Raw genomic sequence first — 72089 nt, 5'->3', positions numbered from 1 at the left:
GTGTCCTGCAGGTTTTAGATGTCCTTGATCCAATACAGCTGATTTAAATGGCTGAATTACCTCCTCAGCATGTCTTGAAAGTCTCCAGAAGCCTGGTTATGAACTAATCATTTGATTCAGGTGTGTTGACCCGGGTTGGTCACCCCTGCTGTAAATAAATTCACCGAACTGCATTCTAAGTCTGCGTTTGGGTCCTGTCTGCTCTTGGAGTATGACGGGCATGTTTGGGCTTGTAACCTTCGTTAGGTTTACCATTAAGCCAACAAACCAAAACATGTTACTCAAAAAATAAAGTTACTAATTTTTATTAGAAGTGTTGCTGGAGCTTTATTCTCTTCAGACTTTATACTCTTCCCTTCACCTTGAAAGTAAGTGAAGTTGTGCCTGAAACTTCTGCTCAGTCTTACCATACTCCCCATCCTGGGATGCCTATGCTTTGGATGACACTAATCCCAACTTGAGCCATGAACACAAAGAAGAAGATCATGAAGTTGAAAGAGCTGTCACTCCTGTGAAGAATACGAAAAAAAGACTATTAAGCAGTTACATCTGTGAAGCTAAATTTAGTGCTATATACTGTATGTCTACATGTTGCATCATCTACTGTTTTAAACAATGACAGTTTGCCCTACTCGACATCAATATCTCTCTTGGCAGCCCAGTCAGCAGCTACATGCTGCTGCCATGTAGTGTGTCACCTCATGAGACAATATATTCATGTCAGCAGAGCATATGAAAATTGCACTACCCTTCAGCAAAAGGTTAGAGAATGTTCTGAGTGTCCTTCTGTCCCTGAAGGGACATTTATCCCTGTTGCTACTCAGCACTTTACAAAAATGGAGGACAAATTAGCTTAAAGGCAAAAAAAGAGTAGACCCCTATTTTAGATGTGTATTCTGCTTAGTTAGCATTTAATCTATGTAAGACTCAGAGTGAGTTTGTTTTGTGTTTGTTTTCTGTCATATTTAACAATGTCCAATTTTCATGTTCATATATGAAAGAGTATATATACATTTTTTCATCTTATAAACCATTTATGAAAGGTTCATGTACTGCAAATGCTAACTGTTTCCATGCAATAGTGTGGTGAAGTGACCCAGGGAGCTATCCACGGCTGGAAATTTTTTCTCCCTGTGAATCGTGACATAGATGGATCTTGGGCTGCCTTGTCACAGTTGGGTCCTTACTGAGAGGGGTTAAATTTCATGTCATAATCCTGTTTGTATGGAAAGACATCTGGACCTCTCATTTAAAGCTGCGTCTCAAAGACGTCTCTCAATTTTGGGCTAAAAACAACAACAACCATGAACTATTTTTGTGTGAAACTATAACACATAATATTTAAAAGGTCTTAATACTACTGTATATGACATCTAAAACATAACAACTACAACAACTTCCTTCCAATGAACATAGTCAAAAACAATACTTGGTATTATTGTATTACTTCATGTTTGACTTACTTGAAGGCCTTGTAGATGGGCCTGAACCAGCAGACATACGAGCAAGGAGTGAACATGAGGACCCAGATGATGGCCATGCCAAAGTTGGTCACACCACCTCCACCAAACATCCAAGCAAAGCAGCCGAAAAGATTCACAACAAGTGTGGCACTATTAACTGTAAGAACACAACAAAAAATATATATATCAAGCATTGATGCAAAAGAAAAAGCCCTAAAAAACACCTGTGTGATACCTAAACATGCATAACTACGGACCAGTTTGGAAAAATAAAGAGGAGACAGCCAACATTTACATAATATGACTAAAAGATGACCTGTGCTCCCCAAATAACTTTTTAGCTGAAGTCATTTTCTATTACCAACACTTCATTTCAGCCTCTGCATTCACGTTCCAGCTTTTGTTTTAAAACTAAACAAGAACTCTATGTCAGTTTCAAACGTTGGTCTTTGGAGAAATTTTGAAGAACTTTACAAAAAAAAGAGAAAAAAAGTGAAGCCATGCACAGGTGGCACATGACAGCTATTTGGAAAACACTTTCCCCAATGCACAGCACAGCAAAATTCCTGTTAGCTTAGAATGATTTTCACAAATTAAATGAAGAAATAGCATTCGAGCACAAAAATAACAAGCCATGTGCGGATCATGGCAGAAGGCAAAAATCTGAGCAGATTGGGACTTTCAATACCTGCTTATGTTTATCTTTTTTTAAAGGGTCACCCGCAAAAAGAAATTCAGAGCAATTACAAATTCTTCAGCGTGACAGATGCATATTTCCTGCTATAACAATTTTTTTTTAAATAACATGTAAAAGGTAAATATTTAAAGAATGTAATGTTTGTAGATCATTTAAAACATGTATTTCTTTCTGCAATACACAAAAAATCATATCAAATGCTGAAACTAATTAATTGGTTTTGTTTTTGTAATACTGATTTTAGAACTTGTTTTAAAATTGATGCAAGCATCACATTTCAAGACAGAGGCATGTTTACAACTGTGTTGCATCACCTCTTCTTTTAGCAGCAGTCTCTTTAATGAGTTAGAGAGGCAGCGGAGACCAACCCTTGTAGCTTTCATAGCTACATGTTTTCACTATCTTGCCTGATGTCAGATTTCAGCTCCTCAAAAATGTGTGGTCTCCTTTATTGTATTTTTTGTTTCACAATGCACCAAATTTTTTCAGTGGGTGACAGATCTGAACTGCAGGCCTTCCCATACTGATTCTCAGCCTTGTCCCTTGTGGTCAAAGACTTCTCTGGATTCTCTTAATCTTTTTTCTTATATTATGCAATGATGATAAAGAAAATCTTAAATTCTTTGTAGTTTTCCATTGAAAATGTCACAGTTAAACTATACTTTATAACCGTTTATATTCACAGTCTTTTACTGGTGAATCCTTCCTATCTTTACTTAAAACACTTACTGATCCTCATCTTACCCCTATCACGATATGGCCCTTTTGCCTATTCACCAACTAACAAAAGGCACTTCTGAACTTGCCTCATTTGACCAAAACTGTTTGCAAGCATTAACAATCTTGTTTCACCTTTAATACTTTTTACTGCATATTGGTGTATTGCCCTGCTCATTATAGCAATTCTGACACTGACTCCTGTGTCAATGATACATCGATTTTGAGCTCTTTCGGACCCTTCCTCCTGCCCTCAGTTCTCTTGCATGAATTCATGAACAGGCAGGAAGTTTCAGAGTACAGCAATGTCGCAAACACCACTGTACTGCATGTTTATAGTGCAGTAAACTTTGATGAAACTGCTCCTGGCAAAGATTGTTCAACACAATTTTACTGTTACTGCTCTGCTCAAACCAAGGCCATCTGGTCAGTGCTGTGACTCATTAACAAATAAACCAGTCAGGACATTACAGCCACAGCCCATAAAAAATCTTCTTGGACCTAAAGGACCCTTGTAAACCACTGCCCTTCTGTTTCATAGTTGTTATCATCAGCTGATCACAGAGGATAAGACACTTTATGGGGCCTTCAGGAAAATTATTTTTTTTCTGTTGTTCTGTTATAGCCAAGGTAGAAAAAAAAACCTGTTTCTCTCCTGAAACGTAAGCTCCGAAGTTTGTATAGGAGTTGCATTGTCATGAGAGCTTTACATCATGACTATCAAACAAAATAACATATACCATATAACTTCAGTTTAATTCACTTACGCATCCACAGATGGTACATTTTCTTGCACATGCTGCGATGCTGTTCAGGGATCTCCTCAAAGTCTTGGTAGAAACACGGCTTGAGAGGAATGAATCCAGGCAGCGGGGGGAAATTTGGCTCTGCAATAAACAGTTCAATATCAGTTATAACACTTAATACATCCGGATGAGTACTGTTTTAATTTTGACTTCATTTAGTCACAATTTATTTACTGACCGGCCATTGGGAAATACTGTAAAGCTTGCTGTTTCGAGTAATCCCTCTTTCAGACTCTTCAGCCTGTTAAGTTAGAAAACATTTCAGATTAATATAGTTTGTATAGCACTTTGCATGTGTTTCAACTGCATGTCACTGGCAACGGAGGAAGTACAGTGAAGGAATGGATTCTACATCACTGCTACATCAACACAGCGTACTTTACAGGAAGGAAAGTGTTACAAATTCAACGTCTCCGTCGACATTCTGCCGGGGGATTTAATGTGTGTGCTCTCCCAGCCATGTCCCAGTGGTGCTGATAACACTTTAACGACTCAGTCCTTCCGGTTTCACAGAAACATAAATCAGGCAATCTGTCCCCAAACCCAGTGACGATCAACAAGCAAGCCGCATTTCATCGAATGAAATGTTCCAACACATATTCCCTGCACATGTATTTGAACTGCACAGCCAGGAATTACGGATTCGGCAGGAAACATAATCTGCTTACCTCTTCCAGAGAGCAGCCGCTCCTCTCTTTAACGTGCTCTACAACCGAAGCTTCACCTTCGCCTTAAACAGATGAAATCTAATCGGACGGAATCTACAGGTAAACTGTTAAACTATTTCAAGACTTTGTTTTGCTCTGTATGACTACAGGAATCGATCCTAACTGTGCTGTCTGTCGGCCAATCACTGTGCTTCAATCTGCTGTCACTTTGATTCAGACCAATGGCCTGATTACTCTAATCCTTGACGTTGTATTGTTGACCCAATCATTGTTTGGCTCTCTGTCCATGGTGCTGAACACGCTGCTAAAACAAAAGTGGCGTTAACCACCGTCCTCAGTATTTACAGTTGTCCTAAAGCAACTTGCAGACATTAATTGTGAACTGGAAACGTCTAATCAGGTCACACCTCTAATCACATCAGCAGTGGCGATGTTTGAAAAAAAAAAATGGTACGCTGTTTAAGAAAAGGAAAGAAAGACAAGAGGGAATTCCTTCATAATGTAGAAATCCAGCTTTAGCAAACTCCGCGTGGTGTAACACCACCATTCGAGTCACTTTCCTTTTTAAACCTAAGCGTGAAGCTTGAGATAGTTGTTCGCCTAAACACTAAAATGATTTCAGTTGTCCAGCTGGAGGTGCTGTTTCACTGCAGGAACCGACACTGGAGGAAAACTAATTTGATGAAGGACACAGTGTACGATCTCTTCTATCTTTGGCTGCCAGGATACCTTTAAAGTCTTTCCCAAGTAAAAGTACAGATCATTTCTCTATTTCTATATTTTATTAGAAAAATGACAAAATAGGTACAGTTGTCTAACTTGGGTCTAAAGAAAAAAGTGCAAACATACAGAAATACATTATGTAAGGCAAGAACAGAGTGTGTATAATTCTAACGAGCTTGATCGTCAATATTTGGTATGGCCACCTTTCTTCCTTAACACAGTTACAGTCAGATTTTCAGTCCATTACTTGAGTAATTTGGTAAGCCCCATTCTTTTCTCCTTATTCTCCTTCCTAAGAATGGCTTGTTGATAGCCAGCTTCCACTGAAACCATTTTTGATGAGGCTTCGGTGGATCAACTGAAAGACCAGATAATCTATCTGTTCTCTCAGGTCCTGTGTCAGGTCGCATTTTAAAAATGATGAGAAAATATAAATAAATGAGGGGTGGCTAATGACCTTTGCATAGTATTGTATGTTAAAGTAAAAGCACTTAATCGACACTAAATGTTCCCTGTGGTTAATATACTAGGACTGCATTACTAGGTTGTTCTTAGTGGGGCATTATCTTGTTGAACCATGGTTTTACTGTGGGGCATAGTTTTAAAGGAAGCCTGGAGACCTTACAAAGTATAAATAATCTGAATTTCTTTCCTCTTCATGAATCTTTAATTTTGTTCTGAATATTAAAGGCTAATGGAGCAACTATGCAAAACAAAGTTTTGTATAGTTGCTGTTATTTGAAGAGCTGACGATTTAAAAAAAAAAGATGAATATTATGCAAAGATCCACCAACATGGCTGCATCATTATTTATTTGTTTATTTTACATAATAGTGAAGTATTTATGATCCAAACCACAGGATCAATCTTGACTTTAATGTGTCTGCGAAGGTTCTCAGTCATCCAGGTCATTGTAGTCAAAGGAGTTTGCAAAGAAAAGCGTCTGGACTTCTTTAAGTTGCTTGAAGACGTTTCACCTCTCATCCGAGAAGCTTCTTCAGTTCTAAGGTCAAATGGCCGAGAGTCCCAGATTTAAACCCAGTGGGAGTATCCCCCCAAAGAGGGACAAAGGACCCCCTGGTGATCCTCTAATCACATGAGCCAAGGTGTGAAAGCGGGTGTGGGACCTAATCAGCCAGGGTTTCGGGTGAGCTCATTGTGAAACCTGGCCCCACCTTGTCATGTGAATTCCTAAGGTCAGATGGCCCAGGATGTGAGTGGGCATTGACCTTAGAACTGAAGAAGCTTCTTGGATGAGAGGTGAAACGTCTTCAAGCAACTTAAAGAAGTCCAGACGCTTTTCTTTGCAAACTCCTTTGACTTGACTTTAATGAGCAAATTCCCCAGTATAATGTTTCAGTCTGTTCTCTTCATTTTCATCTAGACATTTTCAGAAGTCATCACATCTTTAGTATAGGCTGCCCCCAACACTGTTTGATACAGACAACTCAGTTTGATACGCTGAACTCAACAGCAAGACTCAGGCAAGTAAAAAGGTATCTTCCAACAGTATTCAGTAACAGGAAGACAGTCAGCGGAGGCAGACAAAGAAGGAGACAGACAAAAAAAAAAGTGTCCTTCAAGTATCTGACATGATGCATCTCGGGTCAGAGTCAACCTTGGTAGGTTGATCAGACAAAGTGAATTCCATTTGATTTTTGTCTTGGTTCTCCTTAGAATACTCGCACCTCTGTCTGCTTTTTCTTAGGCAAGTGTGGCCCAGGAAATATTTTTTCACAATAAAAAATATGTCAAGGTAGCATACTGTAATGGTAGTTATTTCCAAAAACAGGGCTGATGTAATAGTAATAAATTCTAACTGTAGTGTGTTGTGGTTTTAGTCTTTATTTAATTCTTGAGAAGTATAAAACAGAACAAAAGACTGTCTTCGTGTACCTCTATACAGGGCTTTATTTATTTCTTAATTAAGCAACAAAAACCCCTCAAGTAATTCAAACAATAATACCAAAGTCATAAAATCAACTGAAGTTAGCAGATACAGAAAAATTGTCATGATCGCAGTCATGAAATGTATAAGATTCATAGATGCACTAAAGAGGGACAGGGGGTTGGTGTTACAGAAGAGGATGCTAGGAATAGGGTGAGATGAAGGCCGATGATCCGCTGTAGCGATCCCTAAATGGGAGCAGCTGAGGAGAAAAATAAGACTGCATTTGTAAGAAAGAGACACAGAAACTGCTATAATCTGTCAATCACATGCTGGTGTGCTCCTGATGTCATTTTATGACAAGAACATTTTACAAAATTGGTAGGAAAGTAATTAGTGTGTAGTTTATGATAACTTTTATTCTGAAAATGACAATATAATAATACATTAATGTTTTCCTACAGCACAGTAACTTGTCTTTTGTAAAAGCCGTGGATAATACCGCAGATAACTCGTTCATGGGTGCAATAAGTTGTAAAAATGAACACTAAATAAAAAGTGCAGACATCAAACAGAAAACATTGCAAATCAAGATTTTCTTTTAGATATAGAGGATCCAATTTTAAGCTTGTTGTTGTGATGTTATTATTACAAGTGTATTGTACTGTTGTTATTGGATACATTACTTTAGAAAATGATACCTATATACTTTTTTCAGCCATGTTGCGTAAGTAATCATCTAACCCTTTAAGGAAAACAGTTATATGATACAGAAAGTGCAACGCTGGATTTCCAAATTTAATTTACGGTATGTCTTGAATTGCAGTAGCTGTGTAAATGAAAACAAATGAGTGTTAGCTGTCAGAGCCAGCAGACAGATCTGCCTTATGCCATAAGAGTGTAAATTACTGTTCTCTTTGCAACAAAAAAGAACTGTAATATATCACCATATCATTAAAATTACATTTTCATCAACTGCCATCACTTGTCAAATCAAGGCCACTAAAGATGTAAAGCTAATAAGCTGTCCCTTCTCACGTCTCTCATCTGACACTGTCACTCTCCACACCTCTGTAATTTTTTGTCCTCTCACTTCATTAATATTAATCTAAAGTAGTTTCAGTCTAGACAAGCTTAGCGAGGGGGTTCTAAGGCCATCATGCTATTGAGCTTTCAAAGAAATGTACAGTATAGTAGACTGTAAGTAGTCTCGTTTTCCCTTTTCTTTGTCTGTTTTTGTCACTCCATATCTCACTCTGCCTCAATCATCTTTATTCTTAGCCAGTCTCATCCTAATGGTCCTGTCATTAAGATGACATTAATGTCATGTCATTAGGATGAGCTTTTTAAGAAACAAAACAAAACAAAACCTGATAATCTTCAGCTGAGATTTTGATTCAGTCTACCTTTTGAGCTAATTAGGAGAGGGGCTGCTTTCTCTATGGAGTGCTGGTTAGATTTCCCTACATGAGATTAGCCAGCGTGATACTGTTGCAACACAGTGGCCAATTTTTGGGGAAGTCATGTTTTGTCATCAACCTGGTTAGGGTGTAGATAAAAAGCAGGATATTAACTAGATAATAACAGAGATAGGAGAGAAAAACATGGATAAGAAGCATAAGAGAGGAAATGAAGGATCCAATGACATGTTATCATAAATGCTTATGTTGAGTGAAACTTTCTTCTCTGCTTCCTATATTTGTAATTAAACCAAAAGAAAACCATAAATATGACAAACATTTGCATGGCTAAATAATAGGTTATATGTTATTCATTTAAAAGTGTGTTTTATTTTCTGATAAAAGTGACCATGTTAGACTTTGTTTCAATTTTGTGCCAATATTTCATTTAAAAATGTAACTAAAAGGTGGAAGTATAAGCCTTCACCACCACACAGACACACACACACAGCAGCATAGTGCACAAACACTCACTAGTCATCTTGTATCGTACTGAATGCATGAATACATTTATTTATCTTCATTACTGGGTGTGTAAATGCACTTTAAATTGGGCAAAAATAAGTGTCTGTTGTTTGACACTCAATATCTCTGCTTGATGTTCTCAATTGCAACTCAGCGCCAGTGCACCCTGGTGCCATTGTCCTCCAAAAGAAAAACCATTTGCCCAGTCAGCCTCTAAGCCCATGTGCCACCGTTGTCTTAGTTTCTATGGCGACACTTTCCTCCAGACCAAGCATGTGGAGGGCACCCCTCCAGTGGAAGGAGGTGGAATAACATTGTGGTAAGGCAGTCATACACCAACCTCATTTACAAACATGAACCATGGACTGTAACATACAGTGTTTGTTCACTAAACATTTCACTGTAGTTGATTAAACCCAACTTGAAGTGGAAGACATACTTGTATGTATGATTTCTTTAGTAGTACAAGTAATATAAACGTTTAGTTGAATCTAAAATTATATGAAGGCAAAGTTAATCGGAGAAAAAGACAGGAGAAGTCACAGCCAACTATAGTTTTTGAAATGTAAAAGACATTATATATATATGTACTACTGACATGGACCATGCAGTAAAAGTCTGGGACTGACGTGATCATTTGCCAGGAAACTCCAGATGGGGGCACTGTCTGTCAGTCTTTCTCTGGTATTTCCTTACCTATTCAGGAGACTCTCTGCTGTCAGATGGAACTGAGTGTTTCTGACCTTGAAGAAGATGACAGACAGTCACTGTGGGGGCAACTGTACTCAGCATTTAAATACACAAACCACACAGCCTCAAGACTCTAGCCACAGTGGTCTAGAGGAAAGGACATGAACAATGTGGGAAAGAAGCAAGGTAATGCTTTTTTTCATATTCTTTCCAACTTAATTAAAACTGCTTTCATTTCCTTACTACTTTCTTTAATACTGGCATGGTTAAATAAAACTAAACAGAGCCATGCTATAGAAAACAGGATCTGATCAAATGACTCCTAATTAATATTCTTATTGATAATAATAATAATAATAATAATAATAATAGAAGCGAAAAGCAAAAAGCAATTCTGGCGTAACTGACTGCTACACGGTCTTATTGATTGCTGTATATAATGAACCACAAAACAGCATAGCTCACCCTGGTAAAAAATGACAGTAATAAAATAAGCATTTGAAATAACTGAAATAGTATTTTCCAAATCTTTTACTTGGTCACGTAAATGCATTATCATAAAGACCAAAATACATATTTATCACACAATAATTACTTGTGTTGGTGCATACATCATCTTGGCATATGAATAGTTTACAATCCTTGGACCACAGAGTGGCTAATGAACCTTGTGATGACATCAGTATACATTTCTTTGAAAAACACTGAAGGAAGTGTAATTTTTTCCCTAAAGTAAAAAATACACTTATCTTATGTTCACACAGACTGGATATGGGTACCTATAATGTATATGCAACAGCGGTAAATTGAGCAGTATTTATTTCTTATTTGTATTTTTAATAAATAGTAAACAGGTTGTCATCATGAGGCAGGCTGCATAAAAAGCTCACAGACAGAAAAGAGAAAGCCCACATTGTTTTATTTTGACTTTTGCTCTAATACACATTTAGGATGATATATTTAGTATATTTTGCAGGCAACAGTAATATACTGGTAGAAAGCAAATTAAAAACAAATCCTAAATTTACCATACATAAAGTATAAGCGTATATATAGAACCTTATTTTAATGGTGACTACAATACTAATGTTAATATTGCAAAAAACCCCAGCATTGCAGTAGTTTGATTAAAAAAAATGCCAACCTGGAGGCAGTGTGAGCGGACTACCTATTAAAAACAAAAAAAGTTTTCCAATAATGTAAAAAGAGCAGTTAACAAGATGAACATATTGTGGAGTTCAGCGCAGTTGCTCAGCTCCTCACCAACCAATTACAACATTGTCTGTAGTAGAAAAACCTAATTTGCTTTTGAAGAAACACAGCAAAGGCAGCCTACCTCTACTGCCAAGAGATACTACCGAAACCTCTTGTTGTTGACTTAAGCCAGACAAATTTATTGTCCTAATTGGTCTCAGTGGGCAACGCATCAAAAGTGTAAATAATTTCATCAGCAGCTGGCCTGCCTGCTCTGTCTTTTGGTATCCTGGTTTTTATTTCATAGTGAAAACTTACTTGTGCCTGCTGGAACGACGTTCTGTAATAATTCCCAGAGCACACAATTTTCACATCAGATAAAACTACTTAATGAGAGGATGACGTTCAATCACAGAGTAACTAGTCTCAGTCTGAGTGCGTGACCAGCCGTGTCTGTTGGGGGTAACAAGTTGCAGAGGATGTTTCGGTTGTTGCTGCTGCATGTTCTTTTGGTTTTGTGGTTTAAGGGAATCAGGTTAAACTTAAGGAAAAACAAAAAGCAAAAACATAGGTTAAAGCAAAGGGGATCATCCCTTCCATCAGGTAAGACTTATGAATGTTGAATTGTGCAACAAATAGGTTGCATTGTATAATCATGTTTTGCTAAGCACACACACACTGCTTTCATTTGTTAAGAGGTCCACATTCAGCACACATACACAGTGTCACTGATGGAGGCACATATCCAAAACTCTTAATTAGCAAGAAGCTGGTAGTTTGTGTTCATCATTTCACAGCAGCTGGGAAGGAAAAGGGAAAAGCAGGGAAATTGCAGCTTGACCACAATCACAGAGGACACAGCGGTGCTATTAGTTTTCCAGTGCAATCACATAATCTGATGGCCCAGACATTTGCTTTAATCAGACACCTGGGAAATACATCCATCCCATTTCATTTCATCAGCTCAAATCAATCTCCCATCAGTATTAAATGAATACACTGAGAGCAGAAATCTGGCTGGGCAAGATATTATTACCAAAGGGAAGTCCTTCATTACAGCCTTTTATGATTGCTTGTCTTTCCTCTATAGAAAGAATCCTGTGTATACATATTGTAGATCCTGTTTGAGAGTCAACTATATCTTTGAAAGCACACATTATGGAATAAGCTGAGCCCACAATGAATCACAGTGGTCTTTCTTTTTCATTCAAGCAAGCAATTTATCAGTTTATGTCGCTATGGATTTTTACAGTGTAATTAGCAGCGATAGCGTGAACTTGGACTGCTGTATAGCCACATCTAACAGGTAAAGCATGTGCTTTTTATTTATGTTTTTCCTTCAGCGCTTCTCTGTATGGTAGTGTATGTGCGGATGCTGCTGGTGTCAGTGATGCTGAGCGCGCTGCACGAGGCGAGTCTTTGTCTGCTCCGGGAAGGCTGGGCTCCAGCTGGCTCCTGCTATGTGTTTGCATGCAGAAGTCAGTGGTTCCCCCAGTACCCGGAGCAGGAGGCGAGCTGTTTGATTGATTGGGATGCACACCACCAACGCCCCCTCCTCCTCCTCACCTCCTCCTCCTTTTGGCTGCACTTGCTTTGGGTGCACATGTGTCTCTCCAGCTCTCCATTTTTTTTTTACACTGACCAGCTTTATCACACACGGGCGTTCATTCAGTAGTTAACAAAGGTGCATGCACCCCCCCCCCCCCCCCCCCCACACACACACACACACACCCACACACAAGAAATGGAGAAAAATAATTAAAAACGAAGAAATACTGCGTTAATTACATGAATGACTGAGTGTAGATGTTGCATGACTAAGGGTAACGTTTTCGCAAGATGTGTATCTTGATGTATGAGCCCACATAAACATCCCAAGTGCCTCCAACATCGGGTTCATTCAGGGCAACGCATTAGCAGTCATTACAGATAACCACTTAGCCAGACCATTCTCCACACTTGGTGTTTCTCTTGCAGAGATTGTGGCATTACTCTAACGAATTCATCATTTTAGACAGAAAGAGGGAGAGAGAGAGAGAGAGAGAGAGAGAGGGGACGCCTGGAATAAACATGTATTTCGAAAGATTTGATGTTTCAGGTGCTTTTCACAACGCATTCGCTCCGGACCAATAAAGTCTTAGTGGAAAGCATGGGGCTGAAAAAAGGACGAAGTAAGGGTGTGTTAGAATCACCGACAGCTTTTCAGGACTCCAGCGACGACCAGCCAGCCAGTGTCTGGTGAACGTGCGTGTGCGTGAAAGTGCGCGCACGTGTGTGTGTGTGTGCTGTGTTAGGACCCGCAGCCAACACACACTTAACATTCGTTCGCAACATGGCGTTGAAGCGCCGAGAGACACGACGGCTCTCCCCCGACTAATGCAACCTTATTGTTAGGAAAACCAGGGAGACTGTTAACCAAAGAACCCTAAACATTCTCAGAGACTCCTTTACGCACCGGCGGAGACAATAGCGGATTCCAGCATATGAATGTCGCTATAACGGTATAGCTGTTGTATAGACTCAAGCTGCTACCCCACTGGTGGAAATCAAAGGCTGTACATGGCGGTGGAGAGTACAATTTGGCTGTTCTGTCTTCTTTCGCTGTTTTGTGGTCCATCCAAGCAAGGTAAAGCGCTCACTTAAATCTTCTTTCTTTTTTTTTTTTCTTGTAGGGTGCATGTGTGAGCCAGCGGACCTCTCGTATTACACTGAAGTGCAGTTACTCAGAACATAAGTAGACTGCGATAACAGATATGAGCTACTGGGTGAATCTGCACCTTGCACAGTTTGTGCAATATCCCGTCCGTATTCAGTGTTCACCTCATTTGGCCTCTCTAATCCCCACGGTGTAGGGGTGTTTTGTTAGGGTACTTCATTGGTATCTCTCTCAGGACGCGCTGGAAAGCTTTGGCGATGGGAAGTTGCAGCACATTGCCCAAGGAGTAGCCACAGTGTTGTTGAATGTTGCCACAGGGCGGCCAGGGGCTTTGAAGCGACCGTGGGAAGTTTGGGATCCAAACCAGGGAATCGGACTCACAATAATAACATGTGTGATGGGCTTGTTCGTTCAGAAATACAAATATGCCCTGCAGCACACCACTATTATATGTTCTGCTGCTGGGGGGGGGATAACTTTTTCTGTTACGGTACACTGATGTGCGCAAGGGACGTTATGGTTTTCCCCTCTGCATGGCTCAGAAAAGTTGAGGGAGAGGTTTTTGAAGACAGTGTAACATCATCAAAAGTGTTCTACATATTTATAGATTGCTGTATGATCTATATAAATCTAAAGATGGATGCATCATGATGAATATGATAGCTGTACAGCAAAAAGTTTATTTCCTAAGAACTGCTGTGACTGGTTGAAGAGGAAAATGCTAACAGTGGTGGCGATGAGTCGGTGAGAGACTGTCTGGTCACCGGATTTACATGACAAAAGACCAGCGCAGAACACGAGTGGCTCTTATAGAGTAAAATGCTTACCAGTGGTCAGGAAACAAAAAAAGATAGAACATTTGATTTCCTTAAAACCTTTTATTCCAAAGCCCAACTTTCTGATTTTTGTCTGATGACTGTTTAACATGTAAGAACATTTCTGTATGAAATCACTGAGGCAACATTCAGCTCAAGAAGAGCATCATATCAGAATTTCATAATCTGTTTCCATCTTGTTCATCAGAGAGTTTGGATTATAAGATAAACACATGGAGCAGAGACCTAGAAAGTGAAATTCTGGCAGAGGATTGGAAATCAGTGGGTACTGTAACTCCTAGTCAGACATGAGAAAGTATGTAACTCCTGCCATGTATGTATGTGCATGGCAGTGTGGACAGATTAAACATTTTGGGAGCAAGTTAGAGTGGCATGTGAAAGAAATTTTACAATTAGTCAAATCTATAAAAATGCCAAAGACAACATGGATTGACAGGCAGAAAATTGTATTTTTGCAACAGCAAAGTGATTCTGAAAGTGTTATTTGCCACAAAATTGGCATATCTCAGCATATTGTGGATGCTGTGAAAGAGAAAAAAAGGAGAAAAGGCTGAAGCATCCCAAATTATAGAAGAACTCATATGAAAATCGTTGGTAACAGGTGTTAGGGAGGAAAAACTTTGGTTCAAGTCATCATCATGAATATGTACAGAAGAGGTCAGGAGAGAGGTGTAGCAGTAAGTGTCTACAATCATCACCGTGCAAAACACAGTGGAGGCTCTGTTATGCTTTGAGGGTGCATTCAGTCTCCGTGTTGGGGTCTTTTGATCCACCGTAAAATTCCATCTGGAAACTGGCACTAATACACAAGCTATTAATATCACCGTAAACTTACATGAAAACTATGCCTCTTTCTTTACTTTAGTCTCATTGAACAGCTTGTGTAGTTTATCCTTTGGTGGGAGTTGCAGAAAGGTTTCCTGCTGCTGCTGTGGTATGTTATGGCCTGCAGTGATTGCTACCAACAGTGATGAGAAATAAGGCAGTTTTGTGCTTGGTGGATTGGTGTGGCAGCGAAAAGTCAAGTGTAATGGAATGCATGTATATGAGAACCATGCTTGTGTCCAGGCAGACATCACTTGCCTCTTTGATACTGTAGTTTCAACACATAAGGTCCATTACTCATTCTTCAATTATGTATACGATGGCCTTAAGAAGCAGGCAACTTAGAGGTGTGCCTCCTTGACTTCCATCTGATATAGCTGTAAGAGGTCAGAGGGTACAAATGATATAGAGATAGATGACCAAGCCTTGAAGATTCCAGAATATACAGAATAACGAATAACTTCTGTTGAGATCTTCTTGACAAGAGAGTGAGTGCCACACTTGTGGGCAGTCACAGTGAGATGATGAAATCTTTTGCAAGTAAATACTGATTGGTGTGGAGGTTATGCATGATAAGAGTTGGGAAAAGGTTGATTTATTTGTACAGTGAGATCAGCAAAATTTTGAGTTTGGACATTTTGGGATTAGGCAGTTAAAACATTTCAATAAAATCATACATTTGCAAGTTTTAAAAAATGCATCAAAAAAACTCACATTCAAAGATCCACTGTGATATTTAACATTTGTCATCAAATCCCACAATTATAATTATCATGTAACTAACATGCTTTAAAAGGTTGCTTATTATGTGTTATTACCAAATAATTATACTTTTTGTTATCAAGATAAGTAAACAACTCAGTCATTTTCCCCTCTGTGTGAATTTTGCTAGGTTTAGGAAGTACATTACTGTATACATTACTGTTGCAGATGCTGGTGTTTATGGGACCTGAGGTTGTTCCTGAACAGAGGTTAGGGTTAATTCTGGGCCATGGATAGAATGACAGGAGCTAATGGGGTATATTTGAGGGCAAGGGCCATGTCTGCATGTACAAATTAATTGTTTTGTACTTTCTAAAGATCAAAGGCAAATCTGTCAGCTTCACTTAACACATCAGAAGCAAATGAAAGAAGCTAAATTGCCCGTGTGTCTGTGTGTTCACAGTCATAGAATACTGCACAGTTATTAATAGACACAATTAAACAACATCTACAGTCCTGAAAGACTTTATGAGCAAATGAATCTGACTATTGTAATGCATTTACCCTTTTTTATAAGCACTTGATGAATATAAACACAGTGAAAAGGGCATAATGAAGCCTAGGCACTGACAAAGAATGACACTTGAGTTAATTTACCATTTTACAGGTCCTATTAAGTGGAAATCTTTGCACTAGCAAGTTTTGTAATGCTTCTCCACTTTGTCATATGTAGTTAGACATCCTACATTAGTCCCCTGCAGTTGTAACAGAGTAGCATAAGCCTTGATTAAGCAGGAAAGTATTTTTTTTTTTACATGTTCTTTTCTTATATCAATCACTATTATTCTTTAAACTGCTCGTCCTGATTTTTATGGGTGAAAGCCAGTGTGCCTGCAGGACAGAAGTCAGCACATACCAAGCAAATGTGTAAACACAGAGATAGACACAGTACATTCACAGTACAAATTGTATCACTGATTTGGATACATTGACCAGAAATGTTCTAAAATTTTGCTGAAGTATGCTAGAGAATTGTTTCCTAACTGCTGCACCCAAAGTAGATTGTGAGTGGCTCATTAGTTTTGGCTCAAATGAGTTCCAAGATTCAAAAAAGTTGTAGGGCTTTTATTTTGAAGCACTATTTTGTGTATATCTAGAAGACTTAAGGCTAATCAAAACAAGGTGTATTTATATCATGTACTGTATCATACCCGTTAAACTACCCAGTCAGATTAATTTAATGATTTAATTCATTTGACATAATTTATGGAGCATTTGAAGTTGCATCATCTGGTGAATGTAAGCCCAACTTTTAGTCTCTTTTAGTTTAGTTTTTAGTTTCCACTCACTCAAGAAGAAAATGTTCCTCTTTGTTCACCAAACCATGTGTCTGCTGTTTGGTGCTGACAAGGTTTTTAGTGCTTTCTTGTCAAATCCAAGAGTGTGCTGCAGCTGAAAACAATGCTATGAGAGCAGTAGAAACAAAGTTAAGCAATAGAAATGTTGACTGGACAGCTAAACAATAAAGTGAAACTTGCTGTAAAGCCTGTAAATTGAAGCTGAGGGGAGCTGTAGTTTCAGCTGTTAATTCCTACTGACTGCATAGCTCCTATGACAGATCAGTGCCCTATGTCAATTAATACATTTTAAAAACTGATTGGTTAGAGCAATTTTTTCAACAAACAATTTGCCAAGTAATAGTTGTTGGACAAATGGTCCCACATTTAACTCTATATTACTTTGGTATACAGAGAAGTTTGTGGTTAACTCAATGAATGTTAGGTGCCCACAGGTCCTGTGGCTGCAGAACAAGCTCAAATGATCAGCCCTCCGGCACCATGCTTGACAGATGGTATGAGGTGTTTGTGTTGATAAACTGTGCTTGGTTTTTATCAAACATAACATTCTGCATTATGGTGAAGTTAACATTTAACCTGATGAGGCTTGTATAGACTCTTTGTTTTATTTTACAACAACTTGATTTTTAATTACAAATAAGTTCAATCAAAGAAGATAAAAGAGCCTGGGTTATTTATGACTCACTAAGAAATATGAACCCTGAGGTTATGGAACCACTGACCTAAAGTTTACAGTGAAAAGCTGCAGTAACTTGGCCTTCTAGTGCCAGTCATCTCCACTTATTAGACTTTGCCAAAACTGGCAGTAATTAATGTGTGTGGTTATTTTATAGTTACCACAGCTTTCTCATCCCTGTATTAACCTAATGTTACCTTACATAGAAAGCTACAGTAATAATGTTGACCTTACTAGTGCTCATAAAGGAGCCCCAAAAACAACCAAAGAGAGTCGTGTAAGGAAAACTGTACAAATAAGCAAAAATTTCTGATATGCTCTTGACATACCTTTGAAGGCTCCAAGCCAGCCCACCAGCACTTCCTCATTGTAGATGTCTTATTTTTGGCTTAGTTCAAAAATCACTGTAGACTACCCGAATGAGCACTCTTTAGAAGAACCTCGTATGTTGAAACAGATGATGGATTTATTTCTCTAGGAATCATTTGAATTGTCAGTTTCACAGTTTCAACCCCCCCCCCCCAAAACAAATAACAGATTTATTCCACCAATATGCTCAGGTCAGACAGAGTCATCTCAGCAGCTTGTTACAAAGTTAATATTTTCATGATAAAAATTAACTGCAAAACTCTTATTGCTTAAATGACTCTGCAGTGCTAAGAATAGTGGTTGGAGGAATTTTTTTTTAAGTCAACAGTTTATTTCACACACTGCAACAGGGTACTGTGGTGCAAAGTCCATTGTCTAGCTTAAATATCATGCCGATGTAAAGTTGCACAAAGGGGAAAGATTTTCAGCTTGGCACTGACTCACAGTAAGAAGTCTGGTATGAAGTTTGCAGAGTACAGATTGTTTTGGGGTTTTTTTAGATATAAAATTCACATTATAACTCCAATCACAAAGTTCCATTTCCTGCACAGGGAAGTCATCACTGTCACAGATGTTGCATCACTGACTGTGATAAAGTTGAATGACATTTTTCATGACAGTCCGACTTACACGGGTATCATGAAACAACACACAAAATTCTTGCCAACTCAGATTAAAAACGTGGACAGTTTCATTATTTCTTTAAAAGATTATCCTGAGTTTGCTGTTAGGTTGAGCAGCTCACAAAGATTTGGCTGTCAGACACACAGGCGCGCACACACACAAACACAGGATCTCTAGGTCTTTCTTCAGTTCTAGGTCATTTTTTTATTTATCACTGCACTATTTGTCGCACTTTTGAGTTGAATCTGGAGTTTTTTTGTATCAAACTTCTATCAGAACTTTAGCTGAAGTGGATGATTTAACGTACGTATTCCAAAAAACAAAACTTTAAGAAACCCATGATTTATTTCCTGCAAGGTTGTTTTATGATGGAGTCGATGCTGACCTGCACTTTTAGGTCTCCTAGGGATGTTCACCTATGCCTCTCCTAAACTCTAGCATCATCTTTAATATATAGAGTGCATTCACCTCTGTTTTGTTGTAAGGACACCTGAGGGACAGTTGTTAAACCTGCAGTATAATGGCACCTACAAAATATTAAGCACTGGTTTTGGAGGTGCATGCAAGCCATCTGGAGAAAGACTTTAGCAATTTGCTGCGCTGTTACTGCTCATGGGTGGCACAGCTTTAACATTATTATAAATGTCTGTGCATGCACAATCTTGTATATACAATCTTTCTTAAAACATCACTGTTGTGCCTTCATGCAATTGCATGAAGTTGCAATTTCTGATTTAATTGTAAATTATGTAAAATAGTACTTTAAGGACAAATGTTCTGGTTTACAGTATTTATTGAACTCACTCTTCTGTCTGTTTTCTCTTTCAATATTTCTGTGAATATATGTATGCAGATCTCTCGAGAGGTACAAATCTAAGCATGTTGGACAGCAGTGCTTGCTGAGACTACCTAATTATACATTAGCGTTAAATTAAGTATCCGCGTGTGTGTGTGTGTTTGCTAAAGGTACATAAAGTGCACCCGGTGTGCCTGCTTCCTTACTTGTGTGTAAGCGTGGGTGTGTCAGCTGCGATTTGTGTGTGCATCCTGATCCCGTCCCCAGAGAGCACATGCTAAATTAGGATGCATATTATTTAAAGATGCCCTGGGCTGGGTTTCAGCTGGGTATATTTGTGTAGTGAATATGTTGATTTTTTTTTATTTATGCTGCCCTGTGTGTGCCTATTCATGCTGCCAGGAAAGCAATCTTAAGCACAGAAATCTTTGCATGAAAGGAGAGGAAGCCTTGAGCTTGATTTTGTCTGCTATGCATTCAAATGATTTGCTCTTTTGGGTTGGGTTGTTGTTGTGCGTATGTATTTTGTTTTTGCTTTTGCTCAGTTATGAATAGCATGACCTCTTAAAATATCTGATAATAAGACCTTGTAAACTAATGAGGTGTTAATTTCACCAAGAATACATATATGTATTATAAAAGAACAATTTATAGATCAAATAATATTTGCTTTCTCTATCTTGAGCCTGCAACAGACATCAACGTGTGAGATGAAATTATATTATTTTACATTCAGTGTCCATAGTTTCTCTGTCTTTTTCCATTTCTGGGTTACGTTACAATATGATTAAACCTAATTTTAGTAACCATTTAGATTACAGAATATTTTCTCTCATCATCTGAAGAAGAACATACAGTATTTGTTTTATTATATTTAGTCATGTAAAAAAATTCACAACTTCCAGCTTGTAAAATGTATATCGTGAAGAGCCCAAAGTAATTTTCTCTTATACAAGCTTTTCCAGTGAGTTTTACCTCCGTTACATAGGGAAATCAAATCTAAGTGAATCAGGCTCTTTCTGATTTGTTGTCCAGCAACACTGTTACCTGTTAATATAGAGACTTTACTGCAATGATATATAGAACTGGTAATTTTATCCTGTTAGCTTACTAGGTCACTGAGGTTTACCTCATAGTGTAATTGATATACATAATGGAATACGAGCTACTCAGGTCAAAGTAAGTGACTTAAGGTGTTGCGCAAACTTGAACCCTTAGCCACACTAAGTGATGACCACTAAGACTGTAGTTCTACTTATCACACTGGCAAGCTTCTTTTTATTCCTGTGCTCATTTTTATGACAGTGTCAGTGGTCCTGTTGTGCTCACTTGATTAACCAACCTGCATTCACATTCCTTCCATTCCTCCCGGCTGTATGCTTGGTCACATGAGAGTGGAGGAGTTACACTAAAGGTGGCCATGTAGGTGGGAAGATGCGGGTTTATCTGTAGAGTTATAGTGATACTGAGTGCATACCACGGTGGGAAAAGCTCCACTAGAAATTCAAAGCAGGGCTGAACTTTAGTTCCTAGATTACTCAGTAATATATTCTGCCATCACACAATAGAGAGCATACATTTAGGAATCTCTTGAACAGTCATTTGTGAATTCATATTGAGTACGCACACCCTTTAGTTCTCATTCAAATGCACTATATTATTTAAAGATCACAGCACATCTCTTCTGTGATGGAGATGTCATTACTGAGAATCCTGGTGCGAGCATAATCTGTGAAGCTTGCTCAGTGCAGTCTGTCCTTCTTCAGTGCGTGTACCAGGTAGTGCCACATAACAGTCTCATTCATCATCATGACATAGTGTGAGATGCTCAACCCTGATCCTTGTGCATGAGCATTTTAATGTAACATGTACTTCACTTGAAAAAGAAGCATCAAGGAAAGAGTTAGTGTTTTTGTGGTTGTGGTTTTTTTTTAACTACCTTGCAGGTGTATCATCTCGTGTCTGCATTTAGTCTGTTTTCATACCATCACCACGAATGTTACCATGAAGTCCTCTCCTGTAAGTTTACTGGCTGCTGTGTGAATAAATAGATTCCGACTTGGATCTCCCATGGGTTACTCCCATGTTGGTTTTATTGCTTGCTTTGTTGACTCATGCAAGAGGGTCTGGCACTTGACATAGCCATGTGGAGGCCCCACGCTGCTGGGAGGCCCCACATGCAAGAAAGCTGCTTTGTGATTGGAGGAAACCAGAATGGGATGAATGAGCACTGTACATAGAGCAGGAGGCATGAGGGACTGCACCGATACGCCCCCTCTCTCATTCTTTATCCTTTATTCTCTGTTCTGCTCCCATGTTTGTCTCTTTTCCCATTAAGCCAATTGTCGTTTCACTGGTTGTGAGAAGATGGGCACTAAATAAGCTATTTTAAAAAAGTATACATGTTAAGCTTCATAGCTCATCACTTTGTAAAAATTTCAGTGCTCCTCAGTTACCGCATGAGGCGCAAAAAGGTTGACAAATAGAGAAAGAGGTGTTAAATTAGAAGTTTTGAAACCATTTAGAGTTGAAATGATTAGGTGATTAATTACTAAGTCAAATGACGGTTTTGTGATTTTTTAAAACAAAAATCATAAAACCTCATCAGCTTTTAAGTTTCTGATTATATTTTATGTGTTTTTTTTTAAATAAAATTGGAGAAAAGCACTAAGAAAGTCTGTATTTTGATTAGGACATCGCTTGGTGTTTGTTTTTTAGCACAAACAACTAATCTTATTAATTGAATAGAAACTCATTAGTCATTACATAACATACCAACTTCCAGGTGCTGGTTTAGCTCACTTGATTTAACAGGTGACACATATGCCATTAAAGTAATGACAAAACCTGGGTTTGAATTGGCCCGGAGGCCGTTTAATGTGTCTTCCACTTAGATAGTTGGCTTTGAGTTAAATAATTATACAATTCAAATTGATCGGAAATCCAGAGTTCCCTATGGAGCATCAGAATATACTTTACTGAGTTAGACTTGTGTGTGTCTGCTTGTCTTAATTCTTTAATTCACTGTATCTGCTTTCCAACAGTGAAGTGGCCATGTATCTGTGCCCATGATTGGGTGTGAGAAGAACTTTAGTGTATCGTCTTGGGAGGAAACACAGCTGGAACAGTTAACACTTGACACGGCAGCTGTTCACATTGCTGAGTGACTCGTGACCTCACTATGGGTTCAGTGAAATACTGAGCCCTCTATACGTACAATTGCTTACCTAATAAATAGTTTCAATTTGACAAACAAGCACATGAGCGGTCTCAAAGACAATGGATTGTACACCATGATCCAGATGCAGTCTATTTTCACAGTACAAACCTAATATAGTCAAAGCAGTTTTTTCGAATTACACCATACAAAATAAAAGCCTAAATATTTAGACAGTGCTAAAGCGCATCTGTCAGTGAGATTTTCTGTTTTTTGCTATTACACAAGCATTTCTACTTGCACACTGAAACCTGAGAATGTCTGTCTCCCTGCAGGGTTTATCTGGCTGCTTCTCCGCTCAGATGATCTCAGCTGCGGCTTCGAAATATTGATTTCTTCATATGCTGGATATTTTTTCTCCACAAACAAAGCAAGTGGTGGGGGTATTGTTTGTACCTCGTATCTATTGATGGAAGTTAATTGAATTGGCAAAATAAGGTACCACTGAAACTAAACAGTAGTGTAAAGGAAAACCAGCTTGGTTTGAGGTTTGGGTTCAGCCATCCAGGCTTACCACACAAACACACATACTTAGTTCTACTCACTGAAGCCTGCTCAGTGTTATTGTTATTAGACCAGGTTCCCAGTGCACTCAGTCTGTATTTATTATTCAGTGCACAGTAATGTCCTACAAATCATTACCTTGTATTGGGTTTCCAACACAAGTACTAACCAGTTGCACATTACATATAAACATCACCAACCAATCATATCAATTATCTACTGGAGTTTGGTACAAAGACAAGTGGCTATCGTTGTTTTTGTGTGCTGTGGTCGTCTGTCTTCACAAAAAGTGTCTTAAATCCTATTTAGCTGCTCTGTGTCACTTTATTCTCAAAGCTGAAATAACGTCTGGTGAAGAAAAGTGGGTAAAACTTCTCTCAACTTCGAGGCAGGCAACTGAAGCAACTACCAATCAGAGCCAAAGACGCCGCTGACTGACATATAAGAGTGTGGCAAGTACTTTAGAGAGTTACCTAGGCAACAGGACTCTGAGATGACAGTGACTGATCTTCAGTGAGAAAGCAGTGAGTGACTTCCTAACATGCCCCTTTATGGGCACTAGTTTAGTCCTTCATTTCATTTTGAAATTGTGGGTTTCATATACTCTCATTCTTCGTATCTCATTCTTCATATGCTGGATTTTTTATTGCTTCCCATCATCACGGCTTTGATGTCATGAATTAAATAATACAGTGAAATTATATTTTGTTGACTTGGCTTTCTGTGGGTTTTTTGGTATTGTGAAACTCTCTCTCACTCTCTTCTCTCTCTCTCTCTGTGTGCGCACATGTGCGTGTGTGTGTGAGGTTCCAGTGTTATTGGGTTCTTTCTATTGCTTAATGTCTTTGACGGAACGTTGAAAGATAATAATTCAGAGGTTCACTGCCAGGTTAGGTTATAGCAGTGATGTAAGAGAGAGACATTGCACTGAAAGGATTCTGAATCCTCCAACAGCAAACATGATGGTAGAAAGGCCTAAAGGCAAAGTCAGCAAACCTTTAAGTGATTTATAAATAAGCACTGCCCTAAAAATGTAAAGAACAAATTTTATTAGTCTTTTTCTGAGTAAAAATAAAAATGTCAAAAGAAATTTGACCTTGCTGATGAATTTGATCTCAAAACACATTAAAGGCAGGGATAAAATAACCACAAAATGCCAGGAAATGTCTTTTAAAAGTGGAAATTAATGGAAATTAAGAAATGTAAGTACATCAATAACATACAAGGATTTGTTGGATTTTTACAATTTTAGGCAGTCATTTACGATTTTAAATAATTCCAACCCTCAAGTTTTTTATCGAAGACAACAGCTTTCAACCACCAAAGGTTTCTCGTGAACCACATGGGCACACAAATGAAAATGCCATTATCTTTCTTCTTGAAGTCCTCATTAGTGGTTATTAGAACTTCTAGTGTGGGTTTGTCTTGTACTTCTTCAATGGAGCTCCAAGTGAAAAACTCCTCAAATTTATCCTTCAAACACTCCTGAAATTCAAAATATCTTTTAAATTCCTGAAATGTACTGGGGATCCTTGAAGGTAGAAACAGTTTGTGAGTGTCATAATCTCTTAAAATAAACTTTTACTCTATTGGGGTATTCACCACAAAAGTGTAAGTGGCATGAGAAATACAGGCATGAGGAATTTTGCAACTTGAAATATATTCTGCAGCACAGCACAACAACTTTAACCTTGTGTTATCTAAGAGGGGAGGCACATGGAGTGCCTCAAGCTTTCCTGCTTTCTTCCTACTAGAATGTAGACAGCCAGAGCATAAAAATCTGTAAGATCTCTTTGCTCAACAAACTGCAGATTCCATGTTTTCTACAACTCATAGCTCCTGAGGCTCAAGGTACCATTTGTTTTGTAGTCTGACAAAAAGGGAGTTTGTCACAAATCAACATTAACTGTCACACTTCTGCAAAAGTCAGGCAATCTTGCTATAAAACCACAATCCACTAACATTCCAACTGCATGGTGCCCCCAAAGCACACATTAATAACATGCATAGTGACAGCTGGGAATGTGATGTTCAAAAAGTCAACAAGTTCTCCAGTCATACTTTGAAAGTACATTTGAAGAGATTTCTGTCATTTCTGTGACTTTTAAATCATGGATGCCTTTTCTGCAACTTTTCTGGTGTTGGTTAAATTCCTTGTTAATACTAGAAAACCCCCATGCTACACGTGGGAAACAGGGAACATACAACCATACAAACATTATAGTGTGAGGCTAATTCATTATGTTGTGACACACCTTGTAATGTGACATTCCATTCTGCGCTCAACTGAAATTTCAAATGAAGAAATATTTATGATTATGGAGTTTGGATAAAATATTTGTATGAGTTTAGATGTTGACTATCACAGTGCCATAGGCAATGTTTATACAAAGTTTCATCAAGATGGTGCACTCATCTTGCAGGAGACAGGGAACATACAAACATATATAAGGCATTATTAATATTATTATTATCCTCCCACATTGCTTGACACAGAGACATAATTCTTGCACCAAACTGATTGGCTCGGGGGTGGGATGACTTACTTTTTCAGACACGTGTAAATTATTTTCAAATTGTTGCCAAAAAAATAAATCCCTCTCCATTCAAGTGGATGAGATAGCTATTTGTGGACTAATTAATAAACAGAATGGCAGAAGCAGACATATTCAAATGAAAAATTTCTCTTTAACCTGTCGGTGAGGTGAAAATTTATACTTTATGACCATAATTTTACCCACAAATCATTGGAAAAAATTGTTTTCTTTCAGACGTGGTTTCTCTAAAAGCCAATAGATGTACATTTTTGGATACAGAAAATTTGAGTAGGAGGAGTGGAATTTAAGTTCTCCATATACTTGCGTAATAATTTGAGCAATAACTTTTGGAGAAAAGAAGAAACAACTTATTTTTTTCATAGCACACCTGAGTACATTTTTTTTATTAAAAAAAATCACAGCTAAATATGGCAGCTTTAAAGCAGGTGGATACAATAGACAGTTTGGATTTTATAAGGCATTTTGTGAGTGCCAAGCCCATTTTCGAGACAGTCGGTTACAGTGCACACACTGAATGCCATCACCATGGAAACTTTAACTGCTGATCCCCTGACACAGGTGCAAACCAGTGACAGTTGATGATCTGATTCATTTGAATATTATCATTTGATTTGTTTGAATCTGCTCTCTCTGTCTCTTTCATTTAGAAACCATAGTCCTGCCCCATTGTCCTGTGACATTGCTTAGCATAGCATTATAACAATTTGCTAACACTGTACTGCTGCGAATGACCAGCAGTAAAATATATTTTGCCTAACAAAAATCATGTTTAACTATAGGGTGTATTTCAAGTGTTTTCAGGTCTGCTGTTGAACAGATTTTGTGAAGAGAAACTGAAGCAATTCTTTTGATCAAAACCACCAGACTCCACTGAAAAAACAACAACATATTGCTGCCTCCGTGCATTGTTTTGTTTGTGTGACTGGTGTTTTAAAACAATAATTCTAAGTCAGACTAATGTGTGAAAGAAAGTCACACAGCTGCACATCTTCTGATATAAAGTTTGCCCTTGTTTTCAGTTCAGTCGTGTCTGGTGGGTTTAACTGAAACACAACAGCTCTATAAAAATACCAACAAGAGTTTTCTGAGAGCAACTAAAGTAATGAAAATATTCTTAATAAATGCCACAAATTTCAGCTTCTCTCCCTCTGAGACAAATGGTTAGTTAGGCAGTGCCTGAAATGGACTTCTACACAGTTTCAGAATTAAAGTAAGCTAAGTAATTCTAGCTAAGATCAAACTACAGTTTACAGTTTAAGTTAATTCTCTTTGTCTGGACATTTCATTTTCAGCGTGAGAAAGATTTGATCACTCATCCAAGTGAATTCATCAGAAGTCACTTGGACGAAACACGATCCAAGTGACGTCTTCAGAGAATTCTGTGATTTCCTTACTTGGCCAGTTGAGCATGCATTAAGATAAATCAACATAATTTCAAGTATTTAAGCTAAATCCTAGCTGCTCCTGTCTGCCTCTTTCTCAGGCACATCCATGGATGGACATCAGCTAACATTACAAAGACACAAAGCATGTTTTTAAGAAGGGCAAATTTTAAACCCCAAATTGCACCATACAATACAGCAGATAATGGCAGTACCAATAATCTTACCACAATAAACTGCATTTCTCAAGAAGCTGCGGAGCTTAGTTGCATTTTATTCTTCTAAAACGTTTTTAGCAGAGTCCTTGATGCTAGTGATGATAACAGCTGGAACAGTAGGGCCTTAGTTCTGAGGATTTAACGTGCAAATGTCTAGATCTTATGCTATGGACAGGATGTGAAAAATGGTGGTATAGGTTTTCAGCAGGTATATCTGGTGCTCCAAAAACTGACCTGCTCAAGGCTGTACCCTGAGCGGTTTGTTGTCGTATTGGTTTAACTTTTACTGTCTTTCTATGGAACCTTTTTATGTCTGCTTTTGTCCAGGGTTAACAGGTAATACTCCCCTTTCTGCCTTTCTCAAGTTTCTTTTTTTGGTGGTGGTATCGGCTGACGGGTTTCTGGTATTTTCTTGACTTCATCAGTGGTCACATTACTCCATTGCTGAGCCCTCACTGCAGACACCCTGCGTGTTTGTATGGCCTTCCGAGTTTGTCTTGCATCACTGGGAGGTGATGTTGGATGCATGGGAGGATATCCTTCCGCCTATGTTTCTTTTATTGGCACATTTCTTCAGTGGAAGGTGCCAAATGGGAAAGCATCTTTTTTAAAGCTCTCTGCCTTGGTAAATGGTAAATGGCCTGTATTTATATAGCGCTTTCTAGTCCCTAAGGACCCCAAAGCGCTTTACATATCCAGTCATTCACCCATTCACACACACATTCACACACTGGTGATGGCAAGCTACGTTGTAGCCACAGCCACCCTGGGGCGCACTGACAGAGGCGAGGCTGCCGGACACTGGCGCCACCGGGCCCTCTGACCACCACCAGTAGGCAACGGGTGAAGTGTCTTGCCCAAGGACACAACGACCGAGACTGTCCGAGCCGGGGCTCGAACCGGCAACCTTCCGATTAACAAGGCGAACTCCCAACTCTTGAGCCACGATTGGATGGAACCTGTGCTGGAAGCACATCATTTGTCTCTGTCATCCACGTCTTGCCTCTGAAAAAATTGATCTCTGTAAGAAGACCATTTGAGAAAATATAACATTAGTACACCAGACAATTTACCCAAATATAAATCATGAGTAGTAAGAATAGTAAAGTTTTATTATTTTAAGTGATGCCCTAATATTGTCTTTATTCCTGATGACTTCAGGTTAGACTTATTTTTAAAACCAACATTGAAATAACATTTTTGTTGTGTTTGATTGATGATGAAGAAGAAGCTTCACTTTTTCATTTTCCATTATATTGAAATAAAGTATTATTGGGCTGAGAATGTGTCTGAAAACAGTAAATGCAGTCATTTAAAATATTCAGATGTTCACTGAAAGATTCATGCAATCTTAAGAAGATTTTTATACCAGATTCTAAAATGTCAGGCACATAAGTATGGGAAAATACTGATCGATCTGATTAAAAATTAAAAAAGGCCTTGAATGACATTTTTGACATATTTGAATTACCCCACTGCACTTTGGAAGTGGAACAAAAGATTTTCGGGGTTAGTTTCAGGGAAAGACTTTGCAAAACTAAGTAGCTCCAACCAATACTGTTTTATAATCTCAGTCATTTCGGCAGATTGTGAAAGGACTGCTACTCTGGAAATGCACTCCAGCAAGTGCCTCAGTCCATATGGACACATGATCTATGACTTCATTCTTAAGCTGGTTACAGTTACTGTCTATGGTTACTAAAGACTTTTAGTCCGTGTGACTTTAAGGTTTAAGTTTATGAGTTCTTAGATCCCCAGATGTGTTGAAGTCCCTTTAAAGATTTTATGTCAGGAATCTCACTTGTAATTTTTTCATGATGTCACTGAATTCTTTTGATTTTATCATTTTCTTTGCACCCTAGGCTAAAAAACAAAACAAAACAAAACAAAAAAACCCCAGAAAGAATGAGGAGGGGAAAATGTCAGTGGCCTCCATATATAAAACCATTCCTGTTTTTGAGGTACGCCTCTAGTTCACCTGTTGCTAATTTCTTTCATTCATCTACATCCCTACCGGCTGGCCTTTAGACATAGGGTGAGGAGTTCAGACAAGTGAGAGGGGCTCAGCATAGAGCCACTACTCCCCCACATGGAAATGAGCCAGTTTAGGCATCTGGCAAAGATGCCTCCTGTGTGAGGTGTTTTGGGGATGTCCCTCCAGATGAAAACCGAGGACACGCTGGAGAGATTATATCTCTCACTGGCCTGGGAATGCCTCTGTGTTCCGCTGTATAAGCTGGAGGAGGCGGCTGAGAGAAGCCTGGGGATCCTTGCATAGGCTGCTGCCCCTGATACCCAGCCCCGGATAAGGAAAAGAAAATGAATGGATGGCTGGACAAAATCAGAAAATCTGTTTACATTAAGCCTGCTCACATCTTACAAGTAAAAGAATGAATGAATTAATGCTACAGTGCAAATTTATTTATTTATTTAATAATTATGTAATCATAATTTTCTTGAAAGTTATTGTTTATTGGCTGAACACCAAATCAAAGACCTGTACATAGAGCTTAGTGTTTGTTACTATTCCATAAAGACAAGCGCAATATAACAGGTGTTTGGATATGGGCATTCCTTACATGCAGCATTATTTTGTTCATTTTAATTCCAGTCTCTTTGTTGGTATCTCTGAGTTCCTGAACAGCCTTGGGTATTGTGTAGCTTGAATTTAGAAGCTGTGGAAACCTGAGCTGTGGCCTCAGGGTCATTGGGTGTCCAGTCTCTGTTGACAGTGAGCTGGGCTGAGTGAAATATTCCGAGTGTTGGGTCACTGTCCTCCCCCTGCTGCTTTCCTGCTTTCTCCTTCTGTTCTTCCAAACATTTTGTGAATAGGTGATCCATTAACAGAAATGGACCAGTGGGATAAATACTGTGGACTGACCTTCTAACGTCTCCATTTCCTCTGCCTTTTATTTCTTTTTCTCTCACTGAATGATAGTCTTTGTCAGTGTGTCTCTCGTTTCTCTTCCTTCTTCTTTGTGCATCTGATTCTTAACAGGATTACAAATCAGCCTTTAGCCTATCACTTTCTCTGTTTATCGTAGCGACACATCTAACTTTATGTCACATTATCCAAATTACAGTATCTTGCTGTTGCAATTAAAAAGGCATACAAAATTCAGATGTGGTGTCAAAAGGGCAGTGTATCATTTATGGTCAATAGTTTGCATCACTATTTCTTTTCACCGTTTGTCTCATTTATCTGTCTCAGTTTCATTCCCTCTCAAACTGTTGTCCTCTCTCCATTTAGCTATGAACATCTTGGCTTGTTGCCATCACAATCCATTCACTACAGCTCAGCGAGACTGCACAGCCGCTACTATATCCCAGAGTGCACCCTGTCCTTTCCAACAGCTCCCACTTGTACAGTAAAATGGCAGAATGGCCACTTCACAGATCCCCCCCCTCTTCACTACATTGTATCCTCATGAGACACACACAGTTACTGAGTTACTGAGCAGGAGCGCATACATGTGTGAGTGTGTTGTGGGGCAAATACATGTTAGTGTGTCTGCGTTTATGACACATGGGCACATATCTAGGGCATGCTGAGGTTTCTAGTGCAATTGTGTTGTTTTATTCCCATATGAAATATAATTTTTTTGAAATATAGAATAACTGCTTACTGTTCCTTCTTCTTTAAAGGATAGTAGGTCATGCAAATTCTTTGTTATGAAATTGCTACAGCTACCTTTCGAGATTAGGCAGCTATTGAAATAATTTTATGATACAAAATGTTTTAAAATGGTAAAGATAGCTAAAAATTTTTAAAATGAAGTTCCTTTCTTTCTTGCATATTCCTCATCATATCTCAACTCCATTTTTTAGGGGTAATATCCGAATATCTATATCTGAAACATCCTCACCTTGCACCAAGTGAAACCACTGGCAGTGAGCTGGGAAATGGTTGCTAACATTTTAATGACTTAATGAGACCTAATTAGTTGAAATGGGAGAGGGAAAGCAAGGGGCCACGGAGGTGATCTGTGACTGTGCATGCTGACGTGAACACATGTGAGTGTTTCTGTTCCCACAACAATATGTTGATCTTTTCGAGTTGTTTGCATGTGATGCCTGCATGTGTTTTGGGAGCATGGTTGTGCATGCATGTTAATGTCGTCTCAATGGCAGATGTGTGTGTATCAGAGTGCTGTGCAACAACCTTTCTCAGCATTACCCAGCCTCTTCATCAGGAAGTGTCTATGGGGGGTCAGGCCTCATTTAATCAAGGAAAAAATTCCATCTCCCATTAACTTAATTAATCCAACAGCAGAGAAAGACAAGCTGAAAGAAACCTGACTGTGTGTGAGTGAGCGAGAGAGTCTTTTAAGATGAATTCACAAAGCGTGGTAATAAGATCTGCAGAGAGGATGTTTAAATTATATGAAATTACATCAAGACATACATTAAGTCATATAATGTCTGGATGAAAATTTAAACATAAATATTTATTTATAGCATTCATTTATATATTCATTTGCTAGTCTGAAAGCACTTACATAGACAGAGCTTAGAAAAAATGCTTGTGTTAATAGGTGTAAATCAGTGAATGCGGCAAGTTGTGTAAAACACTTTGAGTGCTCAGATAGAGTAGGAAAGTGCTATATAAGAACCAGTCCATTTACCATTTGCCATTCAAAAGAGAATGACTCAAATAAAAGTAGCCATTGTACTGTAGTGATCACAATATATGTATGTATGTTTGTATGGTGCCCATCTTCTGATAGAGAAGTGGATGAGTCTTGATCAAACTTTGCATTAACATTGCCTAAGGCACTGTGTTCACAGTGCACACATTTGCTGATGTTTAGTGTGTGCATGCTACTTTTGTTTTATTTATGCATTTTTGGGAATGTTATGTACTTTAACAGTCAGGCAATTTTTTAAACTCTTCCCAAGTGGCTGAGTGTCTGCTGATTATCGATCAAGTTACTGAAATAACCATAAAAAACACTATAAAAATGCTTAAAGTCTAAAAAATAGATGGAAGAGCAGACAACAATGTGTTGTCTGCTCTTCCGTGCAGACAACAATCTTCCAATGATAAAAAGACAAAGTGAGCACGGGTGAGCACCATCATGTCATGGAGACACTTCATCAAGCAACCCTTTGGATATTAAATTATTTATAGCCATGATTCAAAATTAATGTTTCAATATTTATTTATTTATTCTTCATTTTATATATTCATATTGTTCAAAATATGACATCTCACAAATTTGTCATATTTTTCAGTTACTGACTCTTAAATCTTTATTTTTGTTAAATGGAAAAATGTTTAATTTGCCAGTCTAAGGAGCTTGGAAAGAAAAGCGTCTAGACTTCTTTAAGTTGTTTGAAGACGTTTCACCTCGCATCCAAGAAGCTTCTTCAGTTCTAGGGTCAAATGGTGGAGAGTCCCAGATTTAAGCTCTGTGGGACTAACCCACTGTTTAATTTGCCAACATTTTACCTAACACCCAGACAAAGACCTGTATGCACTTGTGGCGTTTGGTCCCTTTGTCTCTCAGCTGTATATACGTCTTCCATCATAGGGTTATGTGATATCGACTGAAAGAATGGATGACATGAAAAATGTAATTACATGCAGCAATAAAATTGTTAAACTTAAAATGTCTGTCACATTTTTAGTGATCAACAAGTACTGCAGCCCTAGTAAACCAGTATGCAACAGTCAACCTAGTGACCTGGCCATCACAATCTAGTCCTTAGGGAAGTCTCTCAGATCCTTCTGCTTGTCCATTTTTCCTGCTTCCAACCCATCAACTTCCAATACAGCCTGACAGGTGCTCCTGTAGCAAGATGATGAATGCTGTTTACTTTTTTGTGGTTGGTTTGTGAATATGTATGTTCTCTTTTCTTTTCAATTATTTACTGATACAGGGACGATAAAAACAAGCAATTAAAAAAAAGAACAAAACATGTTTAAATGTGACCATTTTTGATATGGAGGTTTCACTTGCTCCACTAAATGCTGTGCAGTATTGCTCTACTGAAGACATGTCATCTTGCTACTTCTTCATGGAAGCAATGTGTTTCAGCATTATTGACCCTTGCTTTTTTAGGTTTTCTCTGTATGTTTCTAATGCACTCCGTCTACCTCATAAATGATAATTATGTGTTATAATTTCTTGCAAAAGCTGATATTCCTTGAATCTCCAGATCTCTTGACCTTCGTCTCTTAAATTCTTTTTTCTCCTTCGATAGCTTTTCTGTTTTTTTTTTTGTTTGTTTTTTTTTGTCTTGATCTTGTTATTTATACAAGTATTTCAGAGGACAGGTTATTGTGCCTACCTTCTCCCCTCCTTTCTCTATAATGAGGGGGTGTGCTGGGTGAGTGGTTGGTGCTGGTGGTGGTGGGGTGAGGCAATAAAGAAAGGCCATAAAGTAAACCATGCTGATGCACAATGGAGGGGGGAAAATGTTCTATGAGAATATTTATTTACTTTCACCATTATCTGAAGATTTTCTCTGATAAGTATGTAATCTTTCACATGAAATCATTGTTTTATGACAATTTCTTTTGCACGGAAAATTTGTGATCATTTAACATTCCTTTGACTGCAGTTTATACAGCATTCAGCTGCTCACTCTGACCTCGCACTGCAGGACTTCCCCTCTCTCACTGACTTTAATGTCCTGCTGCTGACATACAAATCCCTTCATGCCCTATGCGCCCATTTCAGTTGCAGAGTTTCTCCCCCTCCTCCTCTGGGCTTCTCTCTGTCCCCAAAGCACCCTACTTCTGGTATGCACTACCCTACTCCATCTGTGCTGCCAGTGCTATCAACTCTTTAAGTTATGGTGTTGGACTATGCTATAAAACGACTTTGCCTTTTTAGAAAGGAAAACTAATCAGATGTGAGCATGGTTAATGTTGTTTATAGCACAGCTGTGATGATGTTCACAGAGCAATATGTTAAAGTTTGTAGCTAAAAATACAAGAATGCCATTTATTTATTAGAATAAAAACACATTTAGCTTAACTAAAAGTACAGAGCAAAGTTAACAACCTTTTCTTCCTTTGTTCTGCATAGAAAAGCTGGTTTCCGTGGAGCTGAGCTGCGGCGCTGGACCCAGCCATGTAGTGTTGGAGCCAGGTTTGCCCCTCTTGCTGGACTGCAATCTGGGGGCCAGTGATACACCCTTCAATGTCTCCTGGCTAAAGGATGGACAGCCACTACTTCCAGAGGGGAATGACTACCTTCAGTATTTGGTTAATGGATCCGTTCTCCTGATGCCAACGTCTAGAAATGGCCAGTCTCCCCATGGTGTGGCGGGGGCTTACAGCTGTGTGACTGGTAGCAGCCTTGGAGCGCTGATGAGCCGGACTGTGAATGTGCTCCTAGCAAGTAGGTATCCCTGGTTACTTTTAAGGGCTATGGTCAAGTTAGTTAGTTAAGATAGTTAAGTTTGCTGAAGACTCAGAATTTTCATTTGGTACACTGTGAGAGAATTGTGATCTCTATGTCTGTAAATATTGTAGAAAGTTTGTTAATAGTTTACTTTTTCTTATCAGTAAGACTATTTTGATTAAAAAAAACACATTGGTCATAGTGTCTGTCACATACTAGATATTCTAAAGACTGAAACCAGAGACAAGCGAAGATGCAGAAGTTGAGTTTCTTCTCAGACTGATTTAATGACACACTGCAGCGTGCTAAAAAAAGACTCTTGTGAAATTTTGCTCATTTATGCCAAGATTTACTTCCTACCTGAGTATTAATTAGTGAATTGTAGTGGCATCTGTTTCCAGTCTTTATTCTAAACCAACATGGCTGCTTGTACCTTCAAAATCATCCTAATGATGTGACAGCACAGTCTCACAAAGGCACGCACGTCTGACCATTTCTGACTATACCTGAGAGATGGTGAAATGATTACACAAGTGTTGTTCTTTGTCTGCGAGTGTTTAAATGGTCAACATGTTTAATGATGCAGTATATTCAATTTAAAAAAATAAGAATATTGGTATCCTTGATGCATCTGCTTGCTGTAGAGTACATGGACATACATGCATATTGAAGAATAGCAACAGAACTTTTCTGTTTCATCAAGGGAATTGCTTTGCATGGATGGGCATTGACTTGCTTCTCTTCGGCCTCAGATAGGAAGTAACAAGTGTCTTGGGATGAGGTATACTCTGCAACAGAGTAAATGAGGGGGAATGGGTGGAAAGGAAGAAGTACAAAGGAAGAAGAGAAATATGGGGGTATGAAAAATGAGAGTACAGGCTGTAGTTTTTAATCGCCCCTCCAAAGAGGCCGCTTTCTCTCACTCTCCTAAGTGGTAGTCTTTATTTAGCCATTAGCTTTGTGTAAAATGAGACAGTATCCTCTGTGGATGCCCCTTCTTTTGTCAGCTGTCACATGCCTATTTATAAGGATCTCTTGTTTGACAGACAATGAGGACTAAAGGGAAGGGAGGGGGTATGTTGGATGAATGGTGGGAAGGCAGACAAGGCTGAAGAGAGTTTGTGATGATGGTGAAAGGAAAGGCTTCTGAGACCATTAAGAATGACCTTCAGTTTGCACGCATGTGTGTATAGGTGTGTGGTGTCTTTATTAAATTACTAGCGAGAGGCTATGAGATAGATGTGACCACTGGGAAGGAGGATGAAGCCGAAATGCCTCAGCACTAACACTGAGTGGATATTCTTAGCTCCTACGGTACGGTCCTTCATTGGTAGGAATGAGACTAAAAAACTGACTGTAGCTGAGATTGCATCTGTGAAAAAACATTAAGAAAACCACCTGCTTTGGCGTTCCTGCCGAAATATATGATGTGTGTTGTTAAGGCAGACACAGTAAAAGAGATTTCCTTCTCCGTACATACAAATCAATCTCACATACAAATCAGCCTCTAATTTAGTCTTCTTTAAATGACAGAGGCAGCATACTGAGTGCAAATCACATTTTTCAAATCCATTCACAGGTAAATTATGACGATGGTTAAAAAAGCTGCTTTTTGTGTTAATTAGAGCAATTAACCTTTCTTATTATGAGACTGCTGCAGGGAATGTCAATATTTTCTAGCTCTGGCTTCTGCAACCCATTTCAAACAAACAGTTGATGTCTTAACAGGGAAAAAGGAACACACAATTTTATGTCTTGTTGCAGTCTTCAGCTGTGGATAATGTCTATGAATGTTTTTCGTATTTAGCATTTTTCCTGCCTGTAATTACATGATTTTAAAAGGTGTCTTATCATAAGTCGACTCAGTATTAGTGCAGACACCCCATGCCAATACAAGCAGTGAAAGAGAATGTGGAGAATAGCTTTTCAAAGCTTGATAAGAAATACTAGTTCAAAGAGATCTAGCATTACAACAAAAACTCTACATTGAAAGGTTTCTACTTAATGAAAGTCATTGCAGAAATACTGTAAAAGGCTTCCTTTTGTCACTACTAGTGCAGTACCTGCTTTCAAAGGCATGTTAGCATCAGCAAAAGTAGATAACACTGTCGTTTGAGTCTTCTTTAAAAAAAAATAATGCTATCTAAACTTCAAAAGCGTCAAAGAGAAGTCTGACATCATCTCATCTCTGAGACCACATGTCAGGTGACCTATCTATGGCCATTTCATAGATGATGTTGCAGAACAGGAAAGCCCCGAACGGCTTCAAACACAACACAGCACTTAGTATTGTCCCTCAATGCACCCACCAAGTCTGAAGTGGATCAGATGGACAGTTGTTGCAACGGGCAAAGAATACTCACACGAACAAATACACAGACTCCTCCATTTATCAGAGAGGTCGAAGGACATTCCTGCCTATTTGTTAAAACAGACAGAAATGTACATATTTTACAGCAGCTATTGCAAATATCTGTTGAAGCTGGAAGAGTGGCATGCTTGTTGAGTTGTGGTAATCAGATTAAAAGTTGGGAAGCACACAGGTCACAGGTTGAATTATCTGCTTTCACAAGGGGAGGAGGAAAATACTGCAATCTGATAGCTCTGGGGCCAAAGAGTGGGGCAGGGATAGAGCGATGGACAAAGACAGAGGTGGGGTAAAATCACAAGCAGCAGTGACCCCCCCAAAAAAGCCAAGTACTGAGATAAGATAAATGAGAGTGAGAGAGCAAAGAAATATGAGATTTTATTCTCTATTTTTACCACGCACATTGAGGGGTTAAAATTTACATAGAGCAATGCCCAAGGAGTTGCCCGAAAATGTTCCTTACATAGAAAGACTTTGTTGCTAGGAAACAATTGGTCATATTTCGACCCTGTGACTTGGTATACCACCTTTAGCTGGGAACGTTACAATGAAAAATTTCCCAGTGTGTCAGGACAAGCCCCTTCAGTTCAGTGTTAACTCCGCAGCATCTGACTCTGTGATCTGTATGTAACTGGATGGATCTGCCATGGAATTTCATCACAGGTGTCAGGACACTCATGGAGCTCTGGGAAAAAAAAGGCTAATATGATTATACTCTGACACAATGGACGTAGAAGCCCAGCAAGTCGCCATTGTTCGATCCCAGCATGAGTAAAGTGTCGTCTCTGAACACTCGTTGCCCCCCCTTTGCATTAATGTCGAATGGCTAATGCACACTCGCTTATCAGCTGTTGTTCATCGCTCTCATGCAGAAACCCTCCTGTGCACACATACACTTGTGAACATGGCTGCATACAGTGCTTCAGAAATGTAATCACAAGCTGTCTGTGTGCAGGCATTAGAGAACAAGTAGCAGGGCACACCGGCACTTAAATTTACAAATGTGCACACACCCACGCACGCTCATTGAGCGTGTCATCCTATCAGGCTGTTTGGCAGTGTTACAGGTTGTGTGTTTACATGAGAGGATCATGCTGTAATGGCTGGAAGTGCCAGAGGTTAATCATCAACGGCTCTTACATGACTTGCTACGCAACAGTCAGTGTGAGATTTTCTGAAATGAATCATATCCATTTTGCTACTATGACCAAGCATCTCTGTCAGCCTGTGTGTACTCATTGAGAAACTTTGTTCCCTCAGCACAGTGGGAAAACACAGATGGACAGTTTGTTGACATGACTAACAGTTGGAGTGATAGGGCCTAGGGTGATTTTGGATAGTCTGTCCAGTGTCTCCTCCTCAGCTTACAGTGGTTTGGAGAAAATCTTGTACAAAAAATCTGGATGGTGTGAGTTTAGAAATCTTGAGCCTGCCATGTGATTGGCTGCAGCTATGGCTATGGTTTAAGGTTTAAGCTTAGTGATTTTGGTCATTTCTTTACATTTATTTAGCAGACTTATGTTAACTTACATTTCTCAACTAATACTGGACAGATTACAATCCTTAAATCCATCTAGTCTACTAAATAGTTTAATTTGGGTTTGTACAAAGACCTTCATTATTCCCAGATAATTTAATGAATCTACTGAACACAACAATAGATCTGTCAAGTCGAAATTTTGGGGTTTGAATTTAATTTCTTAATAGTTATTAGATGGCCTGTCATGCATTTGCCTTTCATGTGATAAGTAGCAGAAATTCTATTTTTAAATACACAGTGGAGAATATTTCAGAAAACTTTATAAATAGCTGCTGTTTCACACATTCACACATTTATGTTTGTAACACTTTTGGATGATGTTTACATGTTTTGAGGCTGTGCAAATCCAGTTTGGCAATTAGTTCCACAAGGAGAAAATGTTTTACGTAAACCAGAAAGACTGGCTGATTAGATGCCTCTGCTTATTTAACAGTCAAAGAAACACATATGATATTATTATGATATTACAGTAAATTTTTACAGCCTATTATGTGGTTAATGTAATTACACACTGTATTTTCTAACCATTTTATGTTTTGGGCATTTTTAATGTCCCTTCTGCTTATTTCTTTGTTTCTTAGTTTTTTCCTCTTAGAGTTGGCTTCCCCGACTTCTTTCTCGGCGCTTTCCTTTGATCCACCCCCGCTCCCCTACTTCTCAGTCAGGGCTACAATCTAAGAGGCTGGGACAGACAGCCTGTTTTGTTGTCTCTTCCAACAGCCTGTTGGGGTCAGAGGTTAGAGGCCCTCAGACGGTACTCACTGCTGCCCCCTGGTGCTCAGCTTTACATTCAGAGGGAAGCATTCCCGTGTCTGTGAATGTATAAAGACTGAAAACTGGAGTCCTGCCAAAAGTCGACCTGGACAGACAAATAGAGCCAAGCCTGATTAAGTCCCTAAATTTCTCCTAATCAGGACATTCAAGGGCATTTAAACGGCCTCAACAAGTCTTTAATCAAATTACAAAAATTAAAACCGCACCACTGAAAGCCCTACAATGGGTGCAATACAAACACTGGAAGTCTTAAATACAGACTGCAGAAGTGACATTCATGTACCATTTACATTCACTGAGTTGTTTGAACAAAGCTGTAAATAGAATAACTGGTAAGGTTAGTTCTGTTTGTATTAAGTTACGACTTGAGCTATCAAGTGTGAGCTATCGAGTGTGTAGATCCCTTGCACTGGTTTTGCAGTCATGGATAAGTGCACTAGGTATGCTTTCAAATTCAGTCTCGATGGACTGTAGCGGACAGGGAGCTGTGGGGAAATTGTGGACCATACCAGATGTGGGCAGACGCTTTGATAAATAACCCTCTGAACTATATCATTACTGTACCTGCAGGTCTGTCGAAGTTCCGTCTGGAGCCATCTCCCCAAAAAGTGCCCACAGGAGGGGCTGCCCGCTTTGAATGCCAAATTGAAGGAGTACCAACCCCTGTTATTACCTGGGAAAAAGATGAAGTAACGATTCCTGAGGGAACAAGGTAACTACATATGGAGTTCTGCTTTGGCTTTTTTTTTGCATGTTAAATATTCCCAATGATCTACATTTTGTATATGATTTCATATTGATTTTATTTTAGTAAAACATTTATGCAAACTCACTATAACTGTGTACAAGACTGTTTGGATGTTGCTCTCCATTTGAATTCTTTGAGTTTCGATGTCGCTGCTAGTTACTAAAGACATCTCAGTCTTTTGTTCAAAACAAGAATGTGAATTTTGTTTGTCCCTGAATGTAGCTGCTTCAGCTTTTTAGTGGAAATGCAGAATGGTATGGTAATCTCTCATAAAGGAACAGCCACATCATGATAGCCACATCCTTGAACAGTCTCTCTCCCAGTTTTCTCACACATATATTCCCCTTTAATGGGTCACTTAACAATATCGACATTTCTCCTGACCCTGGAATTTGTTTCCAGCCTTATTACGTCAGGCAAAGCGTTAATGGCCGCCGTAGCCTTGCTTGACCCACAACCAGCTTGCGCCTCATAAGGTCTTATTGGTGGGACATGGCTCTTCCACCTCAGGCTCTATTAATGTCGTTAAACTAAAGTCAACCAAAAGATGGTTCAAACATCACTAGCTTTTCTCTTTCATATTTGTGTGTGTTTTCTGTTATTCATCTATCCAAATTTTGTCACTATAAATGACGCTTTCTCTTATTATCGCTTTCTTTTTGGATCCTTTGTTTTCTGGTACCTCTTATTATTCTCCTTGTCTCCTTTTCTTATCTCCTTTACACTCGCCTGCTCTTTTATCCTTCGTGAACAGACTACCGCTGGTCACATTATGGTCAGATTTATAGCCTATGATAACAGCTATAAGAGGTGTGATGGCATTATATTGCCTGGGTTCCACTGGTCTGGTTTGCTGTCTGAAGTAATGACCTCTGTAGGGGAGGGAGAGGTAATGATATAAAATATGGGAAATATTAACAGTGCAGAGAGATTCTGTATGCAAAACACATATTACACATATTACAGTGTAGCCATTAAAACAGCCTTCATTTGGGGTATTTTGTGATACTATGAACAGCTTAAATCCCAAAGTCCCAGTATTGCAGTTATTTTGTGTTGTCTGACTCATCTCTAAAGTGGTTGTACACAAAGGTACTTTCTCCTGAACAAAGACGGTGTCTTATGGGGACTCAGGAGCAGCAACCTACAAAGCTGATCACCTGAATGCTTCATCCTATAGGGCACTAAGCCATTTATATAACCTTATCTTTCATTCTCTCTGTTATTCCTTCTAAATCCTTCTTTCTCTGTCATCTCTGTCTCTCTTTTTTATTGTGTGCAACAGATTCATTTCCCTTCCTAACGGGGTGCTCCAGATTCTGGAGGTGACCAAGGATGATGAGGGTGTCTACCGCTGTGTTGCATCCAATTCTGCCGGGAAGGACATCAGTCATGAAGCCAGACTCTCTGTCACTACAGGTAAGGCCTGTTGCAGTCCTTTATAGTGTTTGAATTGACAGGCAGGTACCACTGAGAACTCCTATCTTTCCATTCCTATGAGTTTTGGCTTAAAATTCATTGGATATAGTTACAGCTAACAAAATGACACTTTTTCACGTAAGGAGTTTTCATGTCATGTGAGTTTATGGCTGTAGTAAGTTTTAAAGCACATTTTGAATTATTATAGTCCTTATTAATTTTTTACATTTCTTTTTTCTGCTCAAAAGTTTATCAATTTGATGTATTTAAAGTCTTCAGATTATCCTTGTGTGAAATGGATATGCATATTGGGACACGATTGGCCTCTGTAACTGGCGTAAAGGCTCAAAAATCATAATGGTACATCATGCTGATGTCTCAAGGTGATCACAGAGAAACTTGTCACCTTCAGCAGATGAATTAGCAAACAGCCTTCTAGTTTCAAACTGCACCAACATCAATCTGTACAGTGAAGGTCACACATCCAAGTGATGCACATTTCTATGGCAGCAGCTTTACACTGTAATGGAATGCATTACAAGAAAGTATAGTGCATCTGTTGATGTTGAAAATACATTTCTAAATTATATTTTTACTCTGATTATTCCAGGACTGTGGTCACTTTAACTCTAGGAACAGCTGATACTATACATATACAGTAAACCAACTAATGTCAGTGAATAGAGCCTGCACATCATATAGCTCTGTGCATTCATTTTTTACAAGATGTTTCCAAACTATCCGAACCATGATCTACTTTTAAAATTACCAATCTGCCAAGATATGTCAATCCAATTAGAGAGCCCTAACCAATACTGATTGCCTACCAACATATTTAACATGCACACAGTAAATTTGAAAGCAGCGCAGATACAGTTAAGTCTATAATATGTTTGACAAGAACAGTTTCACTTGAGTCATAATCATTATTTGATTGCAGAGAGTCCTCCATTTTCAGAGGCTCAAAGTTAATGCCGATTTCATGGCCAGGTGTAACATGTTACTTTGTTATTTCATGAGAAATGAAACAGTAATTCTAATATGAGGCCCAGAGAGATGTGCAAGTGAGAAACGCCATTATAAAAACAAACAAAATCAACCTATCAGAAAGATTCCAAAAACTTTAGAGAGGCCGAATTAATGATCTGGAGGAATGCAAAGCCCAGTTCTGGTCTTTCAGGCTACGTCCACACTAATGCATTTCTGTTTGAAAACGCATCATTTTCTCTCTGTTTTGGCCTCCCGTCCACACTGAGACGGCGTTTTCCTCAAGGAAAAACACAGCGTTTTGGAAACGCTCTCAAAAACGCATACATTTCAAAACGCAGCTGTCCCGTCGCAGTGTGGACGCTCAAAAACGCAGACTTTCTAAAATGATGACGCATTTTAGTCATGTAATGCAGTCATGTGACCAATTAAACAAAGATAGCGGAGTGCATTATACAGCAGTTGTTTTGATTGCTCTCAATTTTGACAGCCCTAAAAAAGATTAATATCAGTTTGTACATGCTCCAGCTTTTCTTCAAATTCTTTAATTCTCACTCGCTTTTGCGCATGCACAGGACTGGAACGTAGCGTTTTCGGCCGTTTCAATGTGGACGCACAACTCTGTGAAAACGACTGAAAACGCTAGCGTGGACAAGGAGCGTTTTCAGACGAAAAAATCTATCCGGACTAGTGTGGACGTAGCCTCAGACAAGAACTCAGTTTCACAATGAGTTGATGTGAAACTGGATTCACGACAAGGTGCAAACTACTGATTACACTCAAGTACATACTGGCCAGATTAGACTTTGCCATAAAAAAACATGTAAAAGAGCCTGCACAAGTCTTGAAAACTTCGGCTGGACAGCAAAAAACAAAATTAACCTTTACCAGAATGATGGGAAAGGAAAAGTATGCAGAAGGAAAGTACCAGCCAATGATTCAAAGCATACCACAGGATCTGCCAAATATGTGGTAGGCAATGTTATAGCATGTGGATGTATGGCTGCCAGTGGAATCGGGTCATTAGTGTTTATTAATGACGTGACTGCTGAAAGAAGAAGTGGGATGAATTCTGAAGTGGACAGGGCTATACTCTCTGCTCAGATTAAGCCAAACTGATAGAACAGTGCTTCACAATGGATAATGACCCAAAGCATAATGCCAAAGCAACTCAGGAGTTTCTCAAGGCACATAAATGAGATATTTTTCAATAGCCAACTCAATCAACTGATTTCAACCCAAGAGAGCATGCTTTTCAGTCATTAGATATGAGACTTAATGCAGATAGACCCACAAATAAGCAGTAACTGAAGGTGGCTCCAGTAAACGCCAAGCAGATCATCTCAAGTGAAGAAACACAGTATTTGGTGATGTCCATGTGTCGTAATCTTCGTTGACTAGAAAAGCTTTTTATCTGAGTATTAAAAAAAATCTTTTAGGTTTAAACTTAGGTTAGTGTGTCAAAGCTATTTTGAGCCTCTGAGAATGGGATAATTGTATAAAATTGTATAAAATGGCTGTAGTTCCGAAATAATTGAGGCCATTTTTTTCTATTTTTTGTCTCCACTCAGTCACATGACACATTAATGTTTTCTTTTTAAAACACCATTTTAGTGTATAGAGGCAAAACAAAACAAAAAAGTCTTTGTTCAACCAGTTTTGGACCTAACTTGTTCTCTAAGTTTAGTTTTCTAAATGGAATGGAAATATTTTTCTCTATCTTACTTGAATCCCTGGTACTGAGAGGAGGCAACTACTCACTTGTAGTCTGGATAGAACGAGTCTGTTTTAAGCCTGAGGTAGTCTCAAGGTGCTCTTCCATCATTGTGAAACTGAGTTGATGATTTTCTTGGAAGATAAAGCATATTCACACAAATATGTTGATCAAAACCGATTTCAAATTCAAGGCACATCTTCTAAGGTTGGAATATTTTTGCTCTTGAAGTAGATTCTAGAACGTTCCATTAATGCCAGGTGACCCAAGTGTTATTTTGCAGTGTGAGAATCTCATTCTCAGCAGAATTACCCAGTTAGAAGGGTGATACTGCTTTGCAGGTAATGCAACATCAGAACTTGCACCACTCTGAAAAGGCAAATAACTGATTTCAAACCAACTAGGCTGGGTGCATAGTCAGTAAATTACTTCTTAGATTCAGGTAAAATGTTCTGAACTTGACCCTTCATATTATGTATTTTGTCCTGATATTAAAGCTACACAGGCAACAGCACTGCAGCCCACTTGACATGAACTGTAGCTTGCTTTCAGATTTGTTTACTGAGCTGATCATGCTGATTACATATTTATCCTCACCCTGCCACTCTAACTTGAACTCACTGAGTAGGTCAATGAGATCTTGCAGGAACACTATATTCGAAAGCAACTAGTATTTGCCTAGAAGTGCATATTACGCATGTGTTGAAAGATTGAGAATTCTTGGATTTAAGGCAAGAGCTCAGTTCTTGGCTAAATCATTGCCAAAAAGTGACCTCTGCTCATCCATCTGACATGTACAGTAGTAGCTCCGTATGTCTCTTTCAAGTAAACTCCAAGTAACGTTCAAAACAACCCTCCCTCTCCAACACAGTGTCTGGCTGTTGAATTATACAACTCTAATCAAGGAAATCTGGGGAAAAAAACACTGTGATGTTTGTTGAGAAGAACATTACTGCACTGGCACAGTCTAATCAAAAAGTGACTGAAAAGTTGTCCTAAATTGCCCTTCTTCAGTATTTACTGTTGCTTTAAATTTCATTAATACGATTTTCCTCCCAGTCTAAAATAAAAATGTGCACACCTCTGAACTTCTCCAGTTTTGACACCAGTGAGTAACAATCAGTCCCACCCTAGCCACACATGTCCAGCAACAACTGGGCAGTAGCTCACACTTGTTTATAGCATGTTTAAATGTGAAGATAAATGCTGTGTTTTATGATTCTTGGGACTGCTGATATGGTAATCACATCAACTGTCTTTGTGTTGAAATGTAGCAAGACTACAATTGGACTACGCAGAATTATTCTGGGAAATACGTTATCATATATGAAATGGCTTAGTGATATGGGAATGTAAGTCATATGACTATTAAATTAATCACAGGTTAGACAGCAAGTTAAACTATGCTTACGGTGAGGTTAATGAGAGTTGAAATTGTTTTTTTTTGTTTTTTTTTACTTTAATTACTGAAAACAATGAAGATAGTCTTCAGTGGGTCAAAGCAAAATGGCTGCTCTGAACTGATGTCAAAGACTTGCGTGTTAAAGCTTTTGTGTATAATGTCAAGCACTTTAAGCTTATGTTGTATATGAAATTGCATGCATTTGCCTTGCCTGACCTTCAGAATAAATTTTTTCCAGCACATACAGTAAAAAGAAGCTTTCATGCTATGATCGTTTGCAGACTATAATATACTTCAATATGGCTCCTGGCATTGGTCTCGGTCTCCCAAGTGTCTGGCACTATGTTTTGTTCATAATGTCAGTCGCTGATCAAGGCTCATTCTCCCTGTTTGATAAAACATATTGCAAGTTATTGAATAATTACAACAAACTTAAAGTTTTGAAACTTAAATCACTGCTAATCTGTTGGGAAGTTTGTATGCTCCACAGCGAAAACTGTCAGAAGGCTACCCCATAATGTTGATTCTGTTCATCCGGAGGTAACATTTTTAGTCCTTGAAAGATTTTGTCATTCATCCAAGTGACTTCTTCTGTCTCATCTGACTGCAGGCTTCCCCAACCTTTAAAACATTACATTTGCATAATTACTGAAACTAGCACCACTGAAGGTAAGATGAAAGACCTCTAATCTATGTAACATAAACTATTTGTAGTGCATTGACATTGGTGCTAGTTTTGGTCAAATGTACTGTTAATACGGTAAAAGAAACTTGTAGACAGCTTAGAAGTGATTTAAGAAGTCACTTTGATGAGTGACAAAACATTTCACCAACTTAAGATGATATGTCCAGATGAACAGAATCAATTTTCTCTCCTTACTGAGTAGGTAGGGATCATTTTGAAAATTTGCTGTAAAAATGAATGAATGCTCACATTTAAAATGACATAGATGCTACTTTCCTCCAGTGGCCTTCTGTCACAGGAGGGGACTACTTAAGTCCTTATTGCAATTCATTACATGAAACAGATGTCAGATCTAATGCCATCACTTAATTTGTTTTCATATCTATGAATAGAACACTTCAACACCTATAACAGAGCTTTTACAGCTTGATGTTGAGGTCATCAATTCAGATACTTAATTCACATACTTAAGAGGATAGAGGAGATCTGAAACATTTAGCTGCTTTAAACCAACAATTTCTAGTTTCCTCTATTTTCTTTACAGTCTTTTTTTTTTCCGCACCCACACAGGCCCTATATGAAGGTACACCACCCAGTGCAGTCGTTACAAAAGCAATGTGACCCACTTAAGCATTAAGTATAAATAAGGCATAACCTTCTATGTAGTCCTGATTATTAATTTATAATATGTTTGCAGAATGCCAGGCATCTGTCCTGAACTCATTACCATTATGAGCAGCTGATGAGTGAGTGGAAAGGCCCACTCACATCAGATGTACCTTGAGCAAATACATTGAAGCAATTTGTGTCTCTTCAACCCATAGACAACACACTTTGAATAATAACGTAAAGGTCTGTTAAGGTGAAGATGGGTATATCTTAGGTCTGTGAGTTTAACCATCTTATTGCCTGACCCATTTACTGTGTGTTCTCCTTTTTCTTTGTATAGTAAGTCTCTTTATCGTTTAGAAACCCAATTCCCAACAAGTTAGGGTGTTGTGTAAAATGTAACTAAAAAACAGAATGCAATGATTTGCAAATTTTATAAACCCATATTTTATTCACAGTATACCATAGAAAACACATTAAATGCTTAAACTGAGAGTATGTACCATTTAAGAAAAATATATTTTTTTTTATCTCATTTTGAATTTGAAGGGAGCAACACATGTCAAAAACATTGGGACAGGGTCATCTTTATCATTGTGTAGCATCTCCTCTTCTTTTAACCACAGCCCATAAACATCTGGGAGGGAACTGAGGAGACCAGTTACTGGACTTCTGGGAGAGGAATGTTGTCTGGTTTATTATTGTCTGATTATATTGCTATAAAAACCACAACTTTCAGCACAGATGGTGCCTTTCCACATGTGCAAACTTCCAGTTCCTTTGGCAGTGATGCACCTTCATGCCATCAAACATGCAGGCTTCTGAACAGAGCGTTGATAACATGCTGGATTGTCACTCTCCTCTAGTTTAGAAAATGTGGGTGTGAGGCCTGAGAAACATAATTCTGAAATTGTTCCATAATTTGTAGAAAGATTATTGCAGATTGCTGAATTTCTGCCATCTTTAGTTCTGGGAGAATCTTCCTCTCCCAAGACGCTCTTTTTATACCCAATCACATTACAGATTTGTTGCAAAGGAAATGAGCTCTTCAAATATATATTTCATGAAGTAAAAAAAGGCCTCTGTTTAATCATTCAATATGTTTTTTATGTGCTTTTGGGAATTAAATGTGGGTTTATGAGATTTGCGTCCCAACCTTTTCAGAAATTGGTTTGTAGAAGCATCACTTATGTTCTCCCCTCACTCAAGCATTCTGTGTACGCTTGATTTCTGGTGTATGTCCACAATCTGTTAGTAAAGGCTCACATTGCTCCATGTAAATAATAACATGCCACTGTCCATCCTAACAAATGCTTAACTTCAAACACTTAACTGTCATGCTCTTGTCAAACACTTTCTGGTCATATCTACATCCACCGTTTTAATAAGCCTCAATCAAATGTTTCAATGCAAGCCTCCAAAGGTTGATTCTGTTCATCTGGACGTAGCGTTTCCAGTGGGAGAAACGTCTAGATGAACAGAATCAACCTTTGGAGATTTACTTACCTGGATGATTGAGAATGCATCAAGACGTTTCAATGCAAGCTGTATGAATTTCTCTGAATACAGCTTCAAACCTCTCTGTAGTTTAGCCTGAAGGCAAATTCTTGATAATGATTTTATTTGTATATATGCAAATCTGACTGATGCAAAACTGCTGTGACAGCTACTTGATTTAAAAAGTGTGTATTTGAATTGCTAACAGAGCTGTAAATCTTGGCAGCAACCCTGAAGGGCGAGATCAGGATCAATGGGTTCACCACTGTCTAACGTGATATTTACTGGTCCAGACTGCCAGAGCTTACATTTCTTTCACTGACATAGGCTCCACCGAAGCCCTGAACAGAGTTGTGATTGTGGCACCACCTCAGAATGCTACAGTTGTGCTTGGACATCCTGCCGTGATGGAGTGTATGGCTCAAGGCCAGCCGAAACCACTGGTGTCCTGGAGCAGACAAGGTAATACTGGCAAATTATCTTACTCTTTTCTCTCTCTGCCTCTTATCCTATTGTTTTTGTACTCTACTGCATCTGTCTTTCATTATCAGTGTCTCACTCGCCGTTTATCTGCCTCACACACACAAAGAACAAACATCAGTAAGTGAGGATCAGATTTGCAGTACCTGCAGGTGTAAAGTTGGTGTTCCACTGATATTAGCTGTCTCTTTTCAACTGCTTTATCCTGCATTGAGTCATGCTTTACATAAGGCGATTTGTCACATCAATTCATTCACACCTCCACCATTTGTCCACACCCACCCATACACACACATGAAATGTTAATGGGGAAAAAATCCTTTCACGTCCTGTGACTCAGCAACATTTGAATTTGCAAAGAATCATTGTTAGAATCAATTCTTAGAAGACTATATTTGCATTGGTCATTCTGGTTATCATTTGCAACGTGGCCGTTGGAGCTTAAATACTGACCATTTCTTTTTCGCCTCGTATTTTTTTAGTTGGTGGCCATAAATCCTCTACAAAATGGCGGACAAAGTAAATAGGGGTCTATATAGTGAATAGGGAATGATTTCACACAGAGCCTAGGAGTGTGCCAATGCAGAGAGCTCAGTGAACCCAGACTGAAAAGTCACAGAGCCACCTGTTGGTCAGTTTTTGTGATTACAGGTCAAATCCCTCCATGCTCAAAGCAACATCTCTGTCTTTTGTGCTGTTTCTCAGGCAACTGAAAGCCTGAGAAATGAGCTCAATTTTTCTCAAGGCCAGTGTCCTTTTTCTCCCATCAGCACGATCTCCTTTGTTCTCTCTTGCTTTCTTCTTTGATCAGACGGAAAGCCCATGTCTACTGATGTGGTCGTCCTTGCAACAAACCTGGTGATTAGAGACACAAGGCGTCACCATGCTGGTGTCTATGTCTGCCGAGCCAACAAGCCCAGGACCAGAGAGTTTGTCATTGCTGCTGCTGAGCTGCAAGTACCCGGTAGGAGTTGTGTTATGTTCTCTATATGAAGACCTTTCTAAGAGCTTTTTAATGGAGACACCAATGTCAAAAGGTTGGTTGTCAATTTAAGGCATTTCTGAAGGAGCACTGGCTTTCACATAGACTTCTGTTAATTAATCAGGAGGAGGAGAAAGAAAATAAGGAATCATACATAAACCACAGTCTCTTAAAATATCAGTGTGTTTCCAAACTGACATCTAAATATGCACACTCTGTTATGGAATTGTTCATCTAACTGCTAATGTTAATGTCAAAGAGCTTTTTTAAAAGATGGGCATGCCTAGCTGGTGTCTGTTAAAATAGATACATTAATATATTATATTAAAGATGGGCTATTAAAAATCAAAACTAGCAAAGCTCAATTTGATTTTAAACTGAAAATGTGTTTTACTTAGCAATTTTAACTTTGGCCGGAAACATTTAACATAAATGGCCTTCTCACTTACTGGTGAATATCTATAAACTGACATTTGGATATGAATTCATATTTAATAGAGCATGAACAAGATTTTTGGTACAGGAAGTTCTTCAATCTCTGGTTCATGCTTCTAGTCCAGTGATTAATCCTGTTTTTCAGGGTTTGATTGTATCCAGAACAAAATCTAGACATTTTCTGACAATAATTAAGTTATTATTATTATTATTATTATTATTATTATTATTATTATTATTATTATTGTTGTCGTTATTATTATTATTATTATTATTATTATTATTATCATTATTGTTGTCGTTATTATTACTATGACTAGTTGTAGTAGTAGGAGTAGCAGTTGTTTTGTAAGACATGTCATTTACAATGCAAGTAAAGAAGGCAAAAAGACTGCTGCATTGCATATTGGGAAGTGTAGGCTAAAACTTAAAGTTGTGATGTCTTCTTTTTTATGTTACTTTAAAAAACATGTCTATAATAAAATTGAAAGATACACTTCTTGCTAATTTCAGGTGCCTACTGTTATTAGTTTTCTCAAAAATGTTTTATAGATGTTTTCTTTTCTTTTTTTAAGGGCCATATTAAAATCCCATTATCATAAAAAAAAGTACAAGAGCTAGGTCCTCAAATTTTTTCATGGTTAAGATCTGGTACTATGGCTCTATGAATATGGGCTCTTATGATGGTAGCTCAAGGTAACACAGAGTAATTGAACACAGAGTCCCTAAAATATTTCATGTCTTAACTCTGACAACCTGTAGAACGCACAAATTTTGCAGTTAGGGGACTTTATTTACAGCTTTCCATAAACTTGTTTAAAATAATACAAATTTTGTGAATGGTTTCACAGATATTAAATACTGAATATGAAAAAAATATTTTCATTAAAGTGTGCTTTTCCTCACGTATGACAACATGTACCAAATCCAAATGAACTTTTTTTTAGAGAAAGCCTCTTGAAGAAACAAGGCTATAAAAATGCCTCTAAACATGCCTACATCTGTTGAAATACTTTTTTTTTGAGAAAATTCATGACAGGAGGGACCTGAAATGTTCCATAGTTCCTATTAACCCACTTAATCCCAAATTTTTCCCTGCAAAATAAGTGCGTGCATTTTACCCCTTAGACTTCCCCTACACACAATATGTTGTGGAACTGACATGGAATGACCTCAAACTTTTGCTCCTAATTCTCCAGCCCCTCCAGTGATTCTTCAGGGCCCAGAGACAGTGTCCCTCTCCCGGGGAAACACAGCCAGGTTTTTGTGTAATAGCTCTGGAGAACCTCCTCCAGTGTTGCACTGGTTGAAGAATGGCCAGCCTATAAAGTCACTCAGACGAGTAAAGACCCAAAGCCCCGGAGTCCTACTAATTAACCAGCTGGCTCTGGAAGATGCAGGCTACTACCAGTGCATAGCAGAGAATTGGCTTGGCACAGCCTGTGCCACTGCCAGGCTGACGGTCATTGTGAGGGAAGGTCTGCCCAGCCCTCCTCGCCACCTTTCTGCTGCACCATACTCCAGCACAACTGCCCTGCTCAGCTGGGAGAAACCTGAGTACAACTCAGATCAAATCATTGGCTACTCTGTGCACTGCCACAGTACTGCAGGTCTGTCTCTGTGTCATAAATCTGTGTGTGTGAGGCTACATGGCAAGCATGCTTACATTTGATTTGAACGTTTTCATCCTTCAGGCTCTGATAACGGGGAATATGAATTTGCAATGAACAATGACACCACTGAATATCTCTTCAGAGAGCTTCTGCCCCATACTACCTACACATTCTTTGTGGTCGCTTACTCTCCCATGGGTGCTAGCAGCCCGTCTCTGCCTATAACTGTAGAGATGCTGGAGGATGGTGAGTAATCACACTGATATACAGATAAAATAGAGCTACAAAGGTAAAGTAAGCCTGAGTTGCTTCAGTCACTCAAAGAAGATATATTACAATCTTGTCAACCTTGCAACCACTCAGGACATTTAAGAGCTCATGAGTCATTACTATTAATGGTATCACTGAAAAAGACATAGTATTTAAATTCAATTGAGCATTTTCTGTTCAACTGTTATTTAAAGTGCGATTCAAATTTTCATACCATTGCCACATAAATGCAGTACACATTTAAACATTTAAAAAAAAAATGTTGTGATGCTTAAAGTTTGACATAATATGAATTGGACAACTTGTGTTTTTCTTTTGTCCAGTAACCATGCAGATCTATAGCATAGGTTTTTTATATGTGTCAGAAATCTCACTTTATTCTTTTTTTCCTTCTTGAAGTGCCAAGTGCCCCTCCTCAGCTGTATATAGCTAGCACTTCCCGCACAGACGTCAAGGTGAAGTGGCATCCGTTGTCCTCAGAGCAGAGTCGTGGAGTTGTTACCCACTATCGCATTGAGTACAGCATTTTAGATCAGCGTAAGTGTCCTAACATAAGCTGCACAGAGAAAACAAGAAATACTAGCAGCTGACTCGTCGCACCTTTTGCCCAATAGCACTGTGGTTAATGTTGTTACATTTGTGTTGCTTTATTGTTTGCCACTTTCATGACTTTTTATATAATACCTTTTTGTTTCTCAATACTTTTCATTTCCCACTGAATTATACATTAAAATTTCTTTCAGTTGCATTGACTCAATTCTTGAATGACAGTGTAAGTTGCCGAAACAAAATGCGAAAACGTTTGGCGCACCTCTTATTCTTTATAAGAATAAACAAAGCATGTTATTAATATAAATTATTTTAGTGTGTAAGTTATTAAATGCAGAATAGTCCAAATAATTATCAAAACAACTTAATAGGAGTAATGTTAATCAGTTTTATGAAGAATAAAGCCCACATCCCACAGAACGGAGCTTTTACATTTTATATGTCTAACAGTCTGCTCATAGAAGAATATTTTTTAATCATCAAATATCTTTCAGTCTTAAAAATCCTATAATAGTCGTGCTCTATTCATGGCTCACATCACTGGCATGTGTTCCCGCAGCGGACTCTGTGTTTTCTGTGGAGGTCGGGGGGAATGAGACACATTTTACACTGAGAGGGCTGCAACCCAGTCAGACCTACCTGCTGAGAATAGCTGCTGGAACTGCCATTGGCTTTGGGGTTCCTTCCGAGTGGGTTCAGCACAAGACGCCTCCCATTGATAGCGATGACAGCATGGGTAAGAAAGACATTAGATAATAGTTTGTTTAACAAACATAATTTAAAGTGAAATGTTAAATATTCTCTACATGGTTAAAATAAACTGAAATAAATTCCCCTAAAGTAAGACAATAAACTGCATCTTTCTTCTTGAAGGCACAGTTCATCTTGAATTTCTTCTCTTACCAGTAGAACTCTTTATCCAGATTTTTCTGGTACGAGTTGCACTCGCTCCCTATCAGTATACAGTGATGGGTTGATTTTCAGGGCAAACTGTCAGGATATCTTCATATTAACTGCTTTTAACACCCTCTTCAAATACAATATAAGTTATAGCTAGTGTGCTAGCTCACCTACCACTGTGTTAGCTAACACTGAAGCTTTGCAAAGGAGGATGCCATTGAATATTTATATCCTGTCATACTGTCACAAATACAAGCCTCTCATCACAGATAGATGCAAGCTTAATTCTGCACATTCTGACATCATTGGCAGGTTTAGTTCACCACAAAACAATTCTTGCACAAAATTGCTCACAACGAGGTTGGTTTTTTTTAGTTACCTGTTCAGCATTTCTTGAAATATCCGAGGCTGCTGAATTTTTCAAGCTGAGCCATTTAATTCCATTATAATAGAGAGAGGACAGACATCTCTAAAGACAGTAGCTCCAAAATCAAGTAAATCACACCTAAATAATCTAGATCAATGATGGGAAATTAATTTTCCCATGGAGCTAAATAAGAAACTGGGACTGTAGTGGAGAGCCGCACCGATAAGCCATCGACAACAGTCCCAGACAGATAATACTAGAAGCCTGGAAAATAATATTGGACTAAAAAATCAGGTAGCAGCACTATAAGCATCTTATGAAATTATAGCTGTAGTGAAAGTCTGATGGTTCATTTAAATAATACATGTATCTGTAATTCATCCATTTTTTCCTTCTTTATTTTTTCAAGTGATCTTTGCTCCTACTGAGCTGAAAGTTAGAGCCAGTGTGAACACACTCAATGTCACATGGCAGCCCTCACCCAATCACACGTTGGTCTCCGGTTACAAGCTGTCCTGTCGAGAAGTCGAGGCTGAAGAGGCAGCCAATGGGGAAAGGACAACACAGACACACACCATCAGGCTCCGTAAGAAGGCTAGATATCATCTTCTCACTGGGCTGGGTAAGTTTTTGGAAGAGGTCTCTCCGTATATACTAATGTTTATTGTTTTATAATCTTCACTTCATCTACAGTTCATTTGTTGAAGTGATGACCAGTTTGAAAATATTCTGGGTTTTTTTTTTTCGGGGGGGGGGGTTGGTACACTGACCATATATCAAGGTTTTTAATGATGTTTGATACAAGCCAGATGAATGCTGTTTTTTTACCTCTGTCCTTGGCAGAAAAGTAAAATGAAAAGTAAAAAAAAAACAACCCAAAAAACAAATTCAACAAGGTTATTTTCTTTGAAAAGCATCATTCATGTTACAGCATTTGGCTACAGGTACCACCACAAATGCCATTTGTTGTTAGCATGCAACATCCTTAGAGATCTCTAATTGTACATAATAGGAATATTATTGCGTCTCCTTCTGTTCCTGTATATTTGTATCAGGCCCTGACCGACAGTTTGAGGTGAGGCTGTGGGCATTCAATAAACAGACAGATGGAGCAGCTGCAGTGTGGAAGGGAAAGACAGAAAAGCCTCATGCACGTAAGCTTTCTTTTTGAATCTGTACATGTACAAATACATAAATGAATGGAACACATTTATGTCTTGACCTCCATCACCTCTATGGTGTGATGAAAAAGAAAACAAAAATTACATTTTCCGAGAATCAAAGAAAGTAAAGCTCACTTCCATGTTAAAGCACCAACAACGCCTGGGCCACCACCTCCAATGCCCCCGAGCAATATCCAAGCCACAGCCAACAGCTCTACTTCCATCTGGCTGCGATGGGAGAAACCGCGGTTCAACAACGTACGCATCATCAACTACACAGTGCGCTGCAGCCCAGCAGGAACCACCAACGCATCCCTGGTTACCTATTACACCAGGTCAGAATACCAGGCTACACATGTGAAATTGAATGATGTTTGCAATATGTAAGAGATATTGCACCTGAATGACACAAATCCTGATAAAGTCACTTTCACTAAGCCTATTTAAAAGTGGTCTTAGTAACTATAAAAGGATCCCAATAAGAACTCTAATACTCAGATAAACATCTTTAGAAATAACCTATAACCTCAAGAGATGTAATATTGTTAGAATGAAATTGGCCCTAAGAATGACAGATTCCTGTGTTTTTTGTGTACACTCTTGGTATTTGAACTGATTAAACCTCTCCCCTTGAAAACTGCTTTAAAAAGATCTTTTTGCTTGCTTTCTTCTCTAAGAGCAGCCTGGCTTCATTTCTTAAAGGAAACTGTTTTCTATTCACTAGCAGACAGTGTATTTTCATTATCAGTCTTCAGAGTATATAATTAAATGTCAGATTAAAGAATAATAATATTTTTCTTAATAATTTCATGCCCAATATGTGCTCACTGGATAATTGAATAGTTGCATCTTTCTAGTCAACACCCCCCCCACGACAGCATTGATTCTTCATGGCATAGATTCAAGAAGTTCTTAGACATAGTTAGACATAGCACATCGTTGCTGCAGATTTGTCAGCTGCACATGTATGATGAGAATCTCTCATTCTATCACATATCAAAGGTTCTCTCTTGGTAACTGTGAAGGCCTTTTTGACAACAATACTCGGGCAGACTATGAGATTTAAACCATTACATCACCGCCAGGTTGAACTATCGACATTGTCAAACTATCTTTTTGTTTACTTCAGATTTTGACCCTACCGTCTTCTGTTGCAGCAGAAATAAAAACTCATCACACCAGACAATAGATTTCCAATCTTCTATTGTCCAATTTTGGTGAGAGTGTGCAAATTATATCCTCAGTTTCCTGTTCTTAGGCAGGAGTGACACCTGGTGTGATCTTCTGCTGTTGTAGCCCATCAGCTCAAAACAGTCTAGATGTTCTCATCTGACCTCTGGCATCAGCAAGGCATTTTCACACAAAAAACTGGCACTCAATGGATATTATGTCCTTTTCATTCCATTCTCTGTAAACCCTAGAGATGGCAGTTTCTGAAATACTCAGACCAGCCCTGTAGCACCACGCCAAATTGAAAGTCACTTAAATTTCTCCCCCCTTCTGATGCTCAGTTTGAACTTCAGCAGACTGACATACCTAAATGCAATTGAGTTACTACCATGCAACTAGCTGACTAGAAATTTGCATTAACCAGGAGTTGAAAAGGTTTACTTACTAAGTAGCCAGTGAGTGCAGTAAATAACTGATGAAGATGAATGATGTTATAGCAGAATATTTAAATAACCCAGCAATATTTTATTTAAGACAGTACATGTGTGTTTTTTGATGTGATTTCGACATAACCTATACTACTACCCATTCAGGACTCTCATCTTTGTATATTCCAGCTCTACACAAGAGATTTTGCTTGGGGCACTGAAACCCTTCACTCGCTATGAGCTGGCAGTGCAGTCTAATGGAGCGAATGTTGTAGGACCCTTTAGCGGCACTGTGGAAGAGTCCACTCTCGTTGACCGTAAGTTTTCATCTTCAACCTGGATATTTCAGAGTTGATTTTCTGTATGCTGTTGTTAAAAAAAAAAAAAAAAAAAAATCCTAAACACTAAATCTACTGTAGATGGTTCTTGACACATATTTGGTTCAAGAACTCAGATTAAGTATGCACTTCAAGTGAATCCTCCAAGCATCAGGTCTTCTTTCATGTATGTGAAGCAGAGAAATGAAAACTCCTTTCTTTCATATTGTTTGTGGTCCACTTGAGTAAGTCACTTAACCTTAACATCTCATGAAGAACTACTCTGAGCCAAAAAAGAAAATGTGCTTTTAAATGTGTATGGATGTGTGGGACCCTGTTTCCTGCAGAAATAGAGAGTACACGACAAGGAACCTACAATATTTCTTTTTTTTAAAGTGGGCAAATAAAAAAAAGGAATTGCTTATATTTTAAGTCCTTCATAATAAATTCATCTCAAAATAGAGTTATAAAATCTCCTGTCTACTCTTTAACAGGTAGCAGATGAAGTGCACCCTCTTTCATTTCTAAGGTTTTACACATGAGAGCAGAATTTTAAAAAAATCTAGTCCTTTTAAATGATTTAAACACAACCTCAGATGAACAACACATGACATACTACATGATGTCAGCTAAAATGCAGAAGCAGTGGATGATACTATAAAGTACACTCCATGATTCAGTACCATTTAGAACCACCTTTAGCAACAATAAATTAAAGTAACTTGAATTAATATTTTCTGTTTAAACTAATCAGTCTCTCACATTGTTGTGGAGGAATTTTGGCCCACTCTTCTTTACACTGTTGCTTCAGTTCTTTGAGGTTTGTGAGAATAAATTTATGCACGGCTTAAGGTCTTGCCACAGCATTTCAATCTGACTGAGGTGATGACTTTAACAGAAACTTGCTGCACCTTATTTTTTTTAGCAATCCTGTTGTAGATTTGCAGATCGACTTGTGATGTCCCATTTCAGCCAAGCTTTAGCTGGCAGACGGCCTAACCTTTGACGAAACTTTTGTCCAGATATGCTCGGTTTGGTGTTCTATAGATATAGTGGTGTGCATTATGTGCTGTGCATACACTGAAATCTGTCCATATTTTGTTTTACCCTTTTTGGTCATTATTTAATGTTTGCATGCATATATGCTTGCATGTTATCATTATAGCATAATGATAATATTGCCTTGGTGTAATATGTTACGTGTTGTCGTTCATCATTCAGGTCATGTTTAAATAGTTTTAGAACCTGCTACGGACCAGATGTTATTTTTTTACTGTGTCCTGATAAACAAAACCACAGAACTGAAAAAGAGTGCACTTTTTTCATATGACTGTAACAACAACGCAACAATGCACCTCTTTATAAAAGTTTTACTTTTTGTTGGATTAAATGTACTTATGCTTATTATGCCAGTTTTATTAAATTGTGTCAATGTTCTTCTCCAGCTAGCAAGGTAATTGTATGCAGTTCATCCTCAGATGGTGCAGCTTATGGGTATGAAGGTGTGCTAAAGTATATTTGTGGATGCAAGTGAGTGTGTGCTCATCCATGTAAAAATCAGCATGTTGGCTGGCTAGTGGTTTGCAAACATAGAAATAAGCAGGAAGTGATAACGACTGACAACCAGCTCTAATAAAACACCCAAGTGTAGTAGTAGCTCTCACTCTGGCCAACAACTTCTCTCCCAGATGTGAGTGATAGGTGCTGAGTGGGCCACTGTTAATAATATCATTGCCACCAGTAACCCCATCATGCTCTCTACTACTGTGTGTGATCACCTGGGACCCGGGTCCTTTCTCCTATTGCCCTGCACGTCTCCTCTCTCCTGTACCCAGGTGGTGGGGACATGAGGACACAGATGGTTGTCACACAAATATCAAATCCCCCACATTGACAATATACATTCTCCAGCTGTGAGGCCTCATTTCTGGGCTCGAATTACTGACCTGACCCTCCCTTCCCCTTCAGGGCCCTCCACACCTCCCGAGGAGCTGCAGCTGACTATGCTGGACTCCTCGTCGGTGCTGGTGAGCTGGCACCCTCCACTGGAGCCTAATGGTATCATCATCAGCTACTGGATTTTGTACAGTGGCAACCTCAGTGAGCCGGAGCATTTATGGAAGAACGTCTCCCAGGATGGTGGGTGTTTCTTTGCACGACACATAAACAACAAAATGTATATTTGATTTGTATATTTACAGTAATATTTGCTCTCTCTATAATACACATTATTTTGCCTAATTTAAGATTTGTTCTCTCTCTTACAGGGAGTATTACCAGTGTAGAGGTCCAGGGATTGGCCAGTGGTACTCGATATTTTTTTAAGGTGGGGGCATCTACTGAGGTGGGGTCAGGGCCTTACTCACCTATAAAGGAAGTTCACACTCTTCATCAAGGATATGGTATGTGTCAAGCAGAGTTTATATGGGTTACATAAAACAGAACTGCAGTTTTGCACACCATTAAAATGCATTATTTTCATTGCACTGTTACTGTAAAAGATTTAATGTGGTTTTATATAGTCCTGTGGGAACGCAGAAGTTCTGAAAATGGATTTTTTTTAAGTAACTGAAGTGTCAATGTTGGAAGTGAGCAAGGATTTAAAATGCTTAATTAGAAATTGACCACACAGGCATTTCTGTGGGTGTTTTTCATTGTCGCAAACCGGTTTCCTCTGTTTTGTTTTCTAATCTTTCTCACTGTGTTACAAGCACACATAAACTCTTAATGATAGTCACACACTTACTGTATATGCACATAGTCCTTCTAATTAAAGTAAGTAATTTGTCTCAGCTGGCAGAGAAAGACTAGCTTTCCATAAGCTTGTTATTTCTCTTCTCCTAGTCTGTATCTTAAATATATTAAAATGTAGATATCAAAGGGTGGCTTCATCAGTGACCCCAGGGTTAATTTTCAATTACTGCTTTGTGTACATAACAGAATTTGCTGTGAAAAGTACTTTCTTTACTCTCATGTCAATTTGTGATTAGGCTTGCAGTCTCTCTACATACTTTTTAATTCCATCAGTCAGCGTTTTAGCTTTTGGAATTATTAAATGCCCCGCTTTTCTTTAAACACAGAGCCATTAACTTCCCCGAGAACTATTAAGCATTAAAGCACTTTAGGAGTTATGCTGAGGACATGCTATCTAGAAGCCAATATTTTTATCAGTGCAAGAAGCAGCAAAATGCTGTTTTGTTTTGTTTTTTCTTTTCAGGCAAATGTCCTAATAAAAAGGGTAGAGTAACAGTTTTATTTTGTTCATATGGGCTTTAATAGTGTTTCCAGATAGCAGTGGAAGTGGGACTGAGGTAGCTAGTCGGCTGGGAAAGAGAGCTACTGCCATCTGTTTCCTCTCCTCTTCTAATCTAAACTGCCAAAAACACCCAGCATAAATTCATTTTAATGAAGGTCTGCTCTTATATGTTGCCCATCTCTTTGCTGATATAAGCTTGACTTACCTGAAGAAATCAGTGCATTTTAGCAGCCCTTTTATAACATACCTGCCAAAAGGTTTTATAAATAATAGTATTTTTAAGACTGGCTTTTTGTACAATTCATCAATCTCAAGTAGCAGATCAAATATCAAAATCTGTAAGGTATAGTCAGTATATCTGGAAGGGCAACAAGACCTGTTGTTTATACTAATAGGTTATTTTCTTTTTCCATGTTATTTCAATTTCTAACAGAGCTGGACATCCATGCAGTGACAGGCATTATAGTGGGTGTGTGCCTAGGACTGATATGCATCCTCCTCTGCATGTGTTTCAGCTTTCGTAACAGCAAATCCAGGTATGACTACTCTACAGTATCAGCACTCATACAGTGGCTATAAATTTCTTACTTATTTTACTGGTTATGAACAATAGGGCACGTAAAACAGAATGTATCTGTGTGTAACGTTTGCTCTAAATAGGGAGCTATCTGGGGCTCTGGACTCTACAGCTGTGATACCTCAGTATAAGAGAGGAGGCTGCCCCATTCCCTCCAACATACCAGAGTGCAGCAACAGCTATGAGTTGGAGACATTGATGCCGGCAGTTAGCCAAGAGTCTGGTCAGCCGCCAGCAGAGGCCCCAGAAGAGCAGAGTCTGATGGCAAGTGCTAATCCATTGAATGGGGAAGGTCATGCCCCTGCACCTGAACCCAAGGTCTACATCTTCAAGGGGAAAGTTTATTTTCAGATGGGCATTGGATATTTTTTCTCTGTGTGTTGTATATATATAAACTTCCCCTTTTTTCATTTTTTTTCTTTATAACTCTCACATGTTGTTGAGAGAAAATACTAATTCCAGAGCTTGAACTATGGTGTTCATTTTACAGGCTGCCTGGAACGGCTCTGTAAGCCATAACTGGGCCAACAGAATCACAAGATACAAAGACACCATAATAGAAGATTCTCCAACACTCGTGAATGGAGCTCTCAACATGCTAATCACTGCAAACGGCATGGTAATTTATTGAACAAAATATGACTTACATTGTCTCTATTAGGCAACAACTGTTCTCTCAAACACTTTTCCAACTGGATTTCTAATTGAGAGTTTAGTAAGCCCAGCCGCACATCGCATGTTGCTAAACCTTTCACGCTTACAGTTTAATATGCTACTGTCACTGTCTCACCCTTTTAAACTTTTAAATCAACGACTAATACATTTCAGAATGAGGTTAACAAAATTTGTGACTGGTGATTGATTTTACCACCTTAAATCATTATTTTCACTGCCAGATGCTATCATCAATAGCCGGCTAATTAAGCTAAATTTAGCAGCGACAATTGACTTTTTAATGCATCCAGTATATAAATGAGGCCTTTAATGTGCATTGGATGGCTTTAAACAGTATATAATATTGTTTTTATACAGTAAAATATTGTTTTAAAAGATTAAGTCCCAAGTTGCACATCACCAGTCAAAGGGAAGCATGCTCACCTCGTTGAGCTATAAAAAGAAAAAAAAATGTGTTTATTTGTTGTTGTTTATGAAATGTAGTTAGTTAAGTACTTGGTTTTTAGCTGACGAAGCTAGTTAGCTGGGTATGCTAAGAAAAGTAACATCCTACATTAGCACAGGCATTAAACATAAACGAACAAATGAGGAACTGTCAGAGAATTCAGTTGCTCAGGTAGATAAACTAATAAAAATTTAATCTCATGTAACAGTGACACTGTTTCATTGCAGGAAGAAGATAATCTGAGTACATCCATGTGCAGTAACCAGGTTGAGGCAGAAGTCATTGTTCACTCTGAGCTTTTGGACACAGGGAGGGAGAAAGAAGAGGAGGGCTATGAAAACTCGGATTCTAACACCACCTTGGGACCCTCATTATCAGAGGAAAAGTATTCCCCCTTGAGCCAGCCGAGTCCGCAAGAAGAAGAGGAACCTCTAGAAAAACTGTCACTGTCCCAAAGCTCCTCAAATCTTCCCTCAGTAAAGCTGGTGGCTACTTGCAATGGGGAGATTGAAGATACAGGACACCAGCTGACTGCAGACACAGCACCACATCAGGAAATGGGTCTAACTAATGGCTTCCATTCTCCTAAGATTGTGCTGAGGTCAGAGCATCTGGAAAATGGGGACTCTAGACACTGTCCATCTGCAGCAGGGAAAGCCATGTCTCCTGGCCTGTCCCCTTCCCCCTTTGTCAGCACCGGACTTGTCCACTCTACCTCAGCAGCACACAGTTATCTGTGCCCATAGCCTCTGCATGCAGAGCATCAACCCCATATGGATTTTCTTTTATGTACCCAGGAAAAAAAACCCAAGGATTATTTTTATGCACCTCATTATTAGATTTCTTTCTCTTCCTTGCAAAGTTTTATAGGTACTTTGAATCCATTGTTTCATACTTATGTATATAGAGTAAACATATACAGTATATTTTTAGTGGTAGAGTACTGTATATGGGTATGCATTCTCTATCATTGCAACCACAGTTTCCTCTGGGTCTTTCCTATCCATAGGAAGGGAAAAGATTTAACCAAGCAGACGGACATGAATTGGAGGAGGCATTTCTCACTCTGTCGTAAATGGCTCTGTTCCACTCAGGAATGAGAAAAGGCCAGGAATTTTCCGTGAGTGAGTGCTTGGACAGGTTATCATCACTGATGAATGGATTGGAAGCGCAGGGTCTCCCTGGGTTTGGTAGTGTGGATGCTACTTCAGTGTGGCACTTAGGAATAAGCCTTAAAGAGTATCTTCACACTCTGCAAGTGCAGAACACCTGTGCCTCTCTCCAGCCACCTGCTGTCTCAGGGTCCACAGCCACACACACACACACACACACACACACACAGCCACATAAACACACAATCACACAAACACACAGAAAGCTAAAAACCTCGCTAATTCCTCTATATTTCATATAAAATTCAAACAGTCATGTGTAAACACACATTTAGATACATTTCATGACTGGAGTGTGGGGGTCTCAGGTGCCTAATTATTCTAGGTGCATTTATAACCTCTGTATATTTCTAAATATTACACTGAGTCCAAGTACAAAAAATGTCAATTGGAAACATATGAAGTATACAGATGTGGAACATGTGAAGTATTCTTTTCCAAAATGCCATATATCCCAGTGGTGTGATTTTGTAATCCAGGGACAATTGAAAAGTAAAACATGTTTTCTTTCGGTTTTTATATGTCATTTATGGAAATATAGTATTTAGATGTTTATTTTGGTATTGGTTTGTGTTGATGGGAGTACTAGAGGAGGTGTTACAACTGTACATCTGTAGACCACTCTCCTTTCTTTAGCTCCTAAATAGGGATGCACCATTGTCCCTACTATTGTCAAGATACTGTGCCATTGTGTCAAGATCCTTTTTTTCCCCTCTGTAAACTTATTTTTAATATGAAATACTTGCCATAATCCAAAGTATATAGTGTATTTGACTTGATTCTGTGTGACTCTAGCTTTATAAAAATGTCCACAACTCTTTGTATTGATTTTGACAGACCTCAACAAGATCAGCTAGAAAAGAAGGAAGAAATATACAGTGCTTAACAAATTTATTAGACAGCCAAATTTATTGCTGAACCAGACTAACAGTACTGATAATTACCCAAATCTTTTTTTCTGTAATGGTCAGTATGTGGAATCTCTAATCGAAATCATATTTCTAATGTTAAATTATAAATATTGTTGTTAGCCATGAATTTTCAAATTTACTATTATACAAAAAAAGTTGAAAAATAGTAAAGCACATTATAATTGTTTAATTAGGATGCCAATTGTTTTGTGTTCATGAAGGCTACAGTTATCTAGCCTTCATGAACACAAAATATAGTTTTAGTGGTTGGATGTTACAATATACTTTATAATATTTCTGATTTCTCAGAGATGTTCAGTGTGCTGGTCGACATTTGGGTATAAAAATACAAACTCAGTTTGTTATTTGCCTAATAAATATATATTTAGTGTATTTGACAGACTTTTAAAATATTTCTGTTTTCTTGTTTTTATGACAGGTCATCTAATAAATTTGTTCAGCACTATATGTGATCCATTTTTTAATGTTTTTTTTTAATCTTTAAAATTGTTCCTTATATATTCAAACAGTCATTTTCAAAATTAAAACTTTCATATTACGAGCAGTGATTCAGCATCGGTTCAAGGAATGTAGAGAGACTGGTGCATCCCTACTTCTTATCAACAGCACTACCTCATTTATTTTCAGGACGGTTTCCAGTGTGATTTAAGTAGTTTTATGTAACTAGCACCTTTTGAGATCTTATTCTTAACTTGTCTGATTTTACAGCATTTAATATTTGAAGGAATAATCGTCCTGCAGTGACTGTATGTGTTATGTCAAACTGGAAATTATGTCTCTTTAGTGCATTGCAGCTTCCTCTCAGATTTCTAATAGATTGTGTCTGTCAGTGCAAAGTCTTTCCTGCAACATTGCTCTACTGAAAAAAATACATACCCTATGGCTTTGATGTGATGCATCTGAAACCCGTCATGCGGTTTCAGAGCTATACTTCCAGTCAAAGTAGCACCAACTATAGGAAAGTTCTAACAGTTTCTGTAATCCGGTCATTCAATCCAATCGCAGGCAATGAGTATTACAAAAATAGGCATATGTTAGGGTTTTTGTTGAGTTTTAACGATAAACAAAATGTTGGAATGTGACTTTTTTGAATTCAAGTTGCCTTAAATATAAGGTAAAATTGTGAAGATACTTGAAGCAGGCTATCAAATTATTTTTTTCTTGCCAGCTTCAGGTCACTAATGCATAATAAGAGTTCTGGCCTGGATACTTAGTGCATGATGACAAGGACGTGCACACTCATTACTCATTAGACAAAGTAATTCATAACTACAGGTGGCTTAAGTCTTTGCATACCTTTTACAACTTACATTTTCGACTGGCTCTATCAGGTGCTTCACTTCAAAAAGAGTTTTTAAGCTGATAGCACTGTTGTGGGGGGGCTTTGATTTTTTTTTTCTTTTTTTCTGTAGATTCAACTCTAAGACAATAGCAGGTCTGCAGAGCTTGTGAGCAGTAATAATAATAACATATATCTCAAAATATAATCATAGCATTGAGTCAAGCCCTGTTTATGATGTCTCATCTTCTCTCAGGTCGTTTTCTAGGAGTGATAATGGAGCTGACAAACTCATTCTCTATCCTGTCCATGATTTCACAAACTCAAATACTTCAGCAGCAGAAATGGAAATTGTTGTTTGTTGACATTAATGAAAAAAGCTCAGTGTGTTCAGTATTCCCGCTAAAAATGCTTTCCTCGCCAAAATTGCTCAACAAAGTTTTTTGCCTTGGCCTTTATCTACCCAACATCAAAGTATGACTGCCATTTATTTATTTATTTTTGTTATACGATAGCAGTCATTTACAGACAGAAATGAATGTGTGGAAAACCTGTGTGAAACATTGATTGGAATTTCATTAAGAAAAAAGGTGATATTTGTTGCATCTGGATAATCCACTGCCAGTTACACAAATTGTTATTACGCATCTTCAAAATGCCACCATAAAAATGTCTGACACTTATTAAAGGTTTGTCTAACCCACTTAAGTGGTTGAAAGAAGGCAAATCGACGACATGCTCACATGGTAAAAAATTGCTGCTGCACAAGCATGTTTTACTTGTGACCATTTTCCAATCAGTGATTTCAAAGCAGGTTTCCTTTTGCAAGTAGCATACCTGCTATTATATTTAATTTAAATGTTCAGTGAACAGCGCAACCACAGCTTTCTGACCCGTGATTTAAGATTCATTTATAAAAGTTAAAGCAAAGCACCGACTTTTTTTTTTTTTTTATTTTACACGCGATCTTCACTGTTACTGTTCTCTACTTACCGCCTACTCTAAGTAGGCATCCTTAAAGGTATGCATGTCCTGAGTACTGACAGAAACATTCTCAAAAGCATTCCAGTTTGATATCTTCAACATACCTCTCAAAGTCCAGGTCAGCCATGATGAGCCATGCTACCTTAAGAAAAGAAGTGCTAATTCACTCACAATGTGCAACTTCTGTTTGGATAAGGTTCATGGGTTTGGATGGAAATCAGTGAATCAATTTAGTGTTAGATAATCACAGTTAAAATGTACAATGACAAAAAAATACTTTTAAATCTTATGAGCATAGATTTAATGAAGTCGTCTCACAACTATCATTTTCATTTTCAAAGCACTGCATTGAACATAGGAGCTGTTCTCTCAGACTCTATTGTCTGAGAGAACATAGAGATGGTAAATTCTCTATACCAATGCACCATTTTTGTCATGGTCAATTTAAAACAATTGAAAATTAGTTCGTTTGTGCTTGGGAGTTATTCAAGTAAAGACACTATCACATCCATCATGAAAGAATTAAATTTCATGATGTTGCAGTTGCCAAAATCTAATGTAACGTCTTAGGTAGACAAAGTTTCATGCTTTTTTTTGCAACAGATATTTCACTTCTATCAGGTTGTTTCACTTATGTATTAAGTCTTGATGCAGTAGTGGATTACTGTGGTGTGCGGAGCTGACAGAGGAAATGAAATGGCGATTAGCATAACCCTGCCTGCAGCATAAATGATGTATGCTCTCCTAATAGGAGCTCTATTAACACTATTAACCACTTGTATAAAACCTTGCTTTCTTTGTACACCTTTTTGTTGGCTAGAACAATCACATTTTTAGAGAAAAATGACTCATTCTCTCATTTTGTAGAGAAGATAATTACTTTAATAATTATGTTGACTTCATCTTCTTTTTGTAAGGGTTAATTAAAACACTATACCTCATGTTGGTAACTTCATTCGATTCTGATCAGTCTCTTGATACTGCACATTTTGTAAACAAGTAGAACATATAACGGTAAGAATACTGTTGTTTTGTTAGCCAAGTTTTTTCACAGAGGATGGGACTGGTGTTTCATTTTACCTCAGTGTGAGTTTTTACTCATTATAGTGACTTGGATTGTCTAGTCCTGCACTGAGGAGTTCAACACATGAGAGGAGGGATTAAAGGAAACCATGCAAATTTTCTTTATTATTTGGCAACATGAGAAATTACCAAGATTTTCTAAAAGTTTAACGGGGAAAATCATAAAAAGGAAAAAATGTCTAAATCTGCTAAACGGTAAACTAGAAGTATTTTTTTTTCTAGGGAGAAGGGCTAAAGAGAACCCCTCCTGAGGCAAGTTATACCTCTCAGTGCAGACAGATTTCTATAGAAATAAAAGTCTCTTCTCAACTCAGGTGCCCCATCTTTGCATAAAAGGATCATGCCTGCATATTCAGATACGTGTCATGTGTTGTCAAACAAAGCCTCATTTTGTCTTTTTGGGAATTAAATCAAGGAAAATCTTATGCACAGATGATACGTTGTTTTGTACAAATCACTCAGTGCATTTCTATCTCTAGCTTTTCTTTGTACATTCTGGTGCTTTGTGGTGAGCTGCTTTGTCCAGTGATGTCACAATGTTGTACTTTTTTTTGTGGTACATTATCTCTAGTTTTGTGTGTACCCGCCCAGTTCTGCCTCTTATATTATGTATGCACAGACTATAGTCATGTGCCACCAGCGATGCTCTGCAGCTACTCAGACACCTTTGTAATCATTGTGTGCCGAGCAAAATGTCATTAATCGCATATGCTAATGTAGAAGCAAATTGTAGGAGCACTTAATAGATTAGCACTTCGTCTTTGGCCACGAGCAACTCTGGTCTGTCATCTTTACATTTCTAGAAGTGCAATTTTCCTAGTGTGTAAAACAAGAGATGGATTACTCAGTGTTAGTCATGGTGATGCTGTCCATGTGATAGATGCATTGCTATTTCAGAGGAATCAGTCACAGAATAGGTATTACTTGTGGTTTGTAGAAATATTTCCGCTGTGTTACCATATGTGAAAATGTCGAAACTCACAGCAACTGTGAACACTTCTCTTCTGTAAATAAACGTTTAAAAAAATATATATAAGCAACACTCGGTGTGATTCTGTGTCTACGCCAAATTGTGTATGCATAAGAATTTTCTTTCCTATAACTTTTGTCAGTCAATTTCACTCTGTGTGATTTCTATTTCTGGCATTCACATTCTGTAAAATGACTTTTAAGATATCAGGGAAGCTCGCTGCATATGAGCATGTGTGTTACGCTCAGAGGTTAAAATTTATCCTATCTCGTAATATTTGAGAGATGTAAAAAATAAGCTTTGCAGATGATTATCTGAATAATGATGTAGCTAATTAACAGTCCTAAAATGTCTGTTCAGAACAAATGCATTAAAAAAACATTTACTTTTTTAGATGTATAACAGCAAAAGAAATCTGAAAGCAATACTTTCAAAGCTACTGCCAATTTGTTTAGCTGACAGGACATATCCTTTTTTTTTTTTTTTTTTTTTTAAAGTCCAATCCCTAAAGAGTTTTAACATTCTACATAACACTTTAATAAGTGAGGTGCCATAATAGAGTGGATTTTTAAAAATCTTTTCATGAAGCAGGTGGCCCACCTGTTATTCATCTTTATGCTAATCTATCAAGCAACCTTTTGGATTTAGCTTAGTATATAAATGCACAGTATGCAGTTTGTACTGTTTTAGGATCTTCAAATTAGAAGTTTATTTATAAAGCATTTTTCAAAACTAGATTTACAAAGTGTTTCCCAGAAACAATGAGTAAAATAACAAACTAGAAGGAAATTACAGCATTACATCAATTAAACTAAGACAATGCGATTCCAAATTTTAATGAAAAACGTAAAATTAACATATTAAAATGTAACACATTAAAATAGAGTTAAACTTATAGACATATGTCTGTCATGTTCTGTACTGTGGCAGGCAGAATGTCGCACCCAAACGCAGGACTCAGAGACTAAAGGATTAACTTAAAGCAACAGCCTTTATTGGTGGGAGAACTATCCACAAAATAAACTCACAAAAACAAACCAAAACCTTGAGCATGGAAACTAGAACTAAACTAGACTCAAGAAACTAAGAAACATGAACTAGAATTAATCAAGAGCACGAAGGGGACAAAACATAGCACGGAGAGGGTACGACATAACAGGGGAAAGACGGAGGACTAAAATACACAGGTAGGATCTCGAGGGGATGGGGAACAGGAGGAAACACAGCTGGGACTAATCAGACATAATGAGATGAGGGAAAGCAAAACTAGATACACTGATGTAGGATGAGGACCATCAAAATAAAACAGGAAACACACAGACCAACACTCAGACTACAATCACTAAGAACTAAAGAAAACCAAAACTATGAACAACAATAATCAAAAAATATAATTACAGAGTCAGAATAACAAATAGTGGGTCACAGACCCAGTACCGTGACAATATAAATACATACAACTATCAGATATAATGTTACGACCATCTGTCTAATATTGCATTGGTTCCCCTTATGGTGCCAAAAGAATCCTTTAAGTGCTGTAAGTTGTGAGATTTGGCCTCCATGGATCGGACTTGTTTGTCTAGCACAGGGGTGCCCAATCCCAGTCCTCGAGAGCTACAATCCTGCAGCTTTTAGATGCATCCCTACTCCAACACAGCTGAATCAAATGGTTTGATTACCTCTTCAGCGTGCCATCAAGTTTGGCAAAGGCCTGATAACAAGCCATTCATTTGATTCAGGTGTGTCGGAACAAGGATGCATCTAAAAGCTGCAGGACGGTAGCTCTCGAGGACTGGGATTGGGCACCCCTGGTCTAGCACATCCCACAGATGCTCGATTGGATTGAGATCTAGTCAATTCAGAGGCCAAGTCAACACCTCAAAGGGTGCTCCTCAAACCAATTCTGAAGCTTTTTATTGTGGGAGAGTGCATTATCCTGCTGAAAGATGCCTCAGCCATCAGAGACTACCAATTTCATGAAACGGTGTATGTCCAAGTAAGATCCACATGGATGGTTTCTCAGGAGAACATGGCCTGTAGCATCACACTGCCTCTGTCAGTTTGCCTTCTTGGCTAATTGAAGGCTGGGCAGTCCTGATCCACAAAGATCCCCAGAAGGGACAAGTCCCATCCAACCAGTCATCTGCCTTGGCACCACATGGAAGGTCCTGTTAGGCATCATAGCGGCTAAGATGAACAGGCACAAAGCTTGGTCAATCCCAAAAATGAACAGTCAAAAATACCACTGGGGAAACACACCAGCTACTGGTAGACTAAGGCAGTCACACCAGATTGACTACAAGACAGCCTATAGCTCAATACCTCAAACATGGATCCTGTAATGCTTAGAACTATACAAGTGTGTGCTGAATTCAGGAATTCACCATCAAGTGTGGGATGTTTTGTTTCCACCCAGAGTGATTTTTATACTGAGAGTGAATTTTAAGGTATTCTCTCTCAGTGCATAGAGAAGTGTCATCAACCAAAACCAGCTTATGACCTATTGTATTAGATGCTCCACTTAGGTCAAGTAAAATGACAAATGGCATTATCTATTGTAATATTTCCTTATCATTATCATAAGTTACCATTAAATGCACTTTATGTAAAATATAAAATGTAGCTATTGTCACCCATTTGTTTTTAGACTTTATATCACTGAGTTTGTCGTACAGGCTGCCACCTCCTTTTTTATCTATTTTTTAGGCAGACATTTGGGCAAAGGGGTATTTCTGGAGAGTTAACTTACTTCGATAGTAGGATGCATCTATTATTCACTGTGATATTAAGGTGGGTGATATCTATTGTTAGTGAAAATTAGAACAAATTTGAACAAAATCGAATTACTGGAGAAACAGAGCTCACTATGGTAGTTCAAATTAATGCAATAAACTGCCACTCACCTGTCACTCATGTGGAAAATTATTTGGTGGCATAGTGCAGCACTGTTATCCATCTGTACATGAGTAACAACGCTGAAAAATACAAGAATTTTAATTGAATGGGTTATTGCCTAAGCCTAATTAAAGAAAAACTGGGTATATATAAAAACATTTCTCTGAATCTATAGTTTACAAAGTGACAGTTGATCTCTTAAGCCAGATTAGAACCAGATCAATTGCCCCACCCTTTTCACACAATCACAGACTCAGGAATTTGTATTGTTCTGATTTAAAGTTGCAATTTTTAGATTAGCCACTGGAGGGCAGTGTGGTCATTCCTGATAGTTCTTGAAAAGCAGTAAAGTGTGCCACTCCCATCACCATGGACTGCTGCCTGAGCACATATGCTGCTGTGACTTCATACCTGGTTTGGCTCTTTATATATATACAATGTACACATTATTGTGTGATCCTACTGTTTATCTTTATACACGGAGAAGAAGAAAAGGAAAAGAAAAAAATGGTCTTGATTACTGTACAAAAAGATAGATATTTAAAAAACCAAAG

At 38.4% G+C, this 72089-nt stretch overlaps 2 protein-coding genes across 4 annotated transcripts in view; one reads left to right on the top strand and one right to left on the bottom strand.

Moving 5' to 3' along the window:
• scamp5b (secretory carrier membrane protein 5b) overlaps positions 1–4915 on the bottom strand; it is a 7878-nt gene extending 2963 nt beyond the window's left edge. Inside the window, exons 1-5 of one of the 2 annotated variants that reach the window (XM_005447598.4) lie at positions 4352–4915; positions 3862–3924; positions 3645–3764; positions 1464–1620; positions 408–509 (exon numbers count right to left, since the gene is read on the bottom strand). In XM_005447598.4, coding sequence (XP_005447655.1) covers positions 408–509; positions 1464–1620; positions 3645–3764; positions 3862–3868 — 386 coding nt within the window. In that variant the 5' untranslated portion in view covers positions 3869–3924; positions 4352–4915. Of the gene's footprint in view, positions 1–407; positions 510–1463; positions 1621–3644; positions 3765–3861; positions 3925–4061; positions 4130–4351 lie in introns of those variants that run through there. The other variant, XM_025907365.1, reaches the window with a different exon arrangement.
• Positions 4916–12826: 7911 nt separating this feature from the next.
• On the top strand, positions 12827–68472 carry igdcc4 (immunoglobulin superfamily, DCC subclass, member 4). Of its 2 annotated transcripts, none has more exons than XM_005447874.4 (20): positions 12827–13397; positions 34530–34844; positions 40100–40241; positions 41563–41696; positions 48918–49052; positions 49882–50034; positions 51687–52097; positions 52182–52346; positions 52770–52907; positions 53479–53655; positions 54596–54808; positions 55242–55340; positions 55498–55684; positions 57137–57264; positions 59233–59403; positions 59532–59666; positions 60954–61056; positions 61181–61361; positions 61588–61716; positions 62445–68472. In XM_005447874.4, exons 1-20 carry the CDS (start codon positions 13331–13333, stop codon positions 62961–62963), a joined length of 3702 nt encoding a protein of 1233 aa, XP_005447931.2. In that variant the 5' UTR covers positions 12827–13330; the 3' UTR covers positions 62964–68472. The 2 variants fall into 2 exon arrangements, with proteins under 2 accessions (XP_005447931.2, XP_025763148.1); XM_025907363.1 differs by having other exon boundaries at positions 13319–13397; positions 34535–34844.
• The last annotated feature ends 3617 nt before the right edge of the window (positions 68473–72089 follow it).

The sequence above is a fragment of the Oreochromis niloticus genome, linkage group LG1 (assembly GCF_001858045.2).
Source record: "Oreochromis niloticus isolate F11D_XX linkage group LG1, O_niloticus_UMD_NMBU, whole genome shotgun sequence".
Classification (NCBI taxonomy): Eukaryota; Metazoa; Chordata; class Actinopteri; order Cichliformes; family Cichlidae; genus Oreochromis; species Oreochromis niloticus.
Note: the sequence above shows the minus strand (reverse complement) of the source record. Positions and strands in the feature narration are given on the sequence as shown.

Excerpts from the sequence above, each read along its gene's own strand:
- igdcc4 (XM_005447874.4), top strand. The coding sequence starts at position 13,331 with ATGGCGGTGGAGAGTACAATTTGGCTGTTCTGTCTTCTTTCGCTGTTT. Across the intron at positions 52,908-53,478 it reads GTACAGCATTTTAGATCAGC|CGGACTCTGTGTTTTCTGTG; the intron begins GTAAGTGTCCTA and ends GTGTTCCCGCAG. Across the intron at positions 59,404-59,531 it reads GAAGAACGTCTCCCAGGATG|GGAGTATTACCAGTGTAGAG; the intron begins GTGGGTGTTTCT and ends TCTCTCTTACAG.